The sequence below is a fragment of the Cornus florida genome, unplaced genomic scaffold, assembly GCF_030987335.1.
Source record: "Cornus florida cultivar Cherokee Brave unplaced genomic scaffold, ASM3098733v1 CherokeeBrave_3.0.0_Hap2_Chr11, whole genome shotgun sequence".
In the NCBI taxonomy this organism is placed as follows: Eukaryota; Viridiplantae; Streptophyta; class Magnoliopsida; order Cornales; family Cornaceae; genus Cornus; species Cornus florida.
The window spans coordinates 130,974,544-131,035,491 of NW_026775581.1; the positions used below are offsets into that span (position 1 = coordinate 130,974,544).

The 60,948-nt window shown below is 34.8% G+C and overlaps 4 protein-coding genes across 5 annotated transcripts; 3 read left to right on the forward strand and 1 right to left on the reverse strand.

The window, feature by feature from the left end:
* The first annotated feature begins 2,836 nt into the window (after positions 1-2,836).
* LOC132283499 (uncharacterized) lies at positions 2,837-3,661 on the forward strand. Its single transcript, XM_059785445.1, has one exon. The coding sequence runs from the start codon at positions 2,984-2,986 to the stop codon at positions 3,374-3,376; it is 393 nt and encodes a 130-aa protein (XP_059641428.1). The 5' UTR covers positions 2,837-2,983; the 3' UTR covers positions 3,377-3,661.
* A 7,271-nt stretch (positions 3,662-10,932) lies between these two features.
* LOC132286155 (transcription factor MYB20-like) lies at positions 10,933-13,149 on the forward strand. Its single transcript, XM_059788423.1, has 3 exons — positions 10,933-11,205; positions 11,599-11,728; positions 12,328-13,149. Exons 1-3 carry the CDS (start codon positions 11,073-11,075, stop codon positions 12,938-12,940), a joined length of 876 nt encoding a protein of 291 aa, XP_059644406.1. The 5' UTR covers positions 10,933-11,072; the 3' UTR covers positions 12,941-13,149.
* A 12,260-nt stretch (positions 13,150-25,409) lies between these two features.
* Positions 25,410-43,200, reverse strand: LOC132282507 (uncharacterized). 2 transcript variants are annotated; one of them, XM_059784219.1, is made up of 14 exons: positions 43,045-43,200; positions 42,680-42,922; positions 42,528-42,579; positions 39,654-39,723; positions 39,444-39,560; positions 39,221-39,350; positions 38,950-38,983; positions 35,066-35,799; positions 34,786-34,834; positions 34,595-34,720; positions 33,783-33,887; positions 33,575-33,666; positions 33,185-33,338; positions 25,410-25,995 (listed from the first exon to the last, which is right to left on the reverse strand). In XM_059784219.1, the coding sequence occupies exons 2-14, from the start codon at positions 42,847-42,849 to the stop codon at positions 25,732-25,734; spliced, it is 2,097 nt and encodes a 698-aa protein (XP_059640202.1). In that variant the 5' UTR covers positions 42,850-42,922; positions 43,045-43,200; the 3' UTR covers positions 25,410-25,731. The 2 variants fall into 2 exon arrangements, with proteins under 2 accessions (XP_059640202.1, XP_059640201.1); XM_059784218.1 differs by having other exon boundaries at positions 39,221-39,560.
* Positions 43,201-55,682: 12,482 nt separating this feature from the next.
* LOC132284056 (glucan endo-1,3-beta-glucosidase 2) lies at positions 55,683-60,370 on the forward strand. The gene is made up of 4 exons (XM_059786113.1): positions 55,683-56,057; positions 58,437-59,690; positions 59,814-59,841; positions 59,935-60,370. The coding sequence occupies exons 1-4, from the start codon at positions 55,958-55,960 to the stop codon at positions 60,083-60,085; spliced, it is 1,533 nt and encodes a 510-aa protein (XP_059642096.1). The 5' UTR covers positions 55,683-55,957; the 3' UTR covers positions 60,086-60,370.
* The last annotated feature ends 578 nt before the right edge of the window (positions 60,371-60,948 follow it).

Here is a 60,948-nt window from a genome sequence, read left to right on the forward strand (position 1 = left end):
CTCTCTCTTTTTAGTGATCAGCACAGACATATAATAATTGAAATATATGTAAGAGTAGTACTAGACTTAAAATAAAATAATATTAAAAATTAAGGTCCATATATTTTTCTCTTAACATACCCACAAGTTAACCAGTATTAAAGCAAACACATAAAATTGCATTGGTTCTAAGTTTTTGGGTCCTCATTGTCATGGACCTCATGTCTGAGCACAAACATGAAACTGTGAAAATTAGGCCATCAAAGTAGTATGACTTAAGCCCAACTCTCAGGCCCGTTTGATGTTTGAATTTCTCAAAGTAGTATGGCTTAAGCCTAACTGTCAGGCCCATACGTTTACTCTCTGAAGAAATTCAAATACCAATCATTTCACTATAGCCCAACTATCAGGCCCAAAACTAAGAACTACAACTTCAACGACGATCCAGTTCTTAGGATCCATCCTAGAACCGTGCTCAATAGAATTGCCAATTACACACACCTTCATTGTTGTTTTTTAGTTTTCTTTTTGAAAAAAATTAATTAATTTTATTTAAAATATTACACTGCCATTTGAACATTACAGGCTGTTTGAAAATCGTTTTGCTTCGTATTTTTGTTGCTAAATTAGTTAAATATATATAAACGAAAGTATATTTGATAACATTATTTTTATGTTTTGCAGATTAACTTTCAGAAAAAAAAGCCAAATTCTAAAAGTCAGAAAAATGTGTGTTTTCACTTGTTTATGCTATTGTAACTCAATAATTATAGAAAGATACTTTTAAAAAATTAATATAATGTAAATACCACATATATGCACATTTTTATAATCAAAGTCCAAACGTGTTTTTCATTTTTCCTTTTTGTTTCAAAAATTGTGCAATAACAAATTTTAGATACCAAATATGTTTATGTTACAGATTGTAAGGGGTATTGAAAAATTGATAATAATGGCTTTGTACTTGGTGCAACAACAGCGCTTGCAGGTATGGCCGTGTGCCATGCCACGGTATGGTGCGCTGGTATGTCCATGCAATCTCTAAAGTCTAAAAGTATGCATCATAAACATCATGATACTGAGTTTTGCAAAATGGTGTTATAATAGCTTCCGAAAAATAAAAAATATGGTGTTATAAAATAAACAATATGACATGTATAAACTATAATAGTAAAGCCAGTAAATTCGAGCCTTAATAAACTTTACTTTGAATCTTGTATCTACTGTAGTTTGGAAAATTCATTTTGTGCCAATTCGGGATGACCAAAGTAAGGACATGTAGTCCATCTAATTATTGGATTACTTGCATTAAATGACTTGTCAATTTTATATTAAAGATGGATATAATTCCGTAAATTCACTTTTGACCATCATTATATAGAAAAATTTCATAAGATGTCAAGATAATTTTGTTCAAAATTTTATGAATTGGAGTCCACTTTTATGATCAAAATTTAAAGATGTTACGTGTGATATTTAATCATTTTCTGTCCAATTTTATAGATGGATAGTTATTATTGGGAGTGAGGAGTAACACTTTGTTTGGAATCATTTTTTTTTTTTTTTAAATTTGAAATTGGAAAAGGAAAAATATAGGATGAAATTTGAAGAAATGATATTTCATTTTTGTGTTTAGAATAAGCTGGAATTTAATTATAAAAAAATATAATATTTATTATTTTATTCTTATTAATTAAAGAAGGACAATTTGTGTAAGTTACAAACCTACGACAAAACTAATTTACAAATTTTAATAAATTTTTTCATTTTTCATGAAATTTGAATACAATATACTTTGGGATCATTAAATTCCTTTGATTCTAAACACTAAAAATTCTATTTCGAATTCCAAAACCTACAAAATTCGTGACTTTATTAATGTGTGCCTTGGTAACTAAGGGTGTGTGTGGATAAATATTAGAGAAAATAAAAGAAAGGATAGTAATAATTTATATTCGTGTTTGGATAAACAGGGGAGAAAAGAAAAGAAATGATTGTTATTCTTGTTTGGACAAGATAGAGGAGAGAAAAGAAAAAAAATGATAGTGACCAAATTATTGTCCTATCATTTCATAACCATTTTATACATTATTCATTTCCAAAATCTTTTTTTTTTTTTTTTAAATTCAATGCCATGGGTAAAAACAAAAGTAAAAAAGAAAAAGAAAAAAGAAAAAGTATCGCAAAGCTAAAATGAACCATTCAACAGGCATGGTAAAAACAAAAGTAAAAAAGAAAAAGAAAAAAAAAAAAAAAAAGTATCACAAGACTAAGATGAACCATTCAACATGGTTGAAGATAATAGCAGTCTTTAACCTTTTTTATGAGCATATGAAAAATTTATTTTTGTTGTATCTGTTATACCTACGTGACTCGATCCCTTCCCATCGTAAAAATTTATTTTTGTTGTATCTGTTATACATACATCATTGCATTCCACTAAGCATATTGGGACATAAATGAAATTATATTTTTATATATTGATTTGTAGAGGGTATTTTTGGTATTAATAATTTATAACTTACTATCCCTCCCTATCTTTTCAAATTAGGAGAGAAATGACATAAGGGATAGGGAGGGATAGCTTACTATCCCTCCCTATCAAGCTATCCCTCCCTATCATCTATTTTCTTTCCACTTAACCTACCCAAACACACTCTCACACTATCACTATCATCTCTTTTCTTTTCTCTCCCTCTCCCTCCAAATCAACCCTACCAAACACACCCTAACCAAAATGACAATTCTTGTAATTTTAGATTCAAATTTTTTATTTATTATTATTTCTCATTTTAAGCAAGTACTTAAAGTGGGCCATTGGCTGTGTGTGTCTCATGGAAGTAGAATTTTCATTTTGCTTAGTTACCAAGGCAAGAACACCTTAATAAAGTCACCAAAACGAACGCTCCAAATATCTGAGATCTTTTGCTAGTGAGTGTCCCAAATCTCTCTCCTTCATCGCCTTCTAGGGTTAGGGTTGGGTTTTTTTTCCTCTCTCATATCAATGGCGTTGGAATGGGTGGTTCTAGGCTACGCCGCGGGCGCAGAGGCCATCATGCTCCTCCTCCTCACCCTCCCAGGTCTCGACCCTCTCCGCAAGGGTCTCATCACCGTCACTCACAGTCTCCTCAAACCCTTCCTCTCTATAGTTCCGTTCTGTCTCTTCTTGTTGATGGACATCTACTGGAAGTACGAGACTCGACCCTCCTGCGAGTCCGAATCTTGCTCTCCCACGGAGTACCTCCGCCACCAGAAGTCCATCATGAAGAGCCAGCGCAACGCCGCCCTCATCGCCGCCGCCCTTATCTTCTACTGGCTCCTCTACTCCGTCACCGCTCTCGTCGTTCGCGTCGATCAGTTGAACAAGCGATTGGAGAAGTTGAAGGCTCAGGACTGAGGCTCTTCAATCTTCCGATCTGAGATAAGCCCTTTTTCATTCATTCCATAAATCAGTTTGTCCTTTCGTTTCTTTGTGATTTGTTATTATGTAATTCTGTAGACATTGATTGAGGGCTTCTTGTTAGTTCTACTGTTTAATGGATCTTCTATGCGAGTTTTGTTCAATTTATGGGAAATCGATTGTTAACAGAAAAAAGACTGATGTAATTGGATTATATGTTTGTGAAATTCTATATGTTCTCACTAATATCAAAATGAAAATGAGATCAATTAGTTTTATGTAGATGAGGTGTAACTCGCATATTTTGATCTAAACCTTGTTATGTGGAAGTTAAATTTCTAAATAGTTACTTTTTCTGCAGGCATTCTAACACTTCACCTGATGATGCATTTTTTATCAATTAGTTGATTTTTGCGTCAATGAATGTAGTCGATCATACATGTGCGTCTGTGTGTGTGTGTGTGTATATATATATATATATATATATATTAATATATGTACTGTTACAAATACCAACCATGGATGATCTTGATTCAAAGGTATATGGCTCAACTTGCCGATCATATTTGGGAAATCAAAATGTTATGTTTTGTTGTGTGGCTGAATCTTTCACATTTCTTGTATATGGCACACTAATGACGAGTTCAAGCAGGTGGAAATTTTATTATTTTGTTTGTCATTGTAGTAGTTTGCATTTGATTCTTCCATGGTAGTTAATAACATAAATAAAATAGCAGTTATTGTGTATCGTGGAAATGAATGGATATGTTGTTGTGTGGATGGTTTATATAAGAAGTTATCTTCCAAATTAGAGACAATAAATGTGCAAATCTTCTCTTTAAGGAACTTTTTATTATTACGATGACTTTATATTGTGTATTTTGGCAATAATGAATGGATATGTTTTTGTGTGGATGGTTATTTTAGAAGTTCTCTTCCAAATTAGACAGTAGAGACAATTTGCATATATATATATATAAGGTTAAGTGCAAGAAACACCCTTCTTAGATTTAAAAGGTGCAAAAAAACCCCTATTATTTTTTTTGGTGCACAAAAACCCCTACTGTTTGTTTTGGTGCAAATTGCCCCCTAGTCATTCATTTTGACCAATATTTTTTATGAAAATCTCAAACTTGCCCTCCTAATCAGGTGAAAACTATCGCCGGCGAACACCATTTCCGACAATCACCATCTCTCTCTAAATACACACATATATGTAGACACACGCATACACATACATATATATTACCACCACCAATCACCCCCACCATATACCACCACCACCGCATCATCACAGCTTCACCACCCATCATCACTCCCCACAATCACCACAAAATTGAGTTCTGCAGCTGAAAACTTCATGGAGTAAATAACTTCATCATCCATAATAAATATAGTTTCCAAACATAATGTAGAAAACTTTTTGTGCAATGAAGTCACAATATCTAACATAAAGTTCAATTGAAACCAAAACTCTAATTGGATGCTGAGAAAACTGTATGGATTTTTTTTATTCTTTAAAAAAAAAAAAAATTAAGAAGAAGAAGAAATCAGCCTTCCACGCCCATAATTGTACCCAAAAAAAAAAAAACAGTTATCTTCCCTTGAGCCAGATTTTCTGGGCAGCCAAACACATGCCTAATTCACAGATCAAAATTATGCACAATGAAAAAACAATCAATGAAATGTGTGTTTTTCACTTATCCCACATAATAACAGAGAAATCGAAGAACCAAACAAGAATCTGAATAAACATGGTGGGAGACCTACAACAGGCTCTGCTAGCAGAGATGAGAAACACGTCAAGAGAGTCCATATGGAAGGTTGAGTGGTACCATAGCTGCCAGTACTACTGTATGCGTTTGTCTATATATATATATGTGTGTGTGTGTGTGTGTACAGAGAGAGATGATGCTGGCCGGAAATGGTGCTTGCTGGCGATAGCTTTCATCGGATTAGGAGGGCAATTTTGGGATTTTCATAAAAAATATTGGTCAAAATGGATGATTAGGGGGCAATTTGCACCAAAACAAATAGTAGGGGGTTTTGTGCACCAAAAAAAACAATAGGAGTGTTTTTTGCACCTTTTGAATCTAAGAGGGGTGTTTCTTGCACTTAATACATACATATATGTGTGTGTGTGTGTGTGTAATTCCTCTATTTAGGGAACTTTTTTTTTATTACTTAATTATTTGATAGTTCTTTCTTTACAAATTTGTTGTTTTTAGTTGTTTATTCATTTTTAAATATCATGACACAATCATGGGTTTGTGCTACTTCAATATAATGTACAGTTGATTGAGGTCATTTGACTCAAAAGACTTCGAAGTGGTTAACATGTGGATTCTTTTGGGGTTTAAAACTGGGGAGAGAATGTCAAACACTTGTATGAGACATGGATATGACACTTCAAAGGTATGCTGATACGGCGAAATCCTAAAAAAGTAAGATATGGGTACTTCGTGTACACAATTATTTGTAAATGTAAATTTTCGTTAATGTTATAGACTTTTAATTAATTTTTGATTTCTGTTAAAAGAATTTCATAATATAGAGGATTAAACTCTGTGAATATTGTAAATATTATTATATTATAATGCTAGCACTCACCTACTTTGTTATTGTTATTATTATTATTTTGTTCTATATGAAAATGTTTGTTGCATGCTCAACTTCTCGTGATCATGTGTGTAATAATGTTCATTTTTTAAAAACATAATGAAAGAACGAAAGAAAGGTTTGACACTTTTGAGCTGTGTTCGTATTGTTTCCAACTTTGTCAGATTGGCTTATCTTGGATGTGTTTGTAGTATTTAGGATGCGTTAGCCAAGTGCTTGGGATGTGCCAGCTAAGTGTCTAAAATTATGAAATTCAATTTTAAATTGTGTACACATTCATGAAGTGTTGGATACGTGTTCTTTAGTGTTCTGGTTCCCTGTGGGGGAGTAACCAAAGAATTTTAGTTGGTTTCAGGAAGATGAGTATGTTAGCTAGTCCAAGATTTGAAAGGAGTGATCTCTGTGGTCCATATTTTTCTTCCGGAAAACTTCCTTTTGGTTCTTATCTCAAAGGAATTCGATATTTGTATTATGTTCTTTGTGCAACATTTAAGTTCTTAAGGGAGGAGGAGGCGGGGGCAACCTCCCTACTGATAGTTTCATGCTTAAGGTAGTAATTCTTTTGTTCAGGGATTTGTATGAATTCTTCTTTTAGCTCTCATGTCTGTAGTTCCTGTCTTGTTTAGAAGATCTTCAAATTTTGTATATTCTCATGTTCTTGTTAATGAAATGCTGCTTCAATGTCCTTTTATGGGGTAAAGATTTTTATTATTCATTTCCGAAAACTTATTGAAACTTTCCCAGGGTAATTCAACAAGTAAGGGCTCTTTCATTGCAATGGTGGAATTTATTCGAGGCTATACAGCCCATATGTTTTATAACCCTTTAGTGGATTGACCCTTCTGCATATAATCGATATGCATATCGTCACAATGACAGTACCTGTCTTGCACTGGTCGCATTTCACCTCTCCTTGTTATAATTGGAGATCCAATTATATTATGTAATTCATCTGCCTTACTGGCTTCTCTATGCTGTTATAGATATTGTGTCAATTCATCAGCACAAGAAGCAGTAGAAGAAGAGCCAGGATTGATTCACAATTTGTTCCACTTTATCATATCATCTTGCAATGAGCTTTTTCTTTATTATTTTCTTGTTTAAGGGGTTTTAATTCTGAAAATGTTGCTTATGGTAGAATGTAGAGTGATGCATGTGCATATTTGATTTTCTTTTAATAATTTTCTTTGGTATGGATGTTGTCTATGGCATTACTTTTAATTGTTGTCTTTTGTGTGCCTTTTTGTTTACACCTTCACTGAAACCTTGTTTTCCAAGAATACTTTAGGCTTGCAAAGCCATCCTTGGCCCTACAATGTAAATGGAGAAAAGTCAAGGCTAGATGTTTCTACAGACTACATGTATATATATATGCAGGAAGTCGTTAAAAAGTTGAACCATCAAATTAGGGGTGGTAATGCAGTAATATGTGTGACACACAGAGCTTTTTTTCTTTTCTGTCTCTTGCTTCATTTACTTGGCAGTAACAATATATTATTATTCATAATTACCCAATTATGTTTTGAAGAGACTGTTTTTTATTCTTATTGAAATGCGATATTACTAGGGGCAGCTTAGTGGTTGAAAATCTTGAAGGTAGGAAACAACTTTTTCGGAGGGATAGTTTATGCATTGTCTTTGTTTCCCTGGTCAGATTTGACATTCCAAGTTTGGGAGTAACAGTGAAGGCCAGATTTTAGGGGTTGAAGTTGTGAAACTTAATAGGGAAGGGTTATGAACTTGGCAGTAAATAGAAAAGGATGAAATGATTTCATCAAATATTATAGAGAGAAACAAAAGGGTCTTGTAACGAAAGCTCAGACATCCTCCCTATTATGCTTCCTTTTTAAGAGAGCTTTATTTAGTTAAAGAAGAAGGGTCATAAACAGGTTCACTCTAGGTCTAGGATCTATAAGAAAGATGAGTTGTTCTAGGTAACAGCAAGAGATGAACTCTGTTCCTGGTCAGTATCACTCGCTCCTACTGCTACTGCTACTGCTTGGGTAGAAGTGTGGCACTTATTCTGGCCTTCTGTTTACATAGCGAAGAAGAGCAGAGGCTCTTGCTTGAATGTGGTGGGACTGGGGCGCCATTCTTGAACTCCAACACAAACACCAACACCAACACCAACCCCAACCCCAACCAACCGAGTGAGACGAATTTGGATGGAGTCTTGCAGATTGAGATGTTTACCATTTTCTTATTATTAGTAAAGATAGGTTGCTTGGAAAATGAATTCGAGAGTAAACTAAACTGGATGATTGCAGGAGTAATAAGTTTGTTCATTCCCTTTCTCAAACAAGCATAGGATGATGGATAGATTTGTGGGGATGAGTTTTTATGTGGGCTTTGGACTTGGCATCCTTTACAATGTGGGCCATTGACTAGCTCACTTCCTCCTTTACAGTGTGGGCCGCATTCACCTACATACAAATCATGCACTCTTCTTATCCATATACAGAATATGCATGGTTCGCATTCTTTCTCTACCATCATGCATACGTTTGAATGACCTATTTTTTTTAATAGAAAAAATGTATAAAGCATCTTACTAGAAACGAAATCAAAATTGCAAAGAGACTTGGACTACGAAGACTTGAAAAAAAAAATCATAGTTGTTTTATTCGAGAAAACAAAACCCAAAGAAAAAAACACCAACAAAGGTTGTCTCATCTGTATATATACACGTAAGAAAGAAACCACTACACAAAGTTGATGGTGAAGGGTGAATAGTGAAATTAAAACCAGCTGGGAATTTGATTCTTTTTCAAAGCTAGGGAACAAGTTGCAATCAGACCCAACCAAAATCCAGTTTACTCATCCACTACTACTTGTACCAAAGAAAAAAATAAAAATAAAAATAAAAAGAATGATCAGTAGAAGCTTCTAGCATGATCAGCCATTGACTACTACCAAATTCGTTGACCGCCACCAATCTAACGCGTACAAGTATAATTTTATTTGACTAAATAAAAACTCATTGCACGTAATTTTGCTCATTTTTCTTATTTTTCGGCTCCTCCTACATCATTTTTCTTAGGGGTTTAGTGACAATGACACCATGCCGGATGTAGCGTTAAAAACAGCGGAGAATCTTTTATTTTCTCAGCCTACTGTACATTTTGCGTGTGACAGAGTGAGGACCTCTCCAAGACCTTATTTTGTTTAATATCATTTGGTAATATATTCTAATTTATGCTTGATACGATGTTTTATCAGATATTTAATTACAAGCGTGTAAGATTAAGAAGAAGGGTAAATTACACTCGCCTCTTTCATGAGGTCAGGAAAAATTGTACATGGGTAAATTGTTTATTAATTAAACTTTTGCTTAGATTTGGCGGACAACACTTCTGGCATTTTCTTTTCTTTCACATAGATTTGTTGACCAAATTTTTTAAAATGACAAAATTTTTCCTTTCCTTCTACAAATTTTAATATAATATATTATTGTAATACAAGAGCAGTATTGACTTTTCACACTCAAGGTCTCTTTTTTACATCCAACAAAAGAGTTTAAGGGAAATCCAAGTAATAAATGCTGAACAGTCTCCTCGTGTGTAATTTATCCATTTGAAATTAGTGTAATTTATCTTGAGGGTAATGAAATTGGAGCATTGGAATTGAATTTGAAAAAACCAAGAAAATTGAACCAAACAACCGAACACCCCTTAATAAGAATGGACTCTACTTCAATATAAAAGTCTTTCCTTTGGAATTTGATATAAGTGCACATATAATAATATATATTTTTTAGTTAATCCGAGGTATCCAGGAAGGCACGAACCCATAGGGTCCCTCAACAACCTAACTAATCCCTGATGATTCGGAAGGGCGCCTCCCCACCCGAACATGGTAAGTCAATACAGGAGTAGCGAAGACTAGCCACAAAAAGCATCCAACAAAATTCGAACCCCAGACATTAAGCTTGCTAAACTTTAAAGTTTAGCGAACAAACTGCTATGCCATATCGATAACATAGGACACATATCAAAACATTAGCTGCATGAAGGATTAGTGGTGACAAATTAAAGCAAACTCCTCCTTGCTAGCCTCCTTTGCTACAAACACAAGTGCTCGTCTGAAAACCATATAGTAACTCTTTGGAGTGACCACATCCACGAGGCTAGGTACTATCATGAAAATTGGGCAACTTATTACCATTAATCAATTTTTGTGAACAGAGGATGATGAGTCACCCTAATTATTCCTTCTTACTGTTGTAGGTGGCATGAAATTATTATTATAATTATTATTTACTATAATGATATAACACCATTGTTTTACTACTATATATGTGTGTATATCACATAACCATTTATTACTATCAATATATTTATAATTGTGGTCCCTAGCTATATGATGAATGTACATGGCTTTGAAACCGACCTACTAATATTATTTTTACACGCTACTATATTATTGAAGATCTTGACTTTAAAATATTTCGTAACTTGTACATCTAAAATAAGACTAGATTACATTAATTATTGACTTTAAGAACGATTTAAACATAATTATGTAACCAAACCCATGCAATTGACATAATTCATTGTTGGATTGAGTATATTTGCGGCCACCAATTGAAAATTCAGCCTCACTGAAATCATTTGTGGCATCCAAGTGACTGTAGTAATAATACATGTATAAATTGTTTAAATGATTTATTTTATTGGGTGTGTTTTACTTTTTCTTTTCCTCCATCTATGTATGCTGAGGTGTGAGTGTGGGGACATGTTTGGAATTGAAGAAAGGAGTGGGGAGTGGATGAGGTGGCGCTTTCTGAAGCAGACATCACATGAGTGTGCAGAGTCAAAGATTAAAATAAATAAATAAAATAATGATTGGCCAATAGCAAAACCGTGTCCTTCTAGAGTGGGGATTGGGTTAATAAACTTTATATTCTTACATATATATATATATGAAGGTGCTGCTGCTTCATGCTTGTTCAGTCTCCCCAGTTATCTGTATTTCTCTAGTAGCTAGCATTCTCTCTCTCTCTCTCTCTCTCTCAGTTAGTTTAATTGGGCTTGTTTAGGTTTCATATATATATATATATATAGTTTTGGTGAAGATGGGAAGGCAACCATGCTGTGACAAAGTGGGGTTGAAGAAGGGGCCATGGACAACTGAAGAGGACAAGAAGCTCATCAACTTCATCCTCACTAATGGCCAATGCTGTTGGAGAGCTGTTCCTAAACTTGCAGGTCTCCCTCATCACATTTTCAATGTCTTTAACCAAAATTTTAAGACACGGAGAGAGAGAAGAATTGTTTTGGTTCTTTATATATACTTAATTGAAAGCTAAATTCATCGTGAATTTTCTAAAAATATGGATTGAAAATCTTGGGTTTTATTATTATTATTATTATTATTTTTTTTTATTTTTTTTTTTTTAAGAAAAATGAAATGGGTGTTGTTTGTAATAATAAAAAGTTCTGTCCATAGATAATATAAAGAATGTTTGATGTCATAATGAAACTGGAATTTACAGTTCTTAAGCAAATATTTCAGTAATTACTTTATTAAAATAAGTCTTTAATTTTTAATTTTGATTATTGACTATGGTGAGTGTGGTTGATGGACAACATTAATTGCAGGACTGCTAAGGTGTGGTAAGAGCTGCAGGCTGAGATGGACAAACTATCTGAGACCAGACTTGAAGAGAGGTCTTTTATCGGACTATGAAGAGAAAATGGTTATTGATCTTCATGCTCAACTTGGAAACAGGTTTGTTTACTACTTCAATCACTTCATGAAAATATATGTCTCAATCTCTATCTCTTTTTTTTTTTTTTTTCTTCCTTCCTGCTCTTTGCTACAGGTTCAATGCAGAATTTGGTAAAGTAGTCTGCTGCATTATTACTTGATTGATCCATTCATACATACATACATACATACATATATATATATATATATATATATTGGTGTGTACTGTAAATGAAAACAACTTCAAGAAAGAATTATTTCGAATGCATGAAATAAAGTGGCAGACAATAACTGCAAGATGGAATGAGTCCTATCTGAGGAACCCATTCCTTGTACTTCTGTTGCATTATTTTTTTTCAATAATGCTGTTGTTGCGCATCGACAAAGAGTCCTTGTTAGACACGGTTGTGTCATAAAAAACAGATCAAATTATTTGTTTTGGGACTCTGATTAGTCTTTTTTTTTTTTTTTTGTAATAAATAAAGGGTAGACTTGTCCAAGAACTATATATATATTATGTGTGTGTGTGTGTGTGTATATATATAAATATATAATTAATTGTTTTCTAGTGGCATGCATGTATCAAAAATGTGAATGATTAACTTGAAAATGATATGCAGATGGTCCAAGATTGCTTCTCATCTCCCTGGAAGAACTGATAATGAGATCAAGAACCACTGGAATACCCACATCAAGAAGAAGCTAAGGAAGATGGGGATTGATCCTCTCACCCACAAGCCACTTCTCACTCCGACTATTGATCAACCAACACATCATCAACTAGTACCACCTTCTTCTATAACTTGTGAAACTATTGAAATAGGTACTGATAATTACAAGGACATAGAGACATCACTGTCATCTATTATTAATATTACAAATGATGATGAGGTCAATAAAGAGGAAGATAAAATCATGGAAAGCTCATTTGATTATTCATCAATGGAAATCAACAATGGGTTTTGCACAGATGAAGTCCCATTGATTGAACCACATGAGATTCTAGTCCGTTGTAGTACTACTCCGTCTTCGTCATCGTCATCATCTTCTTCTTCATCATCCAATAATATTAATCACGATCAAGACTTGGAGTTACCTACTTTTGACTGGCTTTGTGACTTCACCAATGGAATGGGTTCTTGGGATATTGATGACTTCACCAATTTTGATTTGCTGTTTAATGATGAGAGCGACACACAACTGTTGAATCCCTCACTCCAGATATGGTCCTGAATCAAGAATCTTGGAAATTTAATTTCTTGTGAATTTCGAAATTTATTTATGGTGTATGTTACACGGGGGCTGTAAGGTAAATTCGGATATGTGCAATCAAACCATATTGCATGTATGCTGTTTAGTTGTTAAAATATTGAATAATTGTCAAGAATCAGTGCAAAAAGCTGATCGCTTGTATAAATATTCTTTTCAAGTTTCTGTTGTCTCACTTTGGAACTCTGCTCATTTCATTTGATAGAAAAATGTTCTATAATTACTCGCTACAAATTACTGTGTTTTATTCCTATTTTAACCAATAACAAGCTCCTACTAGTCAACGGAATTACAAGCTCCACAGAGATGTCCAATTATTTTTCAAATTCCAAATTTAAATTAGTTTTAGATTTCATGAATAGAGAAATGATAGGGCAATGAAGTCAATTAATCATTAGACATTGAACTTAAAGTAATATCTAAGAGAGCCTAAGGTCTTAAACAAGAATTGGCCGAAGATGCCAAAACTTCGAATTTTGAAATTTGCAAGAGATTGGAAATATTTCGGGACATAATATTTCGTTGCACTAGACTCTCGTCATTGCAAGTGTGAGAAAGGTCAAAAGCTTGAAGCCTCTTCAAAAAAAAAAAAATTATGTATCATAATTTAGCATGAATAATTTAGCAGTGAAGAGAAGTTATAAAAGTTGGTTGACTTTTTTGTGATGTGTCATTGAACTATAGGCTGTCTTGTTGCACAAGTTGGCAACCTTTACACATCTGGAGATGCAGCCTCCAAACAAAAAAGTATTCCAAGTCAATTTTCCAAATAACCTAAAACATACAAAGGGGTTGGTTATCCCAGGTTTTTAAAATTAAGTAGTCTTATAACTTATCAAAAAAAAAAATTAAGTAGTCTTATAATTATGGTTAACAACATATGTAATAAGTATATGGTACATGTGATTAGAATCATTAGATTAAAATTAAATATGCAAAGAACAAATAATATATAAATCTTTGGAAAACGATATAAATTTTACACAGACATTGTTTTTTTTTTTTTTTTTTTTCTTCTTTCCTTTTTTGAGACGTTTCCACTTTCCACTCAGCGGAGAAAATTGAAAAAGAAACAAAAGACGACAGCATGTGATCGAGGCGAAAACAAAGATATGTAAAAAGTCTTACATGATAAACTATATATATATATATATATATAAAAAAAAAAATTATAAAGTGGCAGTTTATATAAATAATCATGAAAATAGTTTAGCGTATGAATACGTATTGTATAAGCATGACCCTTTACTTGCTAAGGATTACAAGGATCGCTTTTTCTTGTAAGCTAAAACCGTAAGTCACGAGTAACAATGACATAGGTCCAACCGTATATTGAATTAACTTACAAACAATTTGTGTGACTAAGTGTATTAAAAATTAAGATGAATATGATAGAGTTCATGTAGCTTCCATAAGATATTTTGTTACATTGGCATATATCCATCAATACAGCTAACAATATTGTTAATAATGACAAATAATATTGTTTTCTTTTCTAACATCATTGATATATATACTTAAGTAGTATTATATTATACACACGAATGCATTGTCTAGATATATACTTGTATAAAAGAGCTAGGGGTTGACACTGGTTATATAAAGTAAAAGCATATATATATATATATATATATATATATATATATGTGTGTGTGTGTGTATCTGGCAAAGACAAATTCAATGTTGATCCAAGAAAACACGTAAATACACCAAGCTAGTCAGAGTGAACTCTAGAGGTTGTCTCATGCATGTCTTTTCTACGCAGCTTCTGGTGGTTTGAATTCTGAAGTAATATCAGACATTGACTTGGACCCAAGCTTGGTTTGGACAAGCGAGGATCTACTGCAATAAATTATTAAAGACTATATTACACATTGCTACAATGAGAAATTATTACATCATTAATATTTGGTGGATCAATTAAATATAAACTCTCGAATTGAAAAAAATGATTCTAGAATAATGTATTAATAAATTACAAAGTTTTATGATCGGAGGGTTTTCATTAAATTAGTCCACCAAGTGTCAAATTGATCAAGACTATTTAATAATTTCTCCTGCTACAATTGACAATACATTAACTTTATTAGTAAATAATACTTCTACACGCACGCGCGCACACACACATATATATATTTGTTTATAAGCATATTGGATATTGAGTAATGACATACAACTCCAAAGCTCACACGGACCCAATAGATAATGTGATTAGTAGATAACCACAATATGTCATCTCTTTAATATTATACACTCGTTCATTTTCTTACCTTTGCATTGATAATGTCAATTTGGTACTTCTTCACTTTGAAAAAATATGTATATTTGATAAATAATCAAGCTTACAATTTTAATTTTTTGATAAATAATCAAGCTTACAATTTTTATTTTTTATTTTTAGGTGAGCGCTAGCTAACAAAGTGAAGCTAAATACATTCACAAAGAGTTGAATAATATGTTATCATGTATTACTAACATTTTTTTTTTTTTACCCATTTTGTTCATTGGATGACTCAAGCCTCATCATTCATTTTGAATAGAAGAAATATCATTAGACCACACAAGGCCCTTTGTTTGTATTACCAATATAAGAAAAGTTCTAAAATAAGCCTTATAAAATTACTGAATACCAAAAATCAAAATAATTTGAGTCCGTTTAAATTTTTAATAAAAATTCTAAAATATTCAATCTTTCACATCTAAACAATGATAATAAAACTTGAGTTGGTCCGTTTTTGATCAAAAATTAATTTTATTAGATCTAAACAAACTCCTTAAAATTGATCCAAAACAATGTATCAACCTATACGTTTGAGTTTTCGATAATGTAAATAATATCTACTCTACAGCAATCCCCTCTAATCTAATAAATAAATTTAAAAAAAAAAAAAAAAATCTCCTCTAATAAAATCCGAAAAGAGATTGGACGTATTAAGATTTAGTTACATTTGTTGATTGGAAATTAGTATTCCTTAATCCGGGTCTCATTTCACGTGTGGGGCTTAGATACAATGAACGTAATTTATAAGTCGCATTAGTCCATCCTGCTGTTTCTTTCTCAAGCTCGTGTTCTTACATTCACTGGTACCAAGCAAGTCACAAGTCAGAACTCACACTTTTCATCATTATCCAAACTTTGTACGAACAAACGCGTTATTATAAATAATATGGGCCTATTTTGTTGGCGTTATATTTTTATTTTTAGTCGGGGTATTCTAGAGCGTCGAAACACTTTATGAATAATAGCTAAAAATATAAATGACAATCTAACTACTTATTATATATTTTTAAAATTTGTAGTACTTTTTAATTAAATATTTTTTTATTTTAAAATATCTTATAATAAAATGTCTCAGGTCACATAAAGCGAGAGTAGGAGCGAGAGCGAAGAGCATGAGAGAAGCAGAATTAACTCATAAACAATTAGAATTTGAGAGAGAGCACGCGAAGTGTGAAAGCTAAAATGCGCTCAGAGTGTGAAAACGACGTCCGTTGAAAAGAAATGTATGACTTATTATTCAAAATATTGTACAATAAAATGTTGCTTCTATTTTGAATTAAAATAAAATTACAAAATGTTTCCCTTAACAGGTAGTCTGCATATGTCTCAACAGGTATAAAAAGAGATTGAGCATATATATATAGTGTCTCCATGAATCAAAACTATGATATTTTGGATTTTTATATAATCACTCAAGACACAAAGATAGAGGAAAAGAAATGAAATTGATGTGAGCCTCCTATTTCAAAACGCGGTTTAGAAAATTTTATATATATATATATATATATATATGAAATTAAAGTTAAGAAAGTAGTCGCACAAAGACCTAGTAGTGAGCGTGTCCCCAACTAAATCTAGAAATTTGTTAAAAAAAGGTTAGATATATGGTACATCCAAAAATGGTGACTAGTGGAAGAAGTACTTCAACCCAAAGTCTGAATTTAAACTCTCCCTTGCTTAGTGTGAACGACTATAGCTTTCTTCTGATTCTTTCTCCATTTTACAGAAACGCATTCACACTGTGTGTGTGTGTGAGTGTTTTATTTTATTATTTTATTATTTTTTTATATTTTTTGTTATTTCCAACTATTTTGTGATTAACCTTTTTTTTTTTTTCTCTCTCTCTCTCTAAGCCTCTGGTTATTGGTAAATGGCTTAGTTTTGAAGCAATCTGATCAAAAGTAACCAGCATTTGATCAATTGCGCGCTCACATCAAAAGCTGGTTTGTATGTATATGAAATCATGAAATCGTGCAAGAACATTGTTATTTTATTTTAATATTTATGTTTGGGTAAGGAAGGACATGGTTAAGGTTAATTACTTCAAAGCAATCTGTTTAATCATTTAAATCCTTCTTAAACGTGGTTTAAACGTGTTATTAAACATCATGAATACGAATATTTGGTGGGCCATTTACTTTATTATGATTTGATTACTGATTAAATGATGGATAAATACTGGAGTGCTTGCAATCTTTGACATTAGCCAGGAAGAGAATAAACATATACGGAGACCTCTCCAAATAATATTAAGAGTAAAGTGTAAACAATTTCTTGAATAATGTTTGAATTTGTTAATAATTTCCTAAATTATATTTTATGCATAATATCTCCTTAATTATCATATTTTATTACAAAATGTTCTCAATGCCTACTCTATACTTCATTAAATAATCATAATACACTTTCTTATTGAATTACACTTGATCTATTTTTCTTATTGAAATAAATTATGGAAAAAAAAAAATCATACTAATTTGATGAAGCATTCTATATTAAATTAGCATAAAGTTACCTTTAATTTTTAAAATTAATTGTTTAAATAAAATTTTAAAATAATTTAAATAATTTCTTAATTTTTCATGAATATATTAGATGAAAAATAAATTATTTTTTATTTAAGTAATTTATTAATTTTTCATCAATATATATTGTAAAAAAAAAAAAGTACAAAGTATTTTTCTACGTTAAAAAAGTTTAAACTGGTATAATAAGTTTTATTATAAATAATAAATTTTAATAATACGTTAATCATTTTAGAAAATAGTAGTTACAAAAATTTTTTTTTTTCATTTTTATTATAGATTGATACTAATAATAAAATTAAAATAAATAGTATAATTAATATTTACATAAGAAAAAAGATAATAAAATAATTTAATAAGAAAGAGTAAAATAGTCTTTTGTGATAAATTTATACTTAATTGTAACAAATCAATAGTTTAGGGAGGCAAATTTTAGTTTAAGGGGTTATTTACAAAAAAAAAAGTAATAGTTCAAGGAGGTTTTTTTGCACTTAACCTTATATTATAGAATAAGGGCATTTTGATTTTTATAATACGTAGACTATATTATATTATACAAATTGTCCTTATGAACTATTAATTCGTTGTAATTAAGGACAAATCCATTACAAAAGACTATTTTACCCTTTCTCATTACATTTGTTATTTCTTATTAAACTATTTTTATTATCTTTTCTCTTATCTAAATATTAATTATACCATTTATCTTAATTTTATTATCAGTATCAATTTATCATAAAAATAAAAAATAAATAAATACATTTCTAACTACCTAAAATGGTTAACTTATTATTAAAACTTTTTTTACTCACTTTAAACTTTTTTTACCATAAAAATACCTTCTTTTCACGCAATATATTTCTAACTACCTAAATTGTTTTTTAAAAAAATTACTTAAGATTTTTATTTAAAAAATAAATTAAAAAAATTAAAGGTAAATTATGCAAATTTAATGAAGAATATGTCATCAAATTAGTATAATTTTTTTTTCATAATTTATTTCAAAAATAAAAATAGATTAAATGTAATTCGATAAGAAAAAGGTATTATGGTCATTTAATGAAATATAGTCAATGCATATGGGCATTTTGTAACTAAATATGATAGTTCAGGGGGTTTTATGTACAAAATATATTATGGAGTTATTTGCAAATTCTGACATAGTTCAAGGGGTTTTTTTTGCACTTACCCTATAATATAATATTATAGAATAAGGGCATTACTTATTTTTTACACTCAAAATTACTTTTCAGCCGACGAATAGATTTAAGGGAGATCAAGGTAATAAGCATTGAAACATTTACCTATATTTAATTTTTTTTAAATCTCAAAAGAAATTAGTATAATTTACCCTTACATTTTTCATGAATTATAATCACCTCCCAAATGATAAATTAGAGGACAGTTTTTCTAATTTATAACATTACAATGTAAGAGGAAAATTAAATATAAGTTTAGGTTATAAAAGCTCTGGACCTTCATGAGAGAGATCCTCCTTTTGTCGTTCGCTGTGTAATATTAAATCAACCATGACATATATTACGTCACAATACAATAAATTGAATTATCACGTATGCAATAATAATACACAATAATAATGTAACACTAATTCATATAACATATTTAGATTGAAAATGAAACATTCATATAATATCGTATTGTAATATTATAAATTAACAATTTAATTATGCGTTTTAATTTTTTTAAAAATATATTAACAATTTAAAATTATAACGTTATCAATTTTAAATATAACTCACTAATGACATAGAACCAAAAGTGAAAAGCACGAGGGTTTCGTGAGCCGCCCCATGGAACAATGATCCTAGGATGATGAATTGATGATGACTTCAAATTCATATGTAAATTTCAACTGTCCTCCAAATTTCAATCAATGTACATTGTCTACTATGGTACCATTCGAGGAGGCCCACAAAGGAATTGATTGACTGACTTTGGTCCCACAACTGTAAATCATCACATCGTGTACATCATTCTCAATCCACATCACATACAGATTCTACTATCCTCATTCCACAATATTTAAATAGTGGCAATTTCTTGAGGTGACACGTGTACGTAGACAGAATCTGAGGGAGAGCGAAAATGAACGTTGATTTAATAATTGTGGCTCTTTCTTTTGTAACCCACAATATACGCTAACATTTTACTACCACCAACCATGATATGAGAGAGGAGGACTTAACATTTTACTATCACCAACATTGGTTGGTTGCATCACATTTATTTCAAATTTAACTTATATACTATGAATCTCTCACATCACATTCAATATTTAATTAGATACTTTGTCAAGTCAAAAAGAGAGTTATCAAAGTAAAATAGTGGAATCTATCATATGACGTTATGCGAATAGATTGATAGAAGTGATTGGCTGAATTCCATAATAAATTATTATTTTAATTAATAATATTATATCAATAAAATGATATGGTATAGAATTGTATTATAAATTTTTTTATTTATTTTAGTGATATATTTTTTTAATTTTCAAATTAAATTTATATAAGAGACGTGTAAATTTCTTAGCAATGTGACACTTCTGTTCGATATTGAATTGGCAGAAGTACCCTAGAGAGATTTAAGTACTAGAGGATAAAAATGAAGTCATTTGGTAGGATTGTTTATATAAATATATACGTGTGTGCGTGTGTGAGTGTGTGAGTGTGTATATATATAAAGAGAGAGAGAAAGAGAGAGTAGGGGATGTCGACAAATATGGTTTTTGTATAGGATGAAGAGGGAGGTTGGCAAATAAAATAAAATTATGTGAGTAGGATGAGTTGTTAGCTAACTTTATTAGCTTTACGAGGGATAGAGAGCAGAGTGGGAAAGAGGCATATGAAACATGTCGATTATGCTTGCAATGGCTTCTTCACTGGGGCGGTTACCGAATCATAGGCCGCCCCACGCGAATCCCTTTTTGTTGCCAATTTTTTAATGGATTTCTCCCTTTGCGTGTGTATGTGACACTGTGTGTGTGTGTGTGAGAGAGAGAGAGAGAGAAGCTATATGTATCTATCTGGCATTTCATCGTGAACCAAATAAATCAATGCCTCAATGAATGCATTTTCTCTCTACTTCAAACTCAATGTCCTCCTCCATGCAACAATAATGTTTTTATATCAAATTCAAAACAACCCATCATAACAAACGCCCCTTTTTTTTCTTTTCTTTTTTTTGTCAATTTAAAAAGATCATAAAGCTATAGTTTGATATGATGAATCACTTTGACTCATTGGTTCAAGTGAGTAAATCGATTAATGGTCAACTTTGTTATGTCACTTGATCTAAGTTAAATTCAACTTCTAATTTTCAGTTGGGACAAAATGACTTGATCAATCAAGCGAGTTACGTAATGATTTCAAATTTTTCTATTTTTGGTCATTTCCCTTAAAATTGACATATAAAATAGATTCAATTTAGTGGATTTTACTGTGGAAAGTTTGTACGAGTCTTGTGAATTAGTCTAGGCATCTCGAATTTTTGAATTTTTTTTTTTTTTTTTTTTAACATAGAAAAGTGGAAAACAATGGAGTGGGTACATTTGAATACAAATGTCTAGCAAAGACTTTGCCAGCTAAAAAGGAGAGGAGATGAACAGTTTAGAATGACATTGACAAGCTCCACAGCAGCAGAATAATAAAAAGATTCTCACTACCCTTTACGCCAAATTTTATATGTATATTATTATAACTTATATATATATATGTATATGTATATGTATATCCTCCTATTCACGAATATGGTAATGCCCCATCCACTTTTATATAAAACTTATCCTCTGCAACCACACTGGGCACTATATCATTCTTCTCAATCAATTTGTACAACAATATGGAGATGGGAGACATTTTGTGTTGGAGGCTACTTTTGTACTAATAATATGTCTTTGATGACTAGAAAATAAACACCAACTCTTCTACAGAGTATTTCATTTTCATTTCCCTTTTCTTAGTCCTTTGTCACGGGTCTAGAGATTTGGCGCAGCGGCACGGCCCGTGCGGCACCAAGGCGTTGTTTCAGCTCGCGCAAGCGCCCTGGTCAGCCACCACGACCTGCCCTCCCAAGGATACATGCTGACTGGTTTCGGCCTGCCATGGCCTCGTCAGGGGAACGGCTCTAGCTCCCGACCAGTTTGTGCAGGGATGGCCAACTCCCTTCTTCATAGTCAAGTCCAAGACTAGCGACAAGCACCTCGAACTGAACCGAGTCGACCTGCCTGAACTCTGAAGAGGTACCATCCTGTGGTCCTGCACGCCCCTTCCCTGGAACCATTCCCAGTCAATGAATGTTCTTAGCCAACCAGCATGCGTGTCTTCTATGCTCATGGCGTCGTTAGGAATCGGATCGTGACATTCTCCCCCACCCAAATCCTGCGACGCCCTCGTCGCAGTGCGGCGCTGACTCCGCTGCGTCCAACATTCCAAAGCCTGTCTCCTCCAAGTGGTATGCTCGCCTGCCCACCATCGCTTCCTTGTACAACCCCTGGCTGCACTCGCCCAATGATAGGGTTTCGGGCTAAAGGGACGCCCACTTCTTCGGGACGCAACCCCACGTTATGCCGCCTCCGCGACACCCCGAGCAAACAAGCGCCCTCCGGCTGACTTGATACCCGCCCTTCACAACGGTTTGCACGCCTCTTGAACTTGCAAGAACTTTGGTGCGCGCGGCCCTCCGGCCATCCGATGCGCGCGGCCCTCCGGCTTAAAGGACGCATCTTCATGGGGAGATGGAGGCTCTCCTCCAGCAGCATTGATTACCCACCGACGCTTTTTCAGTGCACCGTCTTCATTCTCAAGACCCCCGGATCGACAAGGGGGCATACCTCTGTGCTTTTCCCCAAGTCCTGCTCTGATACCATTTGTCACGGGCCTAGAGATTTGGCGCAGCGGCACGGCCCGTGCGGCACCAAGGCGTTGCTTCAGCTCGCGCAAGCGCCCTGGTCAGCCACCACGACCTGCCCTCCCAAAGATACATGCTGACTGGTTTCGGCCTGCCATGGCCTCGTCAGGGGAACGGCTCCAGCTCCCGACCAGTTTGTGCAGGGATGGCCAACTCCCTTCTTCATAGTCAAGTCCAAGACTAGCGACAAGCACCTCGAACTGAACCGAGTCGACCTGCCTGAACTCTGAAGAGGTACCATCCTGTGGTCCTGCACGCCCCTTCCCTGGAACCATTCCCAATCAATGAATGTTCTTAACCAACCAGCATGCGTGTCTTCTATGCTCATGGCGTCGTTAGGAATCGGATCGTGACACCTTGCTATCATCATCTATATAAGCCACCTGTATCTGCCACTTTTCATTACAAGTTTATCTGTCCTTTTTCTTTCCTTTTTTTTTTTAGACTTAATAAGATATTAGCATGCATATATGTGTGTGTCTGCGTGTATTTTTTTTAGACTTAATAAGATATTAGCATGCATATATGTGTGTGTCTTAGTGTATTTAATCTAATTTAATTTCTGTCTTTGAATTCGACAAGTATCCACACACATTTAGTCGTGCTCAGACTCGTACACATTAATTTGGTAATGTTCTTATGTACAAGTGTCCTGCGTCATTACCACTACTGCATTGTATTATTACGAGAAACACTCTGTGCATACATGGATTGATTTTTGCGCGCCATTTTAATGGAGAAAGTGGTGGTAATACACGTCCAAATATGGCCTTCATATCCGTCATTCTAAAGTTTAGGGTAAACTACATTAAATTCTTTTTTTTATATTTGTATTTTTTACTAAACCTTCTTCTTTTATTTTTTTGTCAAAAAATCTTCCTCAACTATTTATGGGGGTAATTTAACTAACGAAAGTTAGTTAAAAGAGAATTAAAATATAAATTGACTTAAATACCCATTAAAGCCTATTTAAAAATCTACTTTACTTCTGTTGTTTTTTTTTTTATTATTAAATAACCTAAACAACATCATTCATAGAAATTAACACTTCTATTTTTTGTTTTTTTTGTTTTTTTTTTTTTTTTTTTTTTTTAATATTTTACGAGACTGACAAGTTCACATTAGTCATGTGGAAGGAATTTTTTTATTTTTTTATAGAAAAAAATGATATTGAAATATATATAAAAAATAAAAAAATAAAAAAGAAGAAGAAAACATGTAGGCATAAATATTAATATAAAAAAGGAAAAAAAATTAGGTATTATTTCTTGTAGTGTCCATTTAATAAATCTATATAAAATGAAAATCAATAAAAATCAAATAAATGAATGCACAATATAATTCTCAAATATATATATATATATAGCAGATAAATTTCAAGAAAAAAACCTAGATTTATATTGGTATGAAGACTGAATGGAAATGAAAATATAGTATAAATAATATTTAATGATACATATTATATATACCATTATATTATGATACAAATTATATATAATATTATAATGATGGAAGAGTACATGTTGCTGCAATGGTAGAAGATATGCGGCTAAGAGCGATAATGTAGTAGATATATATGTGAGCGATAATATGTCTAAAAAATATATGAGAAACTAAATGTTCAAACAGTTCCTTTTCAACTAATTTCCGTTAGTTAAATCACCTCCCTCGAATAGTTGAGGGGGGTTTATTGACAAAAAATAATAAATAAAAAAAAGGATTTAGTAAAAAACACAGATAGAAAAAGGGAGTTTAATGTAGTTTACCCTAAAGTTTAATTGTCCAAACGTTTTTGTAAATTAAATTGGAAATACACACATGGATTTAACATGCAACACAAATATTTTTTCAGGTTAAAATCGAGTCCATCAGGCAGGACATGTAAAATAACTTGTAAAAAATTGACATATAAGTTATTTTTGTTAAATTTGATTTTTTTTTTTTTTTTATAAAGACAGGACATGTTGTAAAATAACTAGTAGAAAATTAACGAATAAGTTATTTTTGTTAAATTTGAATATATATTTTTTTATAAATATTTATGAAAAATAAAATATATATATTAAAAATAAAATATTCATCAATTTTTAACAAGTTATTTGACAAGCCCCACCCAATGAATTTGACTTCAATCTCGACTTAGACCTTTACCAAACACCAAAAAATAAAAATATTTAAAAAAATAATTTACCTAAAAAACGAAGAAGATATTTTACATGGTCACAAACAGAGGCTTAATGTGTAAGAAGCATCTGCATTAAGTGGTATGTTATTCCTAGAGTTATCATTAAAAACCAGAGCCTCCTATTTGAGCACTCAGTTTGGGCAGGCTGGGGTTGGCAAAAACACTTCTCGTGGTAATCAAGCCCAAGCCCATGGAAGAATAGATGGGTCTGTTGGTGAATTCTCATTTCTTGGCATAAAAGTTGAACCATAGTACACACTCTTGCCAAACACCACCTTGCATCATTTCACAAACATGTTAATCTTCAGCTAGCAAATAGCAGCGAATTCAAGGAAAGAAACATTAAAAGAGACAATTATCATTTATCTTAAATCATTGATTTACTATTACAACAATATTTTCATCTTCATAAAGTTATGGTAGAGTGGATAATGTGAGCATGAATAAATTCCTTACATTAGTAAGCCTATATATATATATATAAATGAATTGGTGGCAATACAAGAAACATAGATATAAACAAAATTAAGAGTACATCCACCCAGGCTCTTTATCAAAGGCTTTGTTAAGTGGTGGCAATGAACTATGTGAATAAATCACAATAATGAACTTCCTAATCATTTTGTAATTTCAATCCTTGAAAACTGACAAGTCTAGCCACAAAATATGATATGATTTAATGATGCCAATCAATTCTTTGAGCCTTTAACCCAAAATGCTTAAATTAACCTACTACAATGACTAAACTATTTTGACGACTCAGACTGACTAAAAGCATTTGATAACTGCTTCATACTTAACAAGTATTTACAATTTTTTGGACCGAACTAACCTCAAACTAGAACTCCAACTTGATCTGTGGGCTCTGGCTGACGCTGTGTTCTATACTCTTCGGGATATCAGTTAATACAATACTTCCGCCACTATAACCGTTAACAAGCAACTTCCCAATCTTTGACCTCCATTCTGAGCTGTCAATCTCATTCTTCCTGTCATGAACAACTCTGTCGCAGTAGTTAAGCATAGTTCCTAAGCCAGTATTTGGTACCCAGCCATATTCCGTTAACACCCGAGCTTCACCTTCAGTCAAGTCCTTTCCAACCTTAAATCATAGAGATACGCTAGGGTAAGACATGAAATTCAACAGCACATGCTCTGATAAAAAGCAATAATATGTGATAAAAAAATCAAGAGGAAGTGCATAAACTTCAGCAGCCATGAGTGAGACAAGTAAACCTTGCTCATAAGCTTCGACCAAATTCCATAAAAAAACCATTACTCCAAATCTAAACTTGCGATACGGCAGTGCTAGGAGGGATTGACTGCCCTCAAACTCACATTTGCAAGCTTACCAATCACAGCTAATAGCTTTTACCATTGCACCCAGCAATGGCTCCTTTAGCTTCAATTGAAATTATTGAACAAATTGATTGTAAAACAGGATATGCTGACCCAAATGCTGGTAAAAGGAATATCAAAACCAAACATACCCAAAACTTCCCAACCAAAACAAAAACCTTAATAATAATAATAAAAAGAAAAGGAAGAAGCTTTGCTAACAGAATTAGCATAACGCTCATAAACTCAGTAATACTAACAGAGTGCTCTATATCCAATGTAATATTAGTTCTGTTTCGCCGCAAGGCGGGCTGGCTAAATGTTGCCCTATATTTTCAGTCTTGTTCTGTATGTCTTGTAAGAGACCACGGGTATTAAAGAACATTGACATTATAGCATTCTATTAAAGGGTGCGTGTGACTTGGGTGTCTTTTGCCTATCCAAAGAATAATATAAATAAACAAATAAAATTGGAAGTCCTGCCAAAAACGTGCCATGGACAAAATATGATGCGGATAAAAAATAGCTTTTCTGATAAACTTATTTACCCAAAAAAAATTATACAGCTTTTCTGATTCGGATGGGTATCTAACTACACCCCATGCATTGCCAAGGTGACCTACTATATGACATCAAGTAGCCATGTGGCATTCTCTCATGCTGCTTTGAGATGTTTTAATTGAATCACTATCCAATGGATCACCATCCAAATCTCCAGCCAACATGAGAAACAGCTCAACAAGATACATGGTCCCCTCCAAATATGACGTGTTGGACCACCATGAAATTCCAAATGTGTGTCATGGTCCGCACACATCGTGCAAGCACCTCAAACTACAAAAAGTGGATATAGGAACAAGCATAACTGACACTGTGCACCTGCCCTCAAGGCTTAGACACCATATCATCCCCACCGACACATTTCAACCTCCCTCTACTTTCCTGCTCACCTCATTGCCGTACCACAGCCTACCAACAATAATCAAGCCATAAATCAGCTAATTGCACATCAAAGACACTCTGAGAAGAAGCTGAAAGCTAGTCCTCCAGCTATTCTTGCTTTCATGTACATATTCTTAAAACATTTCAATGGCTTTCATCAAAAGTTGTGAAGTTTTACAAAACAATATAAAACTTGAGCATTTTTTAAAATAATCAGCAGAACTCTCAAAACATATCGAGAAGATTAAAATGCAAACACAGTTTGAAATATTTGTCAGTGGTAACTTACTTACATTTTGATTTCATCATATTAAACATCGATTGAGATTAAGCATGAGAATATCCAATTTTTCTCATTTTGCTGTGGCCCTTTATATGTGTCGTACAGTATTGTATGAGTTATCACGTGTACAATTATATTACATTGTATATTAAGGTTTTCTGTATACTGTAGCGGCCTTCACCTACCCCTCGTTACCATATATAGAATTACCATGTATAGGGTTTACTTGTTCTCCACTCACCTACTCCCGTAACTTCTCCTATATAAACACCATTGTATTATTGTATTACTCACTCAATAACACATACGTTTTCATATATATTCTCTCTCTCTCTCTCTCTTTCAACATGGTATCAAGTGGAAACTAATCCCCTCTTAAAAAAAAAAAAAAAAAAAAAAAAAATTCAGTCTTACTCAAACTCTGATCTTGATTCCATCTCGGCTTTCTCTCAGCAATCTCTTCTTGGCGTTCTCTCCTCGGTGATCTCGATTCTCGTCTCGGCAATCTCTCTCGGATCCCTCCTAGGCTCTCTCCTCGGTAATTTCTCTTGGGTTCATCTCGGCTTGATCTTGGTTCTCTTATCTCGGCTCCCTCTCGCTACTATATCTCATTTGTTCGACAACTCTTGTTATGGATACTAAGGAATCTCATCTTCTTGGGTCAATCACCAGCACAAAACTAAAAGGCTCGAACTACCTTCAATGGTCTCAAGCCGTAGAGGTGTTCTTACGGGCTCGAGGAAAACTGTCCCATCTTAAATCAACCAAACCCACCAGTGATGAAAAGATTATTGAGGCTTGGGAGAAAGAAGATGCTCAGATTATGACTTGGTTATGGAACAGCTTGGCGCCTGAGATCTTTAACAACGTGTCATTCCTAGAATCTGCCAAAGATATCTGGAAAAATCTCAGGGACATGTATTCTTCAAAGAAGAATATTTCTCGTATTTATCCGTTATACTAGGATATTTTTAATCTCCAGTAGGGAGATTGTTCTGTTGAAGATTATTACTCAGAACTAAAGGGTGTGTGAGATGAATTGAATGTCTACCAACCATTGACTACAGACATAGAACAAAAAAACGGCACAGGGAGTTTCGGGTGACAAAATTTTTATCTGGACTTAAACCCGAACTTGCTCCGACCAGTTCGCAGATTTTGTCATACCCACAGCTAGTGAGACTTTTGCTCGAGTTCGAAGAGCATCTATTCACACCCCTGTGATTGAGAAAGGCAACCACTCTGCTGCTGTTGTTCCTACTGAGCGACATGATACTTTTCGTGGAGGACGAGGGAGCAGAGGTCTTTCCAACCCAGGCCGTGGTACTAGTGGCGGCAGAGGGGATCGCGGCAGCAAAAAGTATACTCATTGTGGCCGAAACAATCACTCTATTGACTTCTGTTGGGCTCTTCATGGCAAGCCAGCTTGGACTAATCAAGCTTCGGCTTTAGAGGAGACTACTCCCACTCTTGCGAATGAATAAAGCATTCTCTCCAAAGCCGAGTATGATTCTCCGGTAAAGCGTAAGTGTGCAAATCAAACCTCCACCACCACTACTATCGTTACTTCAGGTAATAATACATGCCTCCGTGCTTCATCTTCTGCACCTTGGATCATTGATTCAGGGGCATCCGATCACATGACAGGTAACCCATCTCTTCTTTTTGATACTTCTCATGTTTTCTCACAATTGGTTGTTACTATAGCGAATGGTGCCAAATAATCTGTACATGGAATTGGTACCTTCCACACTTCAGGTCTCACTTTTTCATTAGTTTTATAAATCCCTCAATTTTCATTCAATTTATTGTCAGTTCGCAAAATCATATCAATTTTAACTTGCTCAGTTACTTTTTCTCCTTCCCATTGTGTCTTTCAGGATCTCAAGACGAAGAAGACAATTGGTGGGGGGTTTGAGAAGGATGGTATTTACTACTTCCAGCTGCTCCGACAGCTCTACATTCCACCTCCTCTTCAGCTTACTAGTGGCATTGCCGCCTTGGACATCCCTCTTCAAATAGTCTTCGAGCCTTGGTCCCTTCCTAAGTTGATTTTTCTAAGTTTAATTGTACTACTTGCGAACTTAGTAAACATCGTCGGGCTACTTTTAAGTCTTGTTTTGATAATAAAAGTTTGAAACCTTTTGAGTTAGTACATTCGGATGTTTGGGGACCAGCTCGTACTACTAGTTTATTTGGTGCTCGTTATTTTGTGTCGTTTATTGATGATTATTCACGTTTAACTTGGGTTTATATTCTTAAAGATAGATCTCAAGTATTCTTTGTTTTTCAATCCTTTTATGCTGGAATTCAAAATCAGTTTGATGCAAAATTACTTGTTCTTAGAAATGACAATGCCTTTGAATATAAACTCAATATTTTTCAAAAGTTTCTTGAGTCGAGGGGCATTATCCATCAAACATCTTGTGTTGATACCCCTCAACAAAATGGAATTGCTGAATGAAATAATGGCCCACTCCTAGCTATTGCTCATGCCTTAATAATTCAAATACATGTTCCAAAACATTTTTGGACAGATGCTGTTCTGGTTGCTGCTTATCTTTTAAACTGCATGCCTTATAGGGTCCTTCAAGGAAAATCACCCTTCCAAATGATGTTTTCTGACAAAAACCCTTTTTTCCATTCCTCCAAAGGTGTTTAGGTGTGTTTGTTTTGTTCATTATCTAAGCCCAAGACGAGACAAACTTGATCCTCGTGCTCACAAATGTATTTTCTTAGGTTATTCTCGCACTCAAAAGGGATATAAATGTTACAATCCAACTCTTCGTAAACAATGTGTGTGCAGATGTAACTTTCTTTGAGCATGTTCCTTATTATTCCCAGGATGACAGTGGTTTGGAGGACTCTGTTCTTCAAAAGTTTGTTCTTCCAACTCCAGTTTTTTATTTTGACATCCCACCAGCTCTTCGTGTCTATGTTCGTCACCGGAAAAGAGTAGTTAATCATGTTCCAACGACTGAAGTAGTAAACCCAGCCTTGCCAGTTACTTCAATGCCTGAAGATTCTTCCATCTCTCCGGACTCTGATCTTGATCAACCTATTATTGTTCGGAAAGGTAAACGGTTTTGCACCAATTACCCTATCTCTAATTTTGTATCATATAATAAATTGTCCTCCTCCTTTAAAGCTTTTTCTTTGTCATTATCCTCTATTGCTCTTCCTAAGTCATACAGGGAGGTACTTTCTCATCCAGGGCGGAGGAAAGTTATGGAAGAAGAAATAAACACTTTAAAATTGAATCATACTTGGGACCTTGTTCCTAAGCTTGTTAATACTCAGGTTGTTGGTTGTCGTTGGGTTTTTACTGTTAAACAAAAGCCTAATGGTATTGTTGACCGTCTCAAAGCTCGACTTGTTGCTAAAAGGCTACACTCAGACTTATGGCCTTGATTCTCCTGTGGCCAAACTGAATTATGTTCATGTGATAATCTCTCTTGCAGCTAATCTGGACTGGCCACTTCATCAACTTGATGTTAGAAATGCCTTTCTGCACAGTGACCTTACTGAGACGGTCTATATGGCTCAACCACCTAGGTTTGAGTCTAAGGGGGAGTGTGTGTGTCATCTCAAAAAGTCTATCTATGGCCCTAAACAGTCCCCTCGTGTATGGTTTGATAAGTTAAGTAAAGCAGCGGTAGCTCATGGTATGACAAGAAGCCAGGCTGATTACTCTCTCTTTTTTAAGAAAACAAATCATGGTATTGTGATTCTTGTGGTGTATGTAGATGATATCTTTATCACCGGTAGTGACAAAGATAAGATAAAAGTTCTAATCCATCACTTGAGTTCTAGCTTCCTTACTAAGGATTTAGGAAAACTTCTGTATTTTCTAAGAATTGAGGTGGCTAGGTCGAAGCAAGACATTAGTCTTTCTCAGAGGAAGTATACTCTTGATCTCTTACAGGATACTGGATATCGTGGTTCGAAACCTGTAGCTACACCCATGGAAACTAATGTAAAACTTAGGGAGGATGATGGTGACCCACTTGATGATCCAAAGATGTATCGGAGACTTGTAGGTAAACTTATTTACCTCACAGTCACTCGTCCAGATATCTCCTATGCAGTCAGTGTTGTGAGTCAGTTCATGACCAGTCCTTGGGTACCTCATATGGAGGCAGTTGTACGCATCTTAAAGTATCTCAAGGGTGCTCCAGGACGTGGTCTACTTTATCAATCTTCTGGACATCTTCGGATTGAGGGATACACAGATGCAGATTGGGCCGGTTCTCCTTCTGATCGACGGTCCACCACGGGTTACTGCACCTTCATAGGAGGAAATCTAATAACTTGGAGGAGTAAGAAACACTCAGTTGTGGCTCATTCCAATGCTGAAGCAGAGTATCGTGCCATGGCACACACTTCTTGTGAACTTACTTGGTCGAAAACTCTTTCACAGGAACTTCGGATTTCAGTTCAGTACCCAATTCCTCTTCATTGTGACAATCAGGCAACTATTCATATTGCTAGCAATCCAGTCTACTATGAGAGGACTAAACACATTGAAGTAGATTGCCATTTCATTCGATCTAAAGTTGACTCGAATGAGATTGTTACACCTTTTGTTCCTTCTAGTAGACAGCTGGTAGATATCTTCACTAACGCTTCCCGAGAACTCTATTGATTCCATATGTAGCAAGCTAGGAGTTATCAACATTTACTCTCCATCTTGAGAGGGACTGTTGTACGGTATTGTATGAGTTGTCACACGTGTACAATTAGATTACATTGTATATTAGGGTATTCTGTATTCTGTAGCCACCTTCCCCTACCCCTCGTTACCATATATAGAATTACCGTGTATAGGGTTTACTTGTTCTCCACTCACCTACTTCCGTAGCTTCTCCTATATAAACACCATTGTATTATTGTATTACTCACTCAATAACATATACCTTTTCATATATTCTCTCTCTCTCTCTTTCAACAATGTGTATTGAGACCCCGCAAGTACAAATTCTTCTCCTTCCATCTCCCTCTAAAGTCTAATGTAAATGTTTTCACTGAAGAAAGTCTAAAAAAAAAAAAACAACCAACAGGCCTGTGGCCTAGCAGTATAAGGCTCCTACTTCCCAAAGGGAGGTTAGGAGTTCAAACTTCAGTGGAGGCAGTGTGTGTGGGTTTCCCAACTAGGAAAAATAAAAAATAAAAAAAAAATGAAAAAAAATAAATAACTGGAAGGCTATGCAATATTCATTTCAAGCTTTGGACTCCCCTAGAGAGACAGAAGACTATTTGCGTCGTCCTCCCTGCCACCATTATTGAGATAGACCAAAAATGGCAGGGTTTGTCATGTTTGTAAGTCTTTGTTCAGACAGATCTCTAATAGGGAATTTGATACTGATTTATAATTAGGGGTATATTTGGAATTAAACATGTATAAAAACTGTTATAAATAAAGAAAATGGACAATATTCTATGAAAGACTGATGGAACCAGTTACCAGACCAATTATATGATTTGGGTAATGATCAAACTTAGTGATAACAAAATTTCAGAGTGAAATAAAGAAACAACTGTGGCACATGTGATGCTCTGCCCATTTAAGGATTTCAGAGTGAAATCCTTAAATGCAGCAACAGATTAGGTCAACAAACACAATAACAACATAGAGAAATGAAACTTTGGGGTGAATAACATAAAAGTTTCAAAAAAACAATATCAGCAAACATGCAAAAAAAGAAGAAGCTATGTATCAAATCATTACCACTAGTGCTTTGTTCTCAATTAGGGTAACCCTGCCACAGTTAGTAAGCTTCATGGCAGTCACCAACCGCTTGACCTGCCAATCAATGGGCAAGGAATCCACTAGCTCAAAGAAGTATGTAGCATAGCCATATTCAGGACGTTCCAGCACTATTCTGCATTCAGGTGAAATGGAAGTATCTCTGTCATTCAGGTGAAATGGAAGTACCTCTGTCATTCAGAACAAGTAGATAAAAGGAGAGGAAAAGAGAGGAGAGAGAAAAAAAAAAAATAAAGAAAAAAAAAAAGAGGATTCTAAAGCATAACTTTTTTTTTTGGTAAGTTTTAAAGCATAACTTGTGTCACCAACAATACACCTGTTATAAACTTCCAAAAAAAAAAAATAATACACCTGTTATGTCTTTCAAAGACGAATATAAATGACTGGAGATCACGGCACCAACCCCATTCAACAGGCCATTTCCGAAACTGTAGATACCGTGCCTACAAGTTAAAAATAGTGATCAATGGATAGAGTAATGAAACGAGTGAATAAAAGCTTACAATCAATACAAAATCACTGGTCACCATATTTAACCACAATTAAGGAAAGTTCCTACCTGCTCCACAAGCGATATTAGACAAGCCAAGCAATAACTAGCCTTCTCACCCTTAACGCACCGTACGGGAGCAAACTTCAATAACGAGGGACGCTGGGAGCAAAGCTGTCCCCAATTAAAGAAAAAGTAATCTCAGAAATAATGTGGAGCAAAGGTTCAATTCACAGCATGCTTCAACGAATATTAGCAAAATGACTGAATAGAAGAAATGAGAATATACCAGGAAGTGAATAACATTTGCACATGGAAATCTATTGAAAGCACAATAAGTAATAATTGGTAGCAATCTATAAGGGTCGTTTACCAACATGGTCCCTGTCAATAGAGAATGCTGGGAGGGGTGATACTGGATAAAAACCAACATTTGGACAAAGTAGCTGCTCTCGAATTCAAACCACGTTTTCACTCTTGACAGCCCTAGCATTTACCAGTGCACCGAGCAATGGCCCTCCAAAAGGTAACAATACGTATAAATAGAAAAAATCCACTTTCCATTTCGCTAGTTTATTAAGAACCAAATATATACATATAAATGGATCCTGCTAACCTCCCAGCTTGACGGGGACATTTGCAAGCTTTCCATTTTGATTTGGATAACATTTTCCCCCTCAAACCTAAAACTTCTTGAATTTAACATGGTGAATTGTCATGTTGAAGTCCTACTTCAAATCCCCTCAAGAAGCCCTGATATACGAGACCACCTATAAACAAGACCCTATCTCGCTCTTTCACAAACACACAAATGTGGGGTGAAACACAAATACACATGGGGGCCATAAAACAGATACCATGATCACAGAACTGTTGCCAACCTTTGACATCACAGCTTCAAGCTCTGTGAAACTGCCTTCACTGAATGAATCTTCGAGGGAATCATCACTCTCCATTTCACCATAAAGCTTCATTTCGTTGATTGATACCCCTTTGTCAATCAAAACCTGCCAGTTGACATTCATGAATGACCCAATTCAAAAGGAAAACACAACAGAGACATCAATAGTACCTGCAGGAGTCCAGGAGCATCTTCCTCCAGTGCTGTTTCAACCGAATCGCTGCAACATATATATATATAAGAAACAGAAGAGACCCTCAGATTAACATAGGCAGGGAAAGAAATTTTCAAAATAATAAATAAATAAATAAGCATGAAAAAAAAATATACCAAGATACATACACGGATATATACATACATATATATATATACCTATTTGTACATCATAATATTTATATACACACACATTATGGATACACATTTATGTAGATTCAACATAAGCAAAAATTACGTGGCAGTTTTTCTCCTTTTCCGTGGATGAATGATTCTTAATGGTTTAGCAGGTTCAGATAAAATAGGGGAACTGTCTATGGCAGAGGGCACAATTTTCCTCGAGCATTTGAAGTTTTGGGAAATATCCAAATTAGGAACCTTTCTTGGTGACAGCAATTTCATTCGCTCTCGTAGCAACATATCGTCTAGTTCATCTCCATAAGATTCTTCAAGGGTTTCAAGTTCCTTCTTCACTGATACTATGTTTTCCAAGGGGAAGTTACTGACTGCATTCTTGTTCCGATTGTGCAAGTCACTGTTATCCAAGGGTTCAACCTTTACAGTAGCAAAACTTGTTAAAGTTGAACCAAGCATGCTATTGCGGTCACCAGACACAAAATCATGCCTACCACTTGATTCATATATGCTGGGAGCTTTCTTAGATGAGGAAACTCCGTCTTTTTCTTGAACTCCCATTAAGTTTTCAGATTTAATTGATTCAATCCCTTGGCAGGACCCCTTTAACGATGAACATTGAGGAGTTGTAGAAGACGATCCTGCAATAATACTATTTGATGAACCAGACTTCTGCTTCTTGCGAAAGTCAGAAACATTTCTTTCAGAAACAGCATGAGTATGAGTTCCACCGACTGAGGATTTTCCGTCACCAAAACGACTCTCTTTCTTACCTATCCCACCACAGCATTGAATCATATCTTCCACAACTGGGTTAGACAACCACGAAGAATCATCCTGTGTGACAAAAAGGTAATCAGCTACCTTAATAAAAAAGATAATAGCATCGACTAACCAATGTTCAAATAAAAACTTTATATTTCAGGGTGCACATTGCATACAACACAATAGAAGGCAAAGGAAACAAATTCAAACTACATTACATTATAAACCTCCAAGGAAGGGAAGAATACAGAAGACAAGTGGATGAAAGTCAAGAGATACGAGAGTTATCTCGCATGGCCTAATGTTGAGTAAGAGTCAAAAGTTTACCCAAGTTGTGCGTACCATTGTATAATCATGTGCTCAATAATGGCCGTATGCAACTAGAAGATTCTTGGCCAGAAACCATAGGAAAATGGTGAGAATAAAAGAGGGCTTAGAGTTTTAAATTGATATGGTTATTTCATCAATTCAGCAATATGTTGTATCTTGAGATTGGTAATACAGATCAAATGCTGGTAAAATGCAGAATACTTTCATAACAGAAAAAGTTAAATTAATAAAGAACTATCATGCACAAATTATCACAAAGATATAGATGATTTACTGTTTTTCTTCAAGAAACCACTTCATCTTTTTATGGATTGAATGACTAAGACTAAAAAAGAAACCCTTGTAATGAGAACTGTGAACACAAGGCTAAAATTTTCAACTAAAATCACACAATTTGATCTGCTGGATTCGAACCAGCAACTAAGTGGAATTCACTCTGGCTTCTGAACTTAGGTCAACTAGAGAGAAACCTCCATCTCCTTATGGTTACGAATTGCGCCAATAGGAAATGAGTTGGAAAATAATGATAATATGCCAACCCTATCCTTTATGATCTGTTTGACACGCTACATAGTCCCAAGGCATATATACATAAGATAATAACAAACAATTAGTTGTTGTCTACATTAACTCAACAGAAGAATTTCTACACCTTGCAAAGTAGAGACTATATGGCAAGGACAATCATGCACTAATGATTTAGTTTTGCATGAACTGTCTTTGCAATGATTTATACCAATTTACAGAAACTTCCATTTGAAGACATCATGGAAAGAAAAGCCTCAACTTGCCTACAAGCAGAACTCTTTCATCAAAATTCTTGGGCCAACTTCCATAGGCAAGACATAGTAACAATTAAAGGGATATAAATAAAACTAAACCCCATAACAGAGTAGGTTAATTTAACCCATTCTAACTTTTATCTAAAAGTAAGTGGAGACAGGTGATCAAGATGGTGACATAGGAAAAACTAACACTAATTGATGTAGGAGAGAGAGAAAGTAGAGAAGAAGAGGAGGAGAATGAAGAATAATCAAGGAGAGACACAAAGAACAAACGGATTTCACAGTGGAAGAAACTATTGCAATATTATCAGTAATCAAATATTAGAACATAAAGTGCAAAAATCCAATTACACCAAATGTATATTATTGGAAATCAAAATAAAAGATACCTACTCTATATTCAAATACTATTAACTACGAAAAATATCCCTAAAATATATCCCGCCTATGCCTGAAATAGCTGCATATAGCACACAGCGCATAGGAACAATCATGATCACCTGAGATGACGTTCAAGCTCCTAAATTTACCCATTCTACGTTTGGCCTAACCCTATGACAATTGGCTAGAAAAACCTAGGAGACAAATGTAATATAAGCCTTATAAGGAAAGAAGATAATTTTTATTTTTTTCATTTTCTTCTCATAGTGGAAAAATAACAGCAGTGAAAGAAAATATTTCGAAAGGGAAGAGATATCATACACAACAAGGTTTCTACATCTGAAAAATATGAAGTGACAACAACTGAAATAACAAAATGGACGACTTCTCGGAAACAAAACTTCTTTGAAAGAACAAAAGATACAATAAAATAACACACATATAAGATGCATATTGAAGAAAGATTTCCTCCAAAAGCAAAAAGTACAAGGAAAGCCCTAAGGCTCACTGAAACAACCAAGAAAGATAGACATGGATCCTCTCTAATGGTTTTTCTCTCCAAGCATTTCCATAGTTGTTAAAGGTGCGTCGAGGCTCTAAAAAAGCCCCAGGCTCATCTAGAGCGCCTCAACCTTGTACAAGCCAAGTGTAACAAGGGGAAGCTTGTCCCACATCGGATCTGGATAGGAGAGTGATTTGGTATATATGAGTTGGGTGTCAGCCCCACCTAATAGCTTAGGCTTTTGGGTCAAATCGCGAAGCACCCACCCGTTATAGTTGGTATCAAAGCCAAACCCAATCCTTCATCCGGTGTCACGCAAAGCGCCGGGCCCGGAAGGCGTCCGAGCAAGCCACCCGAGTAGGCAGGGTGACCTGACCGCAACGAGGGCGTTGCGAGTTCGGGTGGTGGAGAATGTAACAAGGGGGAGTTTGTCCCACATTAGATCCGGATGGGAGAGTGATTGAGCATATATGAGTTTGGTGTTAGCCCCATCTAATAGCTTAGGCTTTTGGCTCAAATCGCGAAGCACCCACTCGTTACACCAAGCCCCTTCAGTCAGGCTCACATAAAGCCCTCTGGCTCGCGCTGGTTTTAGTAGGTTCCAGCCTCAAAAAAAGCGTGCCTCTTAATTTTTAATAATTTATTCGTATCATCAGAATCAATGTTCTATATCAAACCATGATCATATTTAATGGATCATATTTTTCAATGTTATGAAAAATAGTTTATCCTTTCATCAGTAAAACTAATCATTGAACTACTAAATGTTTAATAAACGTTCAATTACTCAAAGTCAAAAGAAGAATAATTATTCCAGGCACTATGTTGTGGGGAATTAGGAAGTATGAAAACAAAGAACTTTCCACTATTCTGAGCCCCCAGTTGCAGTCTCACCAAAAGAATATGCCCCCTAATGCATAGTGATCTTTACTTCTTCATGACTTTGTTGCAATCCATCTTTCAAATGTGAAATTTGATTCATCATTAGAAAATTCTTATTATGCCTGGAATAAGATTTTAATTTCTTTAAAAACAAGCCAGTGGCCTAGCGGTACCAAGCCCTACTTCCCAAAGAGAGGTCTGAGGTTTGAGCCTCAGTGGAGGCATGTGTGTAGTACCAACTAAGAAAAAAATAATAATTTCTTTTTCACATGTTGCATCTTCTACGCTCATCGATTAATAGAAATTTATACTTTTACCAGAAAAATAAAGAAAACAAACTACCTCTAGAACTGCTCTTGTAAATTCCATCGATTTCCTACAAAGTAAAATAGAGAAATTAGGATTCGGTAATTTCTGCACACCACCAAAATTCAAAAGAACCTAGGAGGTCGTGAAAATCTTATATACCAAAAACGATTTAGAATAATCAATTAAATTATTGCTTTGAAGCTTCGGCTAAGAGAATCTAACAATTGATATAACAGACAGACACGTTTTTCAGACCAAGGGCCCAATTCAAAAGAACTATAAATCATCAAGGACGGAATAGCACCTTGACAGCAGCATCCTCTGGCGCTCTTTCAGAACAACATAATCAAGATCATCATTAAAATCATCAGAAATCTCAGGTTGTATCTTTTTTGCTTGCACATCAGCACCTGAATAGCCATTTACACCATTTCCTGATGAACTCAATGAGCTGTTATCAGCATACTCAATATTTACTTTGACAGGATACTTTGACAACATTGAACATTGAAGTAAAATGTTTGCACCAGTGTCAACTTTCTCCACTCCAACACTAGTACTGTTAACATCAGAACATATCAAACGATCTGAACAAATGCAGTCACCCACAAGCGTCCCTTGGCAACTGTATTCTCCCAGCACATCTGCACATTTTTCAAAGTAGAATGTAAACACAAATCTACTAATTTCACAGTATGAAACTTCCAAAAAAAAAAAACCTTATACAATAACTTTACCAGTATGAGTTTTTTCTAGTGAAAATCTTTCATTCCTCTGTTCCCTGGCAGAGCAAGAGGGATAGAAGCCCTGTATGGCATGCCCTTTAGATTAACAATGTTTAGAGAGAAAAGAAGAACATATCACATATAATAGATGAGTAATGGATGAAAGTACACTTCTGCTCATAAACATGTTTAAACTGCAGAGAAGACAGGAGCAGATCAAGAAGCTGAAGCATGTCGATAACCTCGACCATAAAGGCTAGTGTTAAAATTGTCAGTAATTTTTTAAAAAAAAGTAAATATAAATAATAATATTAAATATGAATATGATGAAAATAAAACTACATGAAGAGTAGCAGCTGTCAGTAACATGATCATTTCAAATATTAAACACCCAGTTCCAGTTAACGTAGTCCCAACTCTAGATTCTGCTATTATACTATCGACCATTAACAATATTCTCAAATATTAGTGATGCATGGTGATCTAAGAGGAAAAATTAAAAAGAAAAAGGAAAGAAAGAATCCAATTATAAAAAGCCATAAATCACATGTCAATACTGCTAAAAGTTTACACCGCATTACTCTTATAAAGAAACACAAGTATTTTATCAGCCTGATTATTGTGCAAATAGGATACGACAAACTGAAACACAAAAATAAAAACAGAACATCACATCATAATATGGCCTGCACAAGAGGAGGAGGGGGGGCGTTCACACACACAAATGAACAATTAAAATAAGAAAGAAAAAGATTTAAAACATGACACAAAAAATGTAGGACAACCTCCTCAAATATATATATATAATACTGAACCATTGTTCATGAAGACTGTACTATGGATCTGACCATGAATAAAATAAGACTGAGCGCATGACACAAAAAATCTATTCCACTTGGGACTGTACTATGTTAATATATTTACATAGTTTGTAATTGACTTTATTGAGCTAATTAGTTGCCATATTACACTTTTATTCTGTACATTCATTAGTGACTTGATCCGTTTATGGTCATGGAGGCCCAACTATGAGATTTCAACACTCCCCAATTTTTTCTCTCACAGTTAAAGAAGGTCAAGTAAATTTGTTGAACATTTAATGCCAATGGACAAAACAGAGGGGTGTGTGTCACATTCGATGTTATGGTGAGATAAATTAAGTTGCTTCTGTCATGTGTATGGTGGAGGGAAGCAGGAGAAAGATTTGTGACATGAAATATCATCTTTTAATCACTAACAATTTGAATAGACAAAGCATAGGAGATCCAAAAGAATTGAAACAAATGACCTGTAATTAATAGATGATCAAAATCATACAAGGACATAATTCTCTGTACCTCTGTACTGTCATGAGAAGGGTCTCTTGATAGCATTACTCAGTAAATAAAGCCCTTTACAAGTGTCTGGCCTAGGCAGTTATCCAAATTGGTTTTGGGATAAAATCCACAACTTTTCCAGTGCATCTCAACTGCCTGATGATTCCCTTCTAGAAATGAACAAGGTAGACAATGAATATCGAGGCATACAATGCAAGTTGGATTGCCCCTAAATCAATTCAAAGACTTTTGATTGAGCGATAGAATTCTCCCCACTCTTTTGTTAAGTTTGAGGGTCACTTGGATCATGCCAAAGATTGGGATTCATGGTCACAATACATTTTAAGCAGTGATCCAAATGGCAGATTTTGAGACATGCACGGGATCTTCCCATCTATATTTGTGTAAATTTGCGAAAGCACCCCAAGCTTTGTGATGTTAGCATGCCTCCTTGTCAACTTCTTCAGGTTTCCATCATTACACAATATTTTCTCCCCAGAGGTATAGCCAAAATGTGCTGTCAAGTGTGAAATTGCAAACTTACAGAAAAATAGGTAAAACTAATTACTGATGAATCGGAACTGTAGAAGGTCATGATTCTGAGAAAGTTAATATAGATTACTCGGGAGAGAGCTATAGATTCTTCTTCTTCTTACTGATGAATCGGAACTGTAGAAGGTCATGATTCTGAGAAAGTTAATATAGATTACTCGGGAGAGAGCTATAGGTGTAATATACACATTCCACTTAATTTGGATTTACCCATTGAATGGGCTCAAAGCACCCCGTGTCTATCTCCACAGTAATCTAGTTAAGACACACCGGATACCCCTAGTCTAAGGAGATAAACAAAGACAGCCAACCCCCCTTGAACCACCCCCACCCCCCAAGCGTAAATTGTGGAGAATTTTCGAAATGGAAAAGGGAACTTGACCTTTATCTGGGGGTAGAAGGCTCAAAAGCTCTACTACATCAACAATCTACACGAACTACCCGCCTGGAGTACAAGAAGAGCATGTTGCGTCTCTCAGGCGGCTTCCTTTCAGCCTCTTTAGATTATAGAGCAGGTAGGAGTTGTGGCTTAGCTTTGGGAAGTGATGGCTCGGGGGGCAAGATGGCAGAAAGAAACTTCCTCGTCCTTCCTTGTGGTCCTTTTGGTAACCAGCGATGCGAAGAGCATCCTACATCAAATCCCCAGCCTTACTCGTGAAATCTATCTGTTAAAAGCTTCACACCTTGGCTCTCACTCTATCAGAAATGGGCTCTCGGTGATCCACAGCATATATTACCATGTGTACCTAGCCTATACATGAGAAGCAAGACAAGTTACAAGTGACTCGCGACCACGTCTCTATTATCCATTAGCTTGCGCTACCAAGCCAAGAAATTCCAAGTGTTCAAGTGGAATTATGATCATTCCTACAAATATATGGTTGCCATATGCCATTGAGCAGCAAAAAAGGTGACATATGTAAAAACTCCAACACAGCATCACTTTCTGATAAAACCAAAATTATTTAACAAAGCAGAAAAAATGCCAGCACATAAAATGTAATTTAGGCAAAATTACCTGTGAATCACAGCTCTGATCTTCCTCGGTAACACCAATGTGAATTGGAGGTCTGCATGAAATCAGAAAACACGGCTTCTAACACTGAATCCATAATCTTATAATTCTATGTAACAATTGAACAATTAAATAGGAATGACAAGAAAACTCACGTCTCTGTTTCCAATTTAATGACTCCAAAATCAGAGAGTCGCTTACTCGCGAGTAGCAATTTTAATCGTTGTTTCAACGGAATGCCATCGAGTTCCTCCGACCAAAAACTATCTTGATTTTCATTCTCAGGTTTGATCAGTGTGTTATAAGAATCAGACAATTGAGCCATTTCTTGGAGCTTTCAGATCTGATTATAAACGTCCAATGACATGCCCTCTTTTACAGGAAAAAAAAGGTACGACCTATACAAAGAAATCAATCAAACTTTTTGATCTAGGGTTTTTATTGTAAAGTACATAAACATGTGTATTCAGTGTATAAACATATATAGAGAGAGATGGATAAATCGGGAAGAGTAGAGTACCTATTTTTGTGTCTAGTACGTGGATAGCGAGGTTGGCCACACTGTGCTGCTACCGCGATTTGGCGCGCAATGAGAATTGAAACGCTTTTATCATCTTCGGTTTGTAAGGGAACACGAATGAGAGAGAGAGAGAGAGAGAGGGGACGGTGAAAAAGAAAGAGGAGACTGATTTCGCGAGTCCAACTTGACCAAGAAATTACTCGTATTAAGTTGTGGTCCACCAATTAAAATTAAAAAATATATATTTATTTAAAAAAAAAATTTATACCCATGTGGCCTATATTTGAATTGGATTGCAAGCCGGATCTAGAATTATCTAAGAGCATTTTCAATGGACTTTCTAAAATTAGGTTTTTCGAATTTGTCAAATCATCATTTTTCAATAGCCACGTCAGTATTTTTTTAGAGCCACATTAACGTTTTAGAGTCTCCAAATTTTAGCTATCTGCATTTTCACTCTCCAAAAATTTTAATATTTTAATATTTTTTAAATTTTTAATAAATTATTTTTTTTCTATTTGTTAGGAACAAAAAAATTGTTTGATTAACCAATATATATAGCAGTTAAGGCATTGTTTGGGTCAGTCAAACAGTACCTAAAACGGCTATAATGTCAATGGGAACATTAAAATTTTTGAAAAAGAAAAAAATTCACTTTTTTCTAATTTTTAAAAACTTTTTTTGGCCTAAAAAAGCCTTTAAGGCACTGTTTGGCTGACGGCACTATTTGTGTCAGCTAAATAGTGCCTTAACGGCTCTTTAGTTCAATTATGTTGAGGGGAAAAAAAAAGTCCAAAAAATACTAAAAAATTGATTTTTAGAAGGAAAAAAAAATCACTGCCAAAAACGCCCTTATATGTATTCTGGGCTACAGTGTACTAGACCACAAAAGTTAAAAATCCGTAGGTTAGAAGCCTACAATCACAAACTGGGTCGCCCTTTTTGGCGACCCATTCCGCGACCCAAAACATGGGGCCAATTTTTTAGAGATTCTATTGGAGCAATCTAATAGCTAAAAGAGGCCCAGAATCTCTAAATTTTGGGCGTTGGAGTTGTTCTAACGTGGTAACCCGGGTTTCAAGTAAAGAGGGCAACAAACGAATTGGGACAAAGGCCCTTTCCATACCCGTCTCGTTTAAATTTTGCTATCTCATTTAAAATCGTTTACAAAATAACTTTTGCGCCTCATTCTAATCTTGTTTAAGATTCCATCCCCTTCTCACATGCTTCGCCCTATTTAAAATTTCACTCATCTCTTTTTTACCTAATCATGCCCCTATTAGAATGTCACTGTTTTTAATTCTTTCTTCTTTTTTTCCTAAACATTTTTCAATTATTTTCATTGGGAAATGAATCAATCATGATAGAATAAGTGTAATCAATTATGATATATAAACAATATAATCCAACACCTCCTTAAATTTAAGGTAGGTTATATGAAGTCATCTTGAGTTTGGAGACAATATCGCGGAAGCAACCTGGCTTAAGCGATTTGGTGAAGATGTATACTATCTAATCATGAGAAATAATAGACGCAACTATAAAGTCTTCCGAATAAGGTGATTATGAGCAAGATGGTAATCAATCTCAATGTGTTAAATGATCATTGTGTACAATATGGATTGCATTCCTATTGTCATAATAGATAAAATTGGTAGTGGATAAGGAAACTCTCGTGTCCTGAACGAGCAAACGCAACCACAGAAACTCATAAACATTATCAGCAAGTGCCCCCGTACTTAGCTTGTGTACTAGACCGAGCAACCACAACTTGTTTTTTACTACCCAATAGATGAGTGATGTAACTATGGGGTCCGAATTGCTAACCGGGCCTTACCCGAACCCGATGACACACTAGGGGTAAAATGGTAATTTTATAATATGAGAGGATAATATGCCCTTAAACTAGTCAAATGAAGTTTAAAACAATCATTCTAGTCATTTCATGACATTTTAAGGGGTTTTACGGTCATTGGTTATAATTTCCCAAAAGTGTCTTTACCGGTTCAAGGGAAATTTCGACACTGTTACACTAAAACAATCATATTTCTCAACATAAATGTAATTTGAAGATTAGGTTAGTCTAATTAGAAAGTTAACTCAGAATCCTTGAAAATGGACTCAAGAATGACCCTATTTGGGTTCGGAATGAAGAAGTTTTGCCACACGAAATCAAATGATCCAGGCTGTCAAACTGTGAAAGTTAAAAAATGTACTAGGGACTTGAACTGGTTCAATGGGGCTGAACTTGTTCAAGTTGGGCAGTGTGCCCAACCGTGAACCAAAGGCACTTCTTGAACTGGTTCAATGGGGCTGAACAGGTTCAAGATGACCAGAATCTTGAAATGCCCCAGAAACCTTAAAATTGTGAACTTGTGCATATAGACACCCCTTTGGTCCCTTGGTGACCACATTTAAGGTCTAAACCTGTCCCAATTCATGCATTCAATAGTGTGTAAAAACATACTTAAACTCTCGTGCCTTCAATTAAACTGAATACGAGTCCAATACATCGATTAAAGATCTAATTATAAAAATCTCATTTTATACAATTTCAAAAGAATTAAATACAAAGAATGAGGCCTTCATGGCCAAACTTATATAGCTTTAATAAAAATGAAATGAAATCCTAACTAAATCAATATCCATGGATACATATCATTCACCGACTTATCTCCGAATTCCTAAAAAATGTTAATGATAATAGGTTGAGCTCAACAACTCAGTAGAAAAAGCCTAAAGTACATTCCTAAAAATCCGGTGAGCCGCAACCAAAGAAAAGGAGATCAAATAAAAGTTATCATGGGATTATAAATCATATCAACATACATGAATTTCACAAATTCACAAACCATTCCATCACATATGAAATGCAAATGCTCCCTTTTTTCTTTCCAACCCAACCTCGCTAAAACCTTCATAACCATCACCTTAACTTACAACACAAACCATCATCTCACTTCCTAACCTTCTCTCCCACATCAAACATTCATCCTCTCTACTCAGCTCATGCTAAGAATATGCATATCATACTATCATTCATCAATATACAAATCATTAATTACATCACAATTATCATAACAAAACACCCAAATATAAAAATTGATCATATAAATTATACTTTTGCATTTTCTAATAGAAAATAGCATGCTTGGCACAAATACAAGAAACCATCATATTCTCAACCCACAACAATTAAATCAACACGATCTCATGTTTAACATCACAACAGAAATTTACAAACTAAGCATGCTTCACAACATCAAAATTTTCATGTAAGAAAGTACATAGAAACTCACTAAAATTATAAGACTTATAATTTAAACTTTCCTTACCTCAAGATGATTAGCTAAACAAGCCCTAAGCTTCCCAAGATTCGAAATCCTTCTAAACCTCAGCAATATTGGCCTCAATTTGAAGCTCATGCCAATCTCTCAAACTTCCCTTCTTGCTCATGCTCAAAATCCCACCTTAAACTCTCCAAATCAAAGCTTGAATGATAAATGGCATATATGTGCATAGTTAGAGAGAGAGAATGAGGGAGAGAGATACCCGAAAAATGAGAAGAAAAAAAAAAAAAAGTGAGGGCTTAGTCTTGTAATTGAAGACTTGGCCCTCAGGGTGCCACTTGTCCAAATCTTGTGGACTACTAAATTTAGGCAAAGTTACTTTCTTGCCCTTGGTCTTCTATTGTAATAACATGCCTGCCCCTAAAATATATTCTCAATGAATACATAAATATGCATATATATACACACACGCATATATAAAATGTCAATGACGCCCCTCACTTAAGATGAGAAAACCGAGAGAAGTTCCCGAGTCTGGAAATCATCCCGACTTTCTCAAAATTATAAAAAATGATACTGTCACTTCTAATTGACTTAAAATGATTAAAATAAATTTCCAAAACCCTTGGCTCAAGGAATTAACAAAAACAGCCCTCAGGACCCGCGTGACATGCAAAACAAGGCGATGATTAAAATAATTCAGGAAAAATCAAATAAATTCCAGAAAATAAAAAATAGAAAAAATTGGTAACACTACAAGTTAATCGCCAAGAAATAAACAAAAGCCTATGGTAAAATGACGATTTGTGGGATCGCCTGTCCAGTTTGCATCTGAATAGGTGTAACGACCCACACCAAGAGGTTCGGATCGCTACACGGGTCCTTACCCGAACTCGAGGCCACATAAGGGTACTATGGTCATTTTTCATCAATACAGTGGTTCTAGGGTCCCCAAAGGGCAAAATAGTCATTCGGCATGATCATATATGGCTTAGGACTCAAAAGAGTAAATCTGTCATTTAATAGGGTCATTCAATGGTTAGGAACATGTCTAGGGGTAATTATGTAATTATACTAAAGTTTGGGTCAAAATGCAATTACTGGACCATCTGTGCGCATACTTGGGTCATCTTATCGTTTAGATCAACATTTCAATAAAGACAACAAACTGCAGGGACCATCTGGGCGCACACATAAGGGGATTTGTGCACACAGTTGCCCATCTGTGCTTACACATAGGATGATTTGTGCACACAAGTGCCTAGGGTGCCCATATGTGTGAACACTTCAGAAGATCTGTGTGCATAAATGAAAGATCTGACCAAAATTGTTCACTGCCAAGGCATCTAAACCTTTAGATGGGAGCATCTAACCGTTCAGATGGTCCCCAAATCATATATGATTGTTTAGATCACTTCCTGAGCCTACTTTAACGCAATCCCAAGGCAACTGACATGAAAATTAAACCCCATAAAAATCATTGAACGTACAACCATTGCATTGAATCATCAAAATAACATCTAGTATTCATCATTGATCATTGAATCCCTATGTAAACATTCATACATCATTGAATGATAAAATTAAATCCAAAATAATATAATTACAAATCAAGACCTCCGTGGCCACAAATACAATGACTTCTCTTAAAACCGGCAAAAGCATAAGGTCAATACATGTTATAAAATATCCCAAACTAATGTATTTACAAAAAGATAACAAACATAATCATCAAACTACAACTAAGCTTGCAGGGGTGCTTCATCTACGACATCCTTGCCATTTCTTGAAAATGTTAGAATATAAGATGAGCACAACGGCTCAATAAAGATAGCCTAAAATACACCTCTTATAATCCCGTGAATCACACCAAAAACATATGATAACAAGAGAGAGGGATCATGTAATGGGGAAAGATATTATACATCAAACATTAAATTCCAAACCTTTCAATTATATTTGAAATGAATGCCATGAAGTGCATTCTCCCCATTTACGAAATCATTTCCGTCATAACACAACCCGCACCGAAAATGTTAACGCAACCCAACCCTAAGCGTCATGAAGGGAATTGACTAGCTATCCCTGACCTATGACGTCTCCCTAGTGTCATTTGGGGCCAAGGTAGTTAAACTACACACATCCAAACCGTCTTGTGCCCCTTTTCTAGATTGGTTAACCCGGGACCACATGGCACGACGTCCGTTTTCACAAAATCATTTTCAAAACTTTCAAAATCAACTTTATAAAACCGTTGGAAACCATTTAAAACATCATTTTCAACCCATAATCCAACCAATGTCCACGATATGCATGATATATCTTACCATTAACATTTCTTAAGGAAATCAACACAATACATCATCATTATAGCATGTTTTAAATCAAACACATCAAATCACCACATTGATAGCATGAATCATGTAAGGCAAATATCATTTCAAGAATATCAACTTGCAATTAATGACACATTCACATATACATCATGTGTTTCATCAAATATACATAATAGAAGACTCACAAAGATTAAAGACCTTGTAGTTTAGACTTCCTACCTCGAAGATGAAACCCAAGCTCAAGATACAAACCCGAAATCCACTAAATGCATGCAAAACTGGTGTCAAAATATAGCCCTTGTCAAGCTTAACACTTTATCAAACTATAGCTCTTCACAAATCCTTCTCCTTCATGGAGAAATCTTAAAGAGAAGGTGGAAGAAAAAAAAAGAAAAATAGATGTGAGAGAGAGTGTGCCGAGAGAGAGGGTGATAGTGGTTGGTGTAAATGTAATCCAAGGCTTATTCTTAGCCTTTTAAAATGAGTGGCCCAAAATGAGTATTCCATTTGACTTACCAATGTACCAAAATAACCTCTCTCTTATCACAACCACAACACATGCCACATAAATATCGTTCCCCAATAACCTACACACACACACACACATAACACCTTAATGTCCCAAGTGAATAAATAAACACATGCAATAAAAATAATCGGGTCCTATATGGTGTGTAAAACGATGCATGAAAAATAAAATTAAATAAATAAATTACCGAAAAATTCAGAACATTACAATATATGTGAAGAATAAGCGATGATGAAAAAGATAAATATAACCCATGAAACATGGTGCATTTGAGATAACGAATTATGCGAATAATTGCGCTCAAATGAGTAGATCTAAAAGCAGTAATGAATTGACTAACTATATGGACGACATGAGAGGTGTCTAGATGTGATACCGCTTGATTCTAGAACACGGGCTGATTAGGTCCGCGCACAAAATCGAAGGATATCAAACAATTAAAAATAAACAAGCACATAATACAAGAGAAATAATAATAAAATAAACAAATGTCGCTAAAAGGGAAAACTAAAATAATAATTAAATGATAAATCATCTAATACCATAATCTCTAGTAAAATCCCATCATAATAATAAATCTCCAGTGTACAACTCGAGAATCCAAATATCATGAACCCCTAAATAAACTAATCCTATAAACTGAAATAAATAATATCTAAGTCTAAACATGAAATAAACCAAATAATATCCTACGTCATCAAATCCGGAAGAATGAATAGGAATGTCTCTGATCAGCACGAATAACCTCTGAATCTGGAACTAGCGTGGACCTGAAAAATAAATTGTGGGTTAGGCCCACGAGCAAGCCCTTCTACTACGACCCAATCAGAGAACCGATAATTAATACATCCCTAGCAAAACTCATGTTATATCTATATAGTCGATATATATATATAAATACACACTAAGACTCTCACTAGTAATAGGGCAGTCTCAACCATGTAACAAACATTATACGCACACAAAGTGGTCATAAATACCGTCATTTACAAGGGTACATATCTCTTATTCCAGCTATCTATCCAAATTCGGCAATATACACCTCGTACCTAAATACAGATCCTGAGACCTCGAGCTCGTATCATGGCTCTCACACACACACACATATATAATATCAATAAATAAATGCAATATCTAACAACGACACAATGTAGCGTGTCTTGACTTACCTACTCATCAAATATCAAAGCCATATCCAAAGAACACCAATTCATATAATTAAATCATAATCAATATCATGAAATTAATTAGACTGATATAACATTATCCAAAATGATTTGCAACTTATAGTTAAATTAATCATTTATTAATATAGTTACGTGTATTAATATATAACACGTACTTTATACAATTTACCAATTAGAACAATATTTTCATTCTTCACTAAAAATAGTAAAATCAACCAACCACTAACCTAGTGTCCAAAAGTGGTTATAATAATTATTCAAATGACACGTTACACGTTATATAAATATTGAGGATTAATCAGCCAACATCTAACCAATACATCATTATCCTATTGGTTATAACAATTCTACGATATAATATATATCTAACAACTTATATAATGTTGGATATAATTTTACCAATAAGTAACCAATGCTACGTAATCCAAACAACCAATACCGATTTAAATAAACAACCAATACCTATTTAAAGTGTTAAAACAAACCAGACACCATTAAATTCAGACAACAAAAAGTGTCATACCTTAATAGGAAGTTTCGGTCGACCAATACCCTGATTCAGTTGGCCGAAATATCCAAACCAATCGACCGATACACTTCTATCGGTCGACCGAAACATGCTATCTGCTACTTCGCGACTTTTGTTTCAAACCTGCAACTCCTCTGGTTCGGGCCTAAATTATTGCATCTAAGTCCCATATCATCACCAATGTTATATATGATGAAAATACACAAGCCCCAACAATTAAAATAAAGAATCATACATTAATTTGAGAAATCAAACAAGTAAAAACATATATTTATGAAAGTATGTAAAACAGTTTACCAAATTCATATAACATCAAATTTAATCCATTTAATTCTCTGTTTTAGTCCCTAAAATGTAGCATAAGATGTAGAGACTACATATTCAAAGAGGAAGAGATAGAAAAGAGTCTTGCCTTATGATTTTTGGATTGAAAATTAAATACACAACCCTCTGTAAAAATCCCTGTTCTTCCTCCTTAACTCCGGCAACTGTTTGTGCCTCTGTCCCTCTTTTCCAATCACTTTTTCCTCTTATTTCTTTCTTTCTGGCCGTCTCCCTCTCTTATCTCTCTCGTGTAAATCTATGCGCCTCTCTTTTTCTATTCATGTTCTCTAAACCCCTCCTTCTAACTACACACACACGCGCGCGCATACTAATATATTAATCCCAACCCTAAACTGACTAATCTAATAATAATTATTATTATACTAATAACCAAATATACATATATACACACACACACACACACACACACACACACACATATATCCCCATCCAATATAATGGCCATAATCCTTCTTCAACACCTAAGCCTTCTCCAATTAGCCCAAACCCACAGTTTGGGTTCATTAAACTTAAAACCCAATCTATGGCTAAATAAAATAAATAATTAAACAAGCAAAATGCACAATTAAACAATTTAAAGTCACACAACTAAGTAATGACAAATAATGCACATTAAATATCCACTTAAATCACCTAAACAATTAGCTAATGAACACAATAATCATTTAATAAAATATTTAGCCCAAAAAAATATAATTAAAAATGCAATTAAAAATAAATAAATTAAATGCTCCCAAACTGGCAACCAGCTGTCGATACAAGATGCAATCACGAAAAGATTTTCCATCATGTGGATTAAGTCTCACAGTGCGCTCGAGTGGGGGTATCTGTAATTTTATTATTAGTTATTATAACTTTCGAGATAATATCGGAACTGTACTTGGCTTGAGTAGGGTAGCCACCATCAACAGTTATAGTGACCTCAAGACTAAGAAAATAACTGAGAGGTCTAAAATCCATCATCTTAAACTGATGATTGAGAAACTGTTTAAGCTCCTAAATTTCTATTAAATAATTTTCATTGATGATCATATTATCAATATAAAGTAAAAGAATAATGATACCCCGGTCAGCGCGTTGGATGAATAAAGCTGAGTCATAAAAGCTAGCAAAACATATAAGACGAGAAATAGTCTGGCTGAAAAGAGTGCGACATTGATGAAAATATTGCCCTCGAATTCGATAGAAAGTGTAGTACAGGGAGTGATTATAGCGGTTGTGACATCTCTTGTGATGAGAGGATGTTCACTGAAAAGGCACAATTTGAGAAGCAGTTGATGGCATAAAAAAAACACGTGGGAGTCTGCAAACATGTTGTCTTTTGGCCAAGCTCTTTGAGAACAACATGAATAGGATGAAAAATCTTATTTTGTACCGTTTAGAAAATTCCAAATGTAAAAATAGACAAAAAATATGGAATCAGCGCAAAACTTTTGGTTGGATAAATAGGTTTTAAAAAAGTTTATATTGTTGCTGATGTGACACAATTGCTAATGTGGCAGGTGACGTGACACGAAAAATGGGGTTAGTGCTGACGTGTTATTTTACCTAGCTACTGAAGTGGTAGATAATGTCGCAAATGACGTAGCGTTCTGCTTATGTGGTTACTGATGACATGGCATTCCGTATATGTTGCAGGCATGTAAAGGCGCGTGACAACGCTTATTGAAGCGTGGAGGCGCGTATTGGAGCGGAGGAAATGACATAACTTGTAGCGGCGCATGGGGTGCATACAAGGTTGTTTTTTATGGCATCGAGATGGTCTTAGTCTAGACTTTTCGTATGATATAATCATAATAGAGAAAGGACTTATAGAATACATGTTTCAGACACTGAATAAAATATATGTTTTGATTGGCTATTGGAACATAAAGAAGAATAAAAAAGAATGGATGGCTCTGATACATTAGAATAACCGTAATATTCTTTATTAAATTGAAGAAATTACAATGTAGATAAAACACCTATATGTATGTATATATATAGGTGAGGAATGAAATAAGTGAGTATCATACAAACTAGGATATGTGAGAGCATTCGGTATAGGAGCAATTTTTGTTAATTAGCGGTTAATATTGCTAGGATTAGTAATGGTGTGAGGATAGCAAAAGGCGGGTCCCATGACAAGGCTACCAATACCACTCGCAGCAGGTAATATACCTATTGCTATCCATGAACGGGTTGTGAGATTATTTATTAATTGCGTGGCCACATAATTTGGACATGTGATATATTTCATTAATTATAGGTTAAGTAAATAGATATCAGATTAATATTATATTTTTTGGTCAACTTATAAATTACCTTTTTGGTAATTAATTATTGGAGAACTATTTTTCTATTTATTCCTTATTTTGATGGAGAGTGGAATTAAGGTTACTAAAAGGAAAACCGGTGCTCTCTATGCTATTATAAAGTGCATATCTCCCATCAATTATTTATGTTAATAAAAACAACACGTATAATGTTTATGTGTGCAAAAGGCGAAGAGAGAGAAATCAATTTTCACGCTTTGCCTATTGTTCAGAGTTGCGGCTTAGTTCATTGTTAAAAGATCTCGACATTGGACTTGATCTCAACAAAGTTTGCTATCATGGATCGAGGTATTTATATCTAACTATTTATTTATTCATTACAGGTATGCGAGAATAAAGAAGTTTTAACATTTGGAATTCATGTTTATTTGTGATGAATGATTGACACGAATTATTAAAGCTTACACGGTTCCACATGAGACTAATTGTCAACAATTGCTAATGGCTCAATTTTTAACTTTACAAAAGCTTTGATTCTTCTTCTTAAAACTGCTATGTTAATTAAGAAAAATAAATTACAATGTTTGAAAAAAATAATAATAAATTTCCTGTGCTACAAAATGTGAAAATAATATTTATAATTTTAATTATTTTGTTTTTTTATTTTTATTTTTGAAAAAATATGTATGATTTTTATTTGTTTGCCTTATGAATTTTTTTTCTTTAAAATGTGTCAACAAATATATGAGAAAAGGCAACCAAAAAATAAAAAAATAAATAGATATATGAGAAAAAAAAATAAAAAATAGTGATTAACCATACTGATGTGGCCCTAGCAAGCCACATATGCATTGCTAGCCGATATTGCTAACCTGAATTCCGAGTAGGCTATATGTAAGGCAAGTAGGTATATATTTATGGAATGAGTAACGGATCAAGCGAAAAGTCTCGATCTATACGAAAGGTATTGATTTTTTGTTTCTTTCGGTTTCATGGATAGCATCAAATCCCGACTTTCTACTATGAAACGTAAAGCGCTTGGCTAATGGGCAAAGGAGCCTGAAAAATAATTTAGCAAATCATATTCCAACTCCCCATCCCATTTCTATATTTTTCTTTTTGGCTCCATTGCTAATAATTACAATTAATAGATTATCTACAGAAAGCAAATGAAACTCATACTTACATGTTTTTGCGTGTTTTATGTTACGAGGAAGTGTTGTGAGTCTTGATATCAATTGTTTTTTTTTCTTTACTTCATTTTATTAATTATCTCGACAAATCAAATATAAAATGAAAAATGTACGTCAGTGTCAAATTTAGATGCACGTGATTATTAGATACTTCATAATCTTATATAAATAAAAACAAGTATGTTAATGTGTGAATGTGTATTACCAATGAAAAAAAAAAAAACAAAAAACCTTGGCCATCTCATAGGAATTTTTTTCCCCTCATCCACTTCATTCCATTAATTATTGACAAGTCAAATAAATAATTATTTATTGAAAACGAAAAAAATGGTGATAACTCAAACAAGTGATTAACAATTTAACATCAATTCATTCATTTTTTTTTCTTTCCCCCTATGCTTGTTCTCTATTTATTATTATTATTATTTTTTTGGAAACAGGAACTCCTTTGGGCGGGGTCTTCACCCCAAGTTACAAACTTGTGTCATACGCACCGGTTCCTCAACACGCGCAGCAATCAATCGAGAGGAATAGATGGCTTAGTGTATATATATATATTTTATACAACAAATAATTTGAACATTCACTCTGTACGACCGACAGAAAAGTTCATCAGTCCCAGACCCACAATTTTTGTTGAAATGCTACTATCACTTCAATTTTTAATGTCAAATACACCTCGTTTTAAGTCAAATAAAATGAAATACAGTGGTGGCATAAAAGTATATGAAGAAAAAAAAAATTGGTCGATAGTGGTAATGAGGGAAAATGTTTTACCAGGATAAAAAAGGTTAAAAATTGAACACAAGAGACAATGTAAAAGCCTAGAAAAGAATAAAGAAGTACAAAATATGACCGTTGAAAAACCAGCTACGTTTTCCAGTGAATGCGGTGGGCCATGTTTTCTCTACATGCACAATTGCACAGAAAAAAACCAAAACTGCTGAAAAAGCCTGTAACGGCTACCAACAAAGTGTGTTGTTCGGTTCTAGGCAAAGAGAGATGCTAAGTGCAATGCTCTAGGCAAATAACCCAAGCTGCTTGCTTTGCTATGGACCCAGAAGATGATTCCTTAGCCGTCTGATCTTCTGACAAATTAACTACACGTGATTGATGACAGATCCCACTATCTCATAAATACCCCCAACCCATCGTCCTTACCCCACTCTCTTTTTTCTTGATTTTGTTTTCACTCCCCATCTTCATCACTCCACTGCCCTTAATAGCCCCCCCTCTCTCTCTAAATTTGATGGGTTTCATTCGAATCGTTGAGAGAGTTTGTTCTGAAAATTCAATGGCGTTGCTGATTCTTCTTCTCTTAGCAGTCTCTATTGTTTCTGCAGATGAAGGTGAGTCTTTTTTAATTATCTCTTCTATTTCCTTTGGTTCTTCCTCTGAGTTCATTGTTTCCATTTTCTATAGGATTATCATTTGGTTGCTTAATATATATATTTCCCTAAGATTTGTTGGTGTTGGTGCATGTTTTAGCTGGCTTGAAGAGATGGGTATTATGTAAATTACCTATATGTGCTATTTGAACTCGTGTCCAACTGAATCTATCAATGGAATTGCAACCCACTCCTTTTCCCTAAATTGAAAACCAGTATTGATTTTCTTTTTAACTAGTATTTTGTACAGTATTTAAAATGAGCTGATTTTTATTGGGCATAAAGGAAGAAAATAGAAAATGCTCACAAACATAATTTTTAGTATATAATGAATGCCAATATACAGTGATGTGCAAGTGGCATGTTTGAAGCTTGAAAGCATACCTCTCAGAAGAAAAAAGACAAAAGAAAAGAGGTTTACAGAGTGAGGATTCTCTATCTTCTCTGAAGTTTTCTAGGTTGGCTTTTAATGTGAGTAATAAAGGAGGACAGTAGTGGGGTAGAGAGTTCAGATACCTCGTAGACAAGTAGTATAAACAATGTTTATGTTGTTGCTAAATGTAAATAAAAGGAGGGTCCTGCGTTGTCACTGATAGATATGTGTATGTTGGAGGACAGCTGTTTTTTAGATTTTCTTCCTCCGTGTTTATCAAGACTTGTTGACCATTCTATCCCCTGGACCTCTGCCTTGAAAAACTAGTGGTCATTTCGGAGCATGGAGTAATTTTGAAGACTATGGTAACCGTTCAATTTCATCGATTTAGTCTTAAGTGGGACCCACTTCACTCCCGGTGACAAGTCACGAAGATACACCACAGTCCCAAATCATTCCCCTCGGAATATATGTATGACATATACTGGATGATTTCTTAAAAGATCGTTTGCCTCAGTCATGTCGAACTGTAAAAGGTTATTAATTTTAGCATTCTGGTGGTTAGCACTTGGAAATTAGGACTTGGACCACTTGAGAGACCTATGGAATGCTGCTTTATGACAGTATTCGGATTTTTGGATAGATATGAGAACATGACATGCTGCATTGTGTCTCCATATTATGAAGCATATGTCCAATAATTGCTTCCAATTGATAATGGTGTGACTACTTTTGTTACTGTATGTCCTATTTCTTGTACACTACTTTAGTTGAATTGATACCATAACTATATGCAAATTTTGTCGGCTTCACTAAGAAACAATTGAAAGAAGTTTTAGAGTTGATACGAATCTGTGGAAAAAAAGTTGAAAAGATTGATAGAAAATTTGTTGATTGTTTTTTTTTTTTTCATTTTTATTTAATTTTGTCCTCTTTATAAATAATATTGTAACTATGAAAATGAAAAGCATAAGCTTATGGCTGACAACGGTTCATATCTATTACTAATGGGCCAGTGGCCTAACGGTATCAGCCTCTTATCTCCTAAAAGGAGGTTAGGGGTTCAAGTCTCATAAGAAACATGTGTGTGTAAAAAAAAAAAAAAAAAAAAAAAAAAAAAAAAAAGGAGGTCTATTGTGGGTGGAAACCCATGACGGACACCAGGTTAATTAATTTCTTAGGCCAAAGATCGCAGTTGGACAATCTTTTGGACTGCACTATTCATTAGAATCATGCTGTTGACATGTTGTCTGAAATTTCAACTCAGAATTAAATGTAATCATATTACATTGCAGTAGTAGGTATGTGACAATCGCGTAGATGGATCGAAGTTACATGTGTGCCAAAATTTTTTTTTCCAGTTTTTAATATTTGATCCACTAATTTAGAAAAATCTCCTTTGGACATCTCTCTTCGTGAAATGGGTTGATGTAGTGATCTGTTGGTTTAACTGCATTTAGTAGGTGCGTTACTTCAGACAATCATGACCAATCTGCTCTGCCACAGTGTCATCTCCTCTCTTCAGATTGTAGGTTTGGCAAATCCATGTTCTGCCACAAGGAATTTAAACACTTGTATATGCTAAAGTGAAATGTTTTCTATATGATCACTTGCTACAATGGAATTTAGATTCAAGTTATATGTGTCATTATTTGCTGAAGCTCTTTATTATTTTTCTAGCACTCTTTTGCCGGTAGGATTCTTGCCTAATATTCCATGTTATTACGAAGGTAGATAGAAATGAATTGAATTTTGTCATTGGACAGGGACTTTTCACTCTTCAGATGTTTTTTCTTTCTCTGGCAAATAACTCATACAATGCACCCTCTTTGCGCCATTTGGGACTTGAATCCCCAATCTTCCATTTTAGGAGATATATGAGATACACTCGTTCAAATGCTAAATCCTCTTTCCTTTTTTGCCCTATTTAATTTAAAGCATTACAATGACCTACTCCTTTCTTGCAGATGCATTTGTTGGCGTGAACATTGGAACAGACCTGTCAGACATGCCACACCCAACTCAAGTAGTAGCCCTCCTTAAAGCCCAGCAAATACGACATGTCCGGCTATACAATGCTGACCGTGGCATGCTTCTTGCACTTGCCAATACGGGCATTAAAGTTGCTGTCTCTGTCCCCAACGAACAGCTCTTGGGCATTGGTCAATCAAATTCTACTGCCGCTAATTGGGTCTCCCAGAATATTGTAGCACATTACCCAGCTACTAACATCACTACCATTTGTGTTGGCTCGGAGGTTCTAACCACCCTCCCTAATGCAGCGTCTATCCTCGTCAATGCCCTCAAGTTCATTCATTCAGCGCTCGTGGCATCCAATCTTGACAGGCAAGTCAAAGTTTCAACACCCATTTCTTCTTCCATTATCCTTGACTCATTCCCACCATCACAAGCCTTCTTTAACCACTCTTGGAATCCAGTTTTAGTCCCCATGCTTAAATTCTTGCAGTCAACAGGCTCGTATTTTATGCTAAATATATATCCTTATTATGATTACATGCAATCTAATGGCGTTATTCCATTAGATTATGCACTCTTCCGACCACTTCCCTCAAACAAAGAAGCCGTTGATGCTAATACTCTCCTTCACTACTCCAATGTCTTTGACGCTATGACTGATGCAGCTTACTTTGCAATGGCTTATCTTAATTTCACTAACATTCCTGTACTAGTAACTGAGTCAGGGTGGCCATCAAAAGGTGATGCTAATGAGCCAGATGCCACTTTAGATAATGCCAACACCTACAACAGCAATTTGATAAAGCATGTCCTCAATAAAACTGGGACGCCTAAACACCCCGGAATCACTGTTAGCACTTATATTTATGAGCTCTATAACGAGGATTTGAAGCCTGGGCCTGTGTCAGAAAAGAACTGGGGACTGTTTGATGCAAATGGGGTGCCCATTTACATTCTACACTTGACTGGCTCAGGGTTAATGCTGGCAAATGATACTACAAACCAGACTTACTGTGCTGCAAGGGAAGGTGCTGATCAAAAAATGCTGCAGGCTGCTTTAGATTGGGCTTGTGGACCTGGCAAGGTGGATTGTTCGCCTTTGTTGCAGGGGCAACCATGCTATGAACCGGACAGTGTGGCTGCACATGCAACTTATGCTTTTGACTCTTACTATCACAAGATGGGGAAGGCTTCAGGGACTTGCGACTTCAATGGCGTGGCTGCAATTACTACCACAGATCCAAGTAAGATTATAGCAATAGAGGAATTACATTTAGTGTTCTAGCTTCTTTTCATTTCATAGAATGTTTTATCAAGGGAATGGACCACCTGATTTATAGTACTTTCTTCTTGTTTTTGCGGTGCAGGCCATGGTTCTTGTGTATTTCAAGGGAGGTAATATTCACTTATTCAACAAAATAATCAAAAGATTGAAGTTTTAGTTCATTGATTGATAAGCAACTCATATTTTCATCCGTGTGCATGCAGTGGTGGCAAGAATGCAACATTTCTAAACAGCACAGCCCCGGCTTTGAATTCCACCGCCTCAGGCTCTCCTGCCCACTACCTTTCCGGTGGTGCTTTTACAAGTGCTGTAATTATAATCAAAGTTCTAGCATGGAGTGCAGTTTTCTTATAGATTGGCATGTTTTAGAATCATTCCGGCCAACTGGTGCTACCCGGCAGTTTTTCCCCCATTCCTTGCAGAACTGCAAATCATCCAATTTTGTTATTCCACAGAAAATATATGAAGTGGGGGGGTGGGAAGGTTGGTTGTAAGTGATCTTTTGGGTAGCAACCTGGTAGTTTTGGGAAGCAGTCCAATTAGTTTTGTACAAAGCAAGTTGAAGTGCCTGGATTGCAAGGCTTTGACTGATTTATTATTCTTTTTAAGTTATATCTATATGATTTTTTTTTGCCTTAACATCAATAATCTTGAAACAATATTTTTCATACTTTCAATTTAAATTCTGTATTCCTCTGAACATAAACATTTGTAATGTGAAACACATTACAAATATCGGATCATCCATCGAGTACAGGGAGTTAATTGTAGTAAAAATATAGTTATGTTGTGGCTCAGCCATGCTAAAGTCAGGAAGAATGTCAAAATGATTAGAGTTGAAGCAAGTTTCTTTCTTCTTTATTCATTTTGACTATCCTATCTTCTGTCGCCTTCAAATATGAAAGATGAGAAAAACAATGTTCAAATTCAAAAACCTGCCTGTAGGTACAAGAAATTTTTTGCAGAAACAAAAGAGGTAACACAACTGATCTTGAAGAACGAAGGAGAGGAAGCACATAATCGAAACAAGAAAGCCGCCGGGAGGACAACGAACCGTGAATCGGACTCGAAAAATGATGCAGCACAGGAGACATAGTGATAATGACGTCGCGAGTTCCAAGGCACAGCCACATCTGCCAACCGTTCGGATTCTCCCACGCCGCCAATTTGCAAGCCTCAATACTCATTAATTTCACCCTATTTCCGACCTTTGCAAA

Coding starts and splice junctions, on each gene's coding strand:
- LOC132283499 (XM_059785445.1), top strand. CDS start 2,984: ATGGCGTTGGAATGGGTGGTTCTAGGCTACGCCGCGGGCGCAGAGGCC.
- LOC132286155 (XM_059788423.1), top strand. CDS start 11,073: ATGGGAAGGCAACCATGCTGTGACAAAGTGGGGTTGAAGAAGGGGCCA. Junction 11,206..11,598: donor AGCTGTTCCTAAACTTGCAG/GTCTCCCTCATC, acceptor CATTAATTGCAG/GACTGCTAAGGTGTGGTAAG. Junction 11,729..12,327: donor CATGCTCAACTTGGAAACAG/GTTTGTTTACTA, acceptor AATGATATGCAG/ATGGTCCAAGATTGCTTCTC.
- LOC132282507 (XM_059784218.1), bottom strand. CDS start 42,849: ATGGCTCAATTGTCTGATTCTTATAACACACTGATCAAACCTGAGAAT. Junction 33,888..34,594: donor TTGAAGCTGTGATGTCAAAG/GTTGGCAACAGT, acceptor AATTGGGGACAG/CTTTGCTCCCAGCGTCCCTC. Junction 25,996..33,184: donor TTGAGAACAAAGCACTAGTG/GTAATGATTTGA, acceptor CTATGATTTAAG/GTTGGAAAGGACTTGACTGA.
- LOC132284056 (XM_059786113.1), top strand. CDS start 55,958: ATGGGTTTCATTCGAATCGTTGAGAGAGTTTGTTCTGAAAATTCAATG. Junction 56,058..58,436: donor TATTGTTTCTGCAGATGAAG/GTGAGTCTTTTT, acceptor CCTTTCTTGCAG/ATGCATTTGTTGGCGTGAAC. Junction 59,842..59,934: donor TCTTGTGTATTTCAAGGGAG/GTAATATTCACT, acceptor GTGTGCATGCAG/TGGTGGCAAGAATGCAACAT.